Source organism: Zea mays, chromosome 7, assembly GCF_902167145.1.
Source record: "Zea mays cultivar B73 chromosome 7, Zm-B73-REFERENCE-NAM-5.0, whole genome shotgun sequence".
Lineage (NCBI taxonomy): Eukaryota > Viridiplantae > Streptophyta > Magnoliopsida > Poales > Poaceae > Zea > Zea mays.
Window position 1 is genome coordinate 5,912,192 of NC_050102.1, and position 72,089 is coordinate 5,984,280.

General features: G+C 46.9%; 1 protein-coding gene across 2 annotated transcripts; it reads left to right on the forward strand.

Moving 5' to 3' along the window:
* The first annotated feature begins 17,989 nt into the window (after positions 1 to 17,989).
* LOC100382101 (uncharacterized) lies at positions 17,990 to 58,939 on the forward strand. Of its 2 annotated transcripts, NM_001174862.1 has the most exons (7): positions 17,990 to 18,280; positions 19,714 to 19,833; positions 42,630 to 42,702; positions 57,431 to 57,575; positions 57,643 to 57,950; positions 58,086 to 58,158; positions 58,236 to 58,939. In NM_001174862.1, the coding sequence occupies exons 5-7, from the start codon at positions 57,669 to 57,671 to the stop codon at positions 58,787 to 58,789; spliced, it is 909 nt and encodes a 302-aa protein (NP_001168333.1). In that variant the 5' UTR covers positions 17,990 to 18,280; positions 19,714 to 19,833; positions 42,630 to 42,702; positions 57,431 to 57,575; positions 57,643 to 57,668; the 3' UTR covers positions 58,790 to 58,939. The 2 variants fall into 2 exon arrangements, with proteins under 2 accessions (NP_001168333.1, XP_023156312.1); XM_023300544.2 differs by lacking the exons at positions 17,990 to 18,280; positions 19,714 to 19,833; positions 57,431 to 57,575 and having other exon boundaries at positions 42,608 to 42,702; positions 58,236 to 58,891.
* The last annotated feature ends 13,150 nt before the right edge of the window (positions 58,940 to 72,089 follow it).

Below are 72,089 nucleotides of genomic sequence, written 5' to 3' on the forward strand. Positions count from 1 at the left end.
AGACAGTGAGTACCCTAACCATGTTTATAGGCTCTCTAAGGCGCTTTATGGGCTCAAGCAAGCCCCAAGAGCATGGTATGAATGCCTTAGAGATTTCCTTATTGCAAATGGCTTCAAAGTCGGCAAGGCCGATCCTACTTTATTCACTAAAACTCTTGACAATGATTTGTTTGTATGCCAAATTTATGTTGATGATATTATATTTGGGTCTACTAACGAATCTACATGTGAAGAATTTAGTAGGATCATGACACAGAAATTCGAGATGTCTATGATGGGGGAGTTGAAGTATTTTCTAGGATTCCAAGTCAAGCAACTCCAAGAGGGCACCTTCTTTAGCCAAACGAAGTACACTCAAGACATTCTAACCAAGTTTGGAATGAAGGATGCCAAGCCCATCAAGACACCCATGGGAACAAATGGGCATCTCGACCTCGACACGGGAGGTAAATCCGTCGATCAAAAGGTATAGCGGTCGATGATAGGTTCATTGCTTTATTTATGTGCATCTCGACCGGACATTATGCTTTCCGTATGCATGTGTGCAAGATTCCAAGCCGACCCTAAGGAATCCCACCTTACGGCCGTAAAACGAATCTTGAGATATTTGGCTTATACTCCTAAGTTTGGGCTTTGGTACCCTCGGGGATCCACATTTGATTTGATTGGTTATTCGGATGCCGATTGGGCGGGGTGTAAGATTAATAGAAAGAGCACATCGGGGACTTGCCAGTTCTTGGGAAGATCCTTGGTGTCTTGGGCTTCAAAGAAGCAAAATTCGGTCGCTCTTTCAACCGCCGAAGCCGAGTATATTGCCGCAGGCCATTGTTGCGCGCAATTGCTTTGGATGAGGCAAACCCTGCGGGACTATGGTTACAAATTAACCAAAGTTCCTCTTCTATGTGATAATGAGAGTGCAATCCGCATGGCGGATAATCCCGTTGAGCATAGCCGCACTAAACACATAGCCATTCGGTATCATTTTCTTAGGGATCACCAACAAAAAGGGGATATCGAGATTGCATATATTAATACTAAAGATCAATTAGCCGATATCTTTACCAAGCCACTTGATGAACAATCTTTTACCAAACTTAGGCATGAGCTCAATATTCTTGATTCTAGGAATTTCTTTTGCTAAACTCGCACACATAGCTCATAAGTATACCTTTGATCATATCTCTTTATATATGCTATGACTCATGTGTTTTCAAGTGTATTTCAAACCAAGTCATAGGTATATTGAAAGGGAATTGGAGTCTTCGGCGAAGACAAGGCTTCCACTCCACTCTACTACTCATCCTTCGCCGTCGCTCCGTATCACTCTCCGTCTTTGGTATAATCTTCACTCCTATATTTTATTTGCCAAAGGGGGAGAAAATAGTTATCAAGGGCTTATATCTCACTCAAAGTATCCGTTTTTGGCAATTCATGCCAAAGGGGGAGAAAGTATGAGCCCAAAGCAAAAGGACCGCACCACCACCCTAATTTTAAAAAAAATTGATGATTTTCAATTGGTAAATTTCAAATTAGTATCTCTTTGTGTTCTAAAGGGGGAGAAAGTAGCATTTTTCAAAATCGATATCTTAAAACCCTCTTGAACACTAAGAGGAGAATTTATTGAGGGAGAGTTTTGTTTAGTTAAAGGAAAAGCATTTGAAACGAGGGAAGAAAATTTCAAACTTGAAAATCCTTCGCAAAATCTTATTCATTTACCTTTGGCTATTTGCAAAAAGAATTTGCAAAAGGACTTTGAAAAGAATTTGCAAAAACAAAACTTGTGGTGCAAGTGTGGTCCAATATGTTAAAAATAAAGAAACAATCCATACATATCTTGTAAGTATTTATATTGGCTCAATTCCAAGCAACCTTTGCACTTACATTTTGCAAACTAGTTCAATTATGCACTTTTATATTTGCTTTGGTTTGTGTTGGCATCAATCACCAAAAAGGGGGAGATTGAAAGGGAATTAGGCTTACACCTAGTCCCTAATTAATTTTGGTGGTTGAATTGCCCAACACAAATAATTGGACTAACTAGTTTGCTCTAGTGTATAAGTTATACAGGTGCCAAAGGTTCACACTTAGCCAATAAAAAGACCAAGTATTGGGTTCAACAAAAGAGCAAAGGGACAACCGAAGGCACCTCTGGTCTGGCGCACCGGACTGTCCGGTGTGCCACCGGACATGTCCGGTGCACCAGAGGACTCCAGCGCAAACTCGTCGCCTTCGGGAAAATCCAGAGGCAACTCCACTATAATTCACCGGACTGTCCGGTGTACACCGGACAGTGTCCGGTGCTCCAAGGAAGAGCGGCCTCAGGAACTCGCCAGCTTCGGGAAACTGCAACGGCTGCTTCGCTATAATTCACCGGACATGTCCGGTGTACACCGGACTGTCCGGTGTAACTGCGGGGCAACAGCTACTTCGCGCCAACGGTCACCTGCAACAGCAATTAATGCGCGCCAGAGCGCGCAGAAGTCAGGCACGCGCGTAGTGGCGCACCGGACACTCTACAGTACATGTCCGGTGCGCCACCGGACATCCAGGCGGGCCCAGAAGTCAGAGCTCCAACGGTCAGAACCCAACGGCTTTGGTGACGTGGCTGGCGCACCGGACTGTCCGGTGCACCATGCGACAGACAGCCCCACCAAACGGCTAGTTTGGTGGTTGGGGCTATAAATAACCCCAACCACCCCACATTCAAGTCATCCAAGTTTTCCACTTCTCAACCACTTACAAGAGCTCTAGCATTCAATTCTAGACACACCAAAGTGATCAAATCCTCTCCAAACTCCACACAACGCCCTAGTGATTAGTGAGAGAGATTTGCTTGTGTTCTTTCGAGCTCTTGCGCTTGGATTGCTTTCTTCTTTCTTTGATTCTTCATTGCGATCAAACTCACTTGTAATTGAGGCAAGAGACACCAATCTTGTGGTGGTCCTTGTGGGAACTTTGTGTTCCAAGTGATTGAGAAGAAAAGCTCACTCGGTCCGAGGGACCGTTTGAGAGAGGGTAAGGGTTGAAAGAGACCCGGCCTTTGTGGCCTCCTCAACGGGGAGTAGGTTTGCGAGAACCAAACCTCGGTAAAACAAATCCGCGTGTCACACTCTTCATTCGCTTGCGATTTGTTTTGCGCCCTCTCTCTCGGACTCATTATTTCTAATGCTAACCCGACTCGTAGTTGTGTTTATATTTGTAAACTACAGTTTCGCCCTATTCACCCCCCTCTAGGCGACTTTCAGACCTGCACAAAGTACTCATCATAATGGCAGCCAGGTCGATACCATGTTCTTGCATGCCTTTGGTCATTTGGGCTTAAACCACAGCCTACTCAAGCCAGCAGACAACCCCCTCTACAACTTTGGAGGAGAAGGGACCTTTCCACTTTGCAAAATAGAGCTACCATTATCATTCGACACAGCGCCAAAACGCAAGAAGCGAGCAGATCACATTTGACATAGTCGACATGGATTACCCAGATAATTCCATAATGGGATGAGGATCCATCAACAAACTCGAAGCAGCCATACATGGAATATATCTGTGCATGAAAATCCCAGACCCCTAGGGCACAATCACCATATATGGAGACTAGTAGTTGCCATAAACATAGAGAGGGACTTCGTCCCTGGTCAACACAATTTACACTGCCTAACAACAAAGAATGAAGACACCAAGAGCCCTCGTACAACCAAAGAAAAAGAGTCAGCGCCCACCTATAGAGTAACGAAGGGGTTAAAAAGCTCCCCTAGACACAGCAACCCCCAATCAAACGGTCTTGATCAGCGAAGGCCTCGTCAAAGCAGCAAAAGAAAAACTCTTGCCCTGCTTAAACCGCGACAAAAGATGTATTTGCATGGTCTGCCCTAGACCTCATCAACGTCAGTCACACTATTATCGAGCATAGCCTGAGCACTGACTCCGCAATACGCCCCAAGAAACAGAAATTGAGGAAAATGTCCGATGAAAAGACAGAAGCAGTGAAGGCTAAAGTCCACCGCCTGCTAGAGGCAAACTTCATCGAGTCAATTGATTACCCCAGCTGGCTTGCCAATGTTGTAATGGTCCAAAAGAAAAATGGAAAATGGAGAATGTGCATAGACTTCACCAGCCTTAACAAAAGCCTGCCCGAAAGACAACTTCCGCCTACCAAGGATAGACAAGATTTTCGACTCAACGACAGGATGCGAAGTAATGTCTCTACTTGAATATTTCTCGGGCTACCATCAAATCTTCATGAAGGAAGAAGACAAGGCAAAAACAAGCTTTATCACACCCTTTGGCACATACTACTTTATGCGTATGCCCGAAGGCCTAAAAAATATAGGCTCTACATTTTCAAGACTGACCAAGAGCATTCTAGAGAAGCAAATGGGTCGCAATATTTTCACATATGTCGACGACATAGTCGTCGCAAGAAAAAACAAGGAATATCATTTGTTAGACCTCATAGAAACGTTTGCAAGCATGTGCGAAGCCAGACTTTGCCTAAATCCTAAAAAATGCATATTCGGCGTCCAGCAAGGCAAAATATTGGGTTATCTAGTGTCTCACAGAGGCATAAAGGCGAACCCAGCCAAGATACATACCATAATTGACATGACCCCACCACAGTCAACCCGAGATGTCCAAAGGCTAATAGGAAGACTCGCCACATTGAACAGATTCATTTCACAGGCCGTGGAGCTGAGTCTCCCCTTCCTCAAAACACTGTGCGGAGCCAAAGATTTCACTTGGGGCTTGAATAGGCTGCAACCTTCGAGTCATTGAAGCAGTACTTATCCGAGCTCACAACATTGACCAGCCCGGACTCTGCATCACCCTCCTACTATACATCAAAGCCTCGCACAACGCAGTCAGCGTAGCACTGGTTTAGGAGAAAAGTAAAGATGGCAAGCCACAACAATACCCAATCTATTTTGTTTTCGAGGTCCTCACTAATTCCAAGTGCAATATGACAGAACTGGAAAAAATAGCCTACGCAGTCCTCATGGCTTCGCGCAAACTAAGGTACTACTTCGAGGCATACAAGATAAGGATCCCCACAGATGAAGGTCTTAGTAACATGTTTAGGAACCCCAAGGCATTCGTTAGAATAGCGAAATGGACAGCCAAACTCTCCGACTATAATATCTCCTTCGAACCAAGAACCACAATCGAATCACGGGTCCTTGCCGACTTCATAGTCAACTGGAGGGGTCTTCAACTCCTAACCACAACAGTATAGAGACAAACTGGACTATACACTATGATGGCGCATGGTTGAAAGTCGCCTAGAGGGGGGGGTGAATAGGCGGAAATTGAAATTTACAATTTTAAACACAACTACAATCCGGGGTTAGCGTTAGAAATAAAACTGAGTCTGAAAGAGAGGGGAAAACAAATCAACCAAAGAAATAGAGCGGATGACACGGTGATTTGTTTTACCAAGGTTTGGTTCTAAAGAACCTAGTCCCCGTTGAGGTGGTCACAAAGACCGGGTCTCTTTCAACTCTTTTCCTCTCTCAAACGGTCACTTAGACTGAGTGAGCTTTCTCCTTAATCAAACGGGTCACTTAGACCCTTCACAAGAACCACCACAACTTGGTGTCTCTTGCTTTGATTACAAGTGTCTTGAAAACAAGAATGAGAAAGAAGAAAGCGATCCAAGAACAAGAGCTCAAAGAACACGAGCAAAAACTCTCTTTCTAGTCACTATTTATTTGGAGTGGATTTGAGACTTGGAGAGGCTTTGATTCTATTGAATTGTGTCTTGTATTGATTGCACTAGCTCTTGTATTGAATGAGATGTTTGAAAAACTTGGATGCTTGGAATGGTGGTGGTTGGGGGGTATTTATAGCGCCAACCACCAATTCAACCGTTGGGGAGGCTATCTGTCGATGGGCGCACCGGACAGTCCGGTGCGCCAGCCACATCACCCAACTATTAGGGTTCTGATGGTTTTGACCGTTGGAGCTCTGACTTCTTGGGGCACCGGACAGTCCGGTGCCACATCGGACAGCTACTGTTCAGTGTCCGGTGCGCTCTGACTCTGCCACGTACTGTTGCGCACTGTAGTGTTTGGCAGTGACCGTTGCGCTTGATAGCTGTTGCTCCGCTCGCACACCAGACATTCCGGTGGCCCACTAGACAGTCCGGTGAATTATAGCCGAGCTGCTCTCCAGAATCCCGAAGGTGAAGAGTTTCAGTTGATTGCCCCTGGTGCACCGGACACTGTCCGGTGGCACACCGAACAGTCCGGTGCGCCAGACCAGGGTTCTCTTCGGTTTCTTTTGCTCCTTTCTTTTGCACCCTAACTTGGACCTTTTTATTGGTTTGTGTTGAACCTTTAGGACCTGTAGAATATATAATCTAGAGCAAACTAGTTAGTCCAACTATTTGTGTTGGTCATTTCAACCACCAAAATCATTTAGGAAAAGGTTTGACCCTATTTCCCTTTCAATCTCCCCCTTTTTGGTGATTGATGCCAACACAAACCAAAGCAAATATATAAGTGCAAAATTGGACTAGTTTGCATAAGGTAAGTGCAAAGGTTGTTTGGAATTAGACCAATTTATACTTTCACTAGATATGCGTGAATTGCTTTCTTTCTTTTAACATTTTGGACCACATTTGCACCACTTGTTTTGTTTTTGCAAATTCTTTTGGAAAATCTTTTCAAAGTCTTTTTGCAAATAGCCAAAGGTACATGAATAAGATTTCGAGAAGCATTTTCAAGATTTGAAATTTTTCTCCCTCTGTTTCAAATGCTTTTCCTTTGACTAAAACAAAACTCCCCTTGAATGAAATTCTCCTCTTAGTGTTCAAAAGGGTTTTACCAATATGAAAAAGATTTAGATACCAATTGAAAACTTCTTTAAAAACTTTGAAATTGGTGGTGGTGCGGTCCTTTTGGTTTGGGCTTAATATTTCTCCCCCTTTGGCATTAATCGCCAAAAACAGAGTCATTTGAGAGCCCTTTTACTTTTCTCCTCAATGGTACAAATGAATATGAGTGAAGATTATACCAAAGTGGAGAGCGGTACGGAGTGACGACGAAGGGTAAATAATACCGATAGAGTGGAGTGGAAGCCTTGTCTTCGCTGAAGACTCCATTTCCCTTTCAATCTATGACTTAGTGAAAATTCACTTGAAAACACATTAGTCATAGGCATAAAAGAGATATGATCAAAGGTATATACATAAGCTATGCATGCAAAGTGTCAATCAAAGTTCCGAGAATCAAGAATATTTAGCTCATTCCTAAGTTTGGTAATGGTTTTCTCATCTAATGGTTTGGTAAAGATATCGGCTAATTATTCTTTTGTGCTAACATAGGCAATCTCGATATCCCCCCTTTGTTGGTGATCCCTCAAAAAGTGATACCGAATGGCTATGTGTTTAGTGCGGCTGTGTTCAACGGGATTATCTGCCATGCGGATTGCACTCTCATTGTCACATAGGAGAGGGACTTTGCTCAATTTGTAGCCATAGTCCCTTAGGGTTTGTCTCATCCAAAGCAATTGCGAGCAATAGTGGCCTGCGGCAATATACTCGGCTTCGGCGGTAGAAAGAGTTACTGTGTTTTGTTTCTTTGAAGCCCAAGACACCAGGGATCTTCCCAAAAACTGACAAATCCATGATGTGCTCTTCCTATCAATTTTACACCCTGCCCAATCAGCATCTGAATAACCTATTAAATCAAAGGTGGATCCCTTGGGGTACCAAAGACCAAACTTAGGTGTATGAACTAAATATCTCATGATTCTTTTCACGGCCCTAAGGTGAACTTCCTTAGGATCGGCTTGGAACCTTGCACACATGCATACTGAAAGCATAATATCTGGTCGAGATGCACATAAATAGAGTAAAAATCCTATCATCGATCGGTATACCTTTTGATCTATGGATTTACCTCCCGTGACGAGGTCGAGATGCCCATTGGTTCCCATGGGTGTCTTGATGGGCTTGGCATCCTTCATTCCAAACTTGGTAAGTATATCTTGAATGTACTTGGTTTGGCTGATGAAGGTACCCTCTTGGAGTTGCTTTACTTGAAATCCTAGGAAATACTTCAACTCCCACATCATTGACATCTCGAATTTTTGAATCATAATCCTACTAAACTCTTCACATGTAGATTTGTTAGTAGACCCAAATATGATATCATCAACATAAATTTGGCATACAAACAAATCATTTGCAATGGTTTTAGTAAAGAGTGTAGGATCGGCTTTTCCGACTTTGAAGCCATTAGTGATAAGGAAATCTCTTAGGCATTCATACCATGCTCTTGGGGCTTGCTTAAGCCCATAAAGCGCCTTAGAGAGTTTATAAACATGATTAGGGTACTCACTATCTTCAAAGCCGGGAGGTTGCTCAACATAGACCTCTTCCTTGATTGGTCCATTTAGGAAGGCACTTTTCACATCCATTTGATAGAGCTTAAAGCCATGGTAAGTAGCATAGGCAAGTAATATGCGAACTGACTCAAGCCTAGCTACTGGTGCATAGGTTTCACTGAAATCCAAACCTTTGACTTGTGAATATCCTTTGGCCACAAGTTGGGCTTTGTTCCTTGTCACCACACCATGCTCATCTTGCTTGTTGCGGAACACCCACTTGGTACCTACAATATTTTGATTAGGACGTGGAACAAGATGCCATACCTCATTCCTTGTGAAGTTGTTGAGCTCCTCTTGCATTGCCAACACCCAATCCGAATCTCTCAATGCATCTTCCACCCTGTATGGCTCAATAGAAGACACAAAAGAGTAATGTTCACAAAATTGTGCGACTCAAGATCGAGTAGTTACCCCCTTATGAATGTCACCGAGAATTGAGTTCACGGGGTGATCTCTTTGAATCGCTTGGTGGACTCTTGGGTGTGGCAATCTTTGACCCTGTTCTTCTTGATCATCTTCCTTGTATTGTTCATTGTCATCTCCCCCTTGATCATTATCCTCCTCTTGAGGTGGCTCATCTTCTTGATCTTCATTGTCTTGAGGCTGATCCTCATTTTGAGTTGGTGGAGATGCTTGATTTGAAGATGATGGTTGATCTTGTGCTTGTGCTTGTGGAGGCTCTTCTGATTCCTTAGGACACACATCCCCAATGGACATGTTCCTTAGCGTGACGCATGGAGCCTCCTCCTCATCTAGTTCATCAAGATCAACTTGCTCCACTTGGGAGCCATTAGTATCATCAAACACAATGTCACAAGAAACTTCAACTAATCCAGTGGATTTGTTGAAGACTCTATATGCCCTTGTGTTTGAGTCATATCCTAGTTAAAAGCCTTCTACAGCCTTAGGAGCAAATTTAGATTTTCTACCTTTTTTAATAAGAATAAAGCATTTGCTACCAAAGACTCTAAAATATGAAACATTGGGCTTTTTACCAGTGAGGAGTTCATATGATGTCTTCTTGAGGATTCGGTGAAGATATAACCAGTTGATGGAGTAGCAGGCGGTGTTAATCGCCTCAGCCCAAAACCGGTCCGGAGTCTTGTACTCATCAAGCATGGTCCTTGCCATGTCCATTAGAGTTCTATTCTTCCTCTCTACTACATAATTTTGTTGAGGTGTGTAGGGAGAAGAGAACTCATGCTTGATGCCCTCCTCCTCAAGAAAGCCTTCAATTTGAGAGTTCTTGAACTCCGTCCCGTTGTCGCTTCTTATCTTCTTGATCCTTAATCCGAACTCGTTTTGAGCCCGTCTCAAGAATCCCTTTAAAGTCTCTTGGGTTTGAGATTTTTCCTGCAAAAAGAACACCCAAGTGAAGCGAGAATAATCATCCACAATTACAAGACAATACTTACTCCCGCCGATGCTTATGTAAGCGATTGGGCCAAATAAATCCATGTGGAGTAGCTCAAGCGGCCTGTCGGTCGTCATGATGTTCTTGTGTGGATGATGGGAGCCAACTTGCTTCCCTGCTTGACATGCGCTACAAACCTTGTCTTTCTCAAAATGAACATTTTTTAGTCCCAAAATGTGTTCTCTCTTTAGAAGCTTGTGGAGATTCTTCATCCTAACATGGGCTAGTCGACGATGGCAGAGCCAACCCATATTAGTCTTAGCAATTAAGCAAGTGTCGAGTTCAGCTCTATTGAAATCAACTAAGTGTAGCTGACCCTCTAACACTCCCTTAAATGCTACTGAATCATCACTTCTTCTAAAGACAGTAACACCTATATCCGTAAAAAGATAGTTGTAGCCCATTTTACATAATTGAGAAACAGAAAGCAAATTGTAATCTAAAGAATCTACAAGAAAAACATTGAAAATAGAATAGTCACGAGATATAGCAATTTTACCGAGTCCTTTGACCAAACCTTGATTTCCATCCCCGAATGTGATAGCTCTTTAGGGATCATCGTTTTTCTCGTAGGAGGAGAACATCCTTTTCTCCCCTGTCATGTGGTTTGTACATTCGCTATCAATGATCCAACTTGAGCCCTCGGATGCATAAACCTACAAAACAAGTTTAGGCCTTGTTCTTAGGTACCCAAACGGTCTTGGGTCCTTTCACATTAGAAACAAGCACCTTGGGTACCCAAACACAAGTCTTGGAGCCCTTGTGTTTGCCCCCAACATATTTGGCAACTATTTTGCCTGATTTGTTAGTGAGCACATAAGAAGCATCAAAAGTCTTAAATGAAACATTAGGCTCATTTGATGCAATATGAGATTTCTTTTTAGGCATTTTAACATGGGTAGAATGCCTAGAGCTAGATGCCTCATTCTTATACATAAATGCATGGTGAGAAGCAGAATGAGACTTCTTTGCATGAATTCTCCTAATCTTATGCTCGGGATAACCAGCAGGATATAAAATATAGCCCTCGTTATCCTAAGCCATGGGAGCCTTACCCTTAACAAAATTAGACAATTTCTTGGGGGCATTAAGCTTGACATTGCTTCCCTCTTGGAAACCAATGCCATCCTTAATGCCAGGATGTCTCCCATTATAGAGCATGCTCCTAGCAAATTTAAATTTTTCATTTTCTATCTCATGCTCATTAATTTTACTAGTTAGTTGTGCTATGCAATCATTTTGTTGTTTAATTAAAGCTAGGTGATCATGAATAGCATCAACATTAATGTCTCTACATCTAGTACAAATGGTAACATGATCAACACTAGATGTAGAGGGTTTGCAAACATTTAATTCATCAATCTTAGCACGTAAAATAGCATTCTCATCTCTAAGATTGGAAATAGTAGCATTGCAAACATTCAAATCCTTAGCCTTAGCAATTAATTTATCATTCTCAATCTTAAGGCTAGAAATTGATTCATTCAATTTGTCAATCTTAGCAATTAAACTAGCATTATCATTTTTAAGATTGAAAATTGAATCATCACAGACATTTCTCTTTTCAACCTTAGCAATCAAATTAGCATTTTCAATTCTAAGGTTGGAGATAGTGTCATGGCAAATGCTAAGCTCACTAGTTAATTTTTCACATTTCTCTATTCCCTGAGCATAAGCATTTTTAACTTTAACATGTTTTTTGTTTTCCTTAATAAGGAATTCCTCTTGGCTATCCAAGAGTTCATCCATCTCATGAATGGCACCTATCAATTCATTCAATTTTTCTTTTTGTTGCATGTTTAAGTTGGCAACCAAATCATCCTCATCTTCACTAGAGCTATCCTCATCACTAGATGTGGAGGCTCTAGATTTTACCTTCTTCTTTTTGTCGTCCTTTGCCATGAGGCACTTGTGGCCGACGTTGGGGAAGAGGAGTCCCTTGTTGACGGCGATGTTGGCGGCGTCCTCGTCAGAGGAGGAGTCGGTGGAGCTCTCAATGGAGTCCCATTCCCGGCATACATGGGCATCGCCGCCCTTCTTCTTGTAGTATCTTTTCTTTTCCTTCCTCTTTCCCTTCTTGTCGTCGCCCCTGTCACTATCATTAGATAATGGACATTTAGCAATAAAATGACCGGTCTTACCACATTTGTAACACACTTTCTTGGAGAGGGGCTTGTAATCCTTCCCCCTCCTTTGCTTGAGGATTTGGCGAAAGCTCTTGATGATGAGCATCATTTCTTTGTTGTTGAGCTTGGAGGCATCGATGGGGAGCCTACTTGATGTAGACTCTTCTTTCTTTTCTTCCGTCGCTTTGAATGCGACGGGTTGCACCTCGGGTGTAGAGGTGCCGCCTTGCTCGATGATTTGTTTGGAGCCTTTGATCATCAACTCAAAGCTCACAAACTTTCCTATAACCTCCTCGGGAGACATTAGCTTATATCTAGGATCACCACGAATTAATTGAAATTATGTAGGATTACGAAAAACAAGTGATCTTAGAATAACCTTGACTATTTCATGGTCGTCCCATTTGGTGCTCCCGAGGTTGTGCACTTGATTGACCAAGGTCTTGAGCCGGTTGTACATTGCTTGTGGCTCCTCTCCTTGGTTGAGGATGAATCGACCGAGCTCCCCCTCAATCGTCTCTCGCTTGGTGATCTTGGTCACCTCATCTCCTTCGTGCGCGGTCTTTAGTATGTCTCAAACCTCTTTGGCACTATTCAACACTTGCACCGTGTTATAATCCTCTCGACATAGAGAGGCGAGGAGTATAGTAGTGGCTTGGGAGTTGAAGTGTCGGATTTGAGCGACCTCGTTCGAGTCGTAGCCTTCATCCCCCACGGATGGTACCTACGCTCCAAACTCAACAATGTCCCAAATGCTAGCGTGGAGTGAGGTTAGATGATGCCTCATTTTATCACTCCACATATAATAATCTTCATCGTCAAAAACCGGTGGTTTGCCTAATGGGACGGAAAGTAAAGGAGTGCGTTTAGAAATGCGGGGATAATGTAAGGGGATCTTACTAAACTTCTTGCGCTCATGGCGCTTAGAAGTGACGGACGGTGCGTCGGAGCCAGAGGTGGAGGGCGATGAAGAATCGGTCTCATAGTAGACCACTTTCTTCATTTTCTTTTTCCTGTCGCCACTCCGTTGCGACTTGACACGAGGAGGTGAGTCCTCCCTTCCTTTGGCGCCGGACTTCCTTGATGGAGCCTTCCCGCGACTTGTGTCCGTTTCCATCTCCATCTTGGCGGATCCTCCCAACATCACTTCGAGTGGTTAGACTTTAATGAAGTACCGGGCTCCGATACCAATTGAAAGTCGCTTAGAGGGGGGTGAATAGGCAGAAACTGAAATTTACAATTTTAAACACAACTACAAGCCAGGGTTAGCGTTAGAAATAAAACTGAGTCCGAAAGAGAGGGGAAAACAAATCAACCAAAGAAATAGAGCGGATGACACGGTGATTTGTTTTACTGAGGTTCGGTTCTAAAGAACCTAGTCCCCATTGAGGTGGTCACAAAGACCGGGTCTCTTTCAACCCTTTCCCTCTCTCAAACGGTCACTTAGACCGAGTGAGCTTTCTCCTTAATCAAACGGGTCACTTAGACCCTTCATAAGGACCACCACAACTTGGTGTCTCTTGCTTTGATTACAAGTGTCTTGAGAACAAGAATGAGGAAGAAGAAAGTGATCCAAGAACAAGAGCTCAAAGAACACGAGCAAAAACTCTCTTTCTAGTCACTATTTATTTGGAGTGGATTTGGGACTTGGAGAGGCTTTGATTCTATTGAATTGTGTCTTGTATTGATTGCACTAGCTCTTGTATTGAATGAGATGTCAGAAAAACTTGGATGCTTGGAATGGTGGTGGTTGGGGGTATTTATAGCCCCAACCACCAATTCAACCATTGGGGAGGCTGTCTGTCGATGGGCGCACCGGACAGTCCAGTGCGCCACCGGACACTGTTCGGTGCGCCAGCCATGTCACCCAACCGTTAGGGTTCTAACGGTTTTGACCATTGGAGCTTTGACTTCTTGGGGCACCGGACAGTCCGGTGCCACACCGGACAGCTACTATTCAGTGTCTGGTGCGCTCTGACTTTGCCGCGTACTGTTGCGCACTGTAGCATTTGGCAGTGACCGTTGGAGTTGACCATTGCGCTTGATAGCCATTGCTCCGCTCGCACACCGGACAGTCCGGTGAATTATAGTGGAGCTGCTCTCTAGAAACTCGAAGGTGAAGAGTTTGAGTCGGTTGCCCTTGGTGCACCGGACACTGTCCGGTGGCACACCGGACATTCCGGTGCGCCAGACCAGGGTTCTCTTCGGTTTCTTTTGCTCCTTTCTTTTGAACCCCAACTTGGACCTTTTTATTGGTTTGTGTTGAACCTTTAGCACCTGTAGAATATATAATCTAGAGCAAACTAGTTAGTCCAATTATTTGTGTTGGTCATTTCAACCACCAAAATCATTTAGGAAAAGGTTTGACCCTATTTCCCTTTCAATGGTGCCATACGGGGGTAGGCGCCGCAACAGTCATCATGGCACCATCCGACGCCAAGTATAGATACATCGCACGCCTAAGCTTCACACTCTAGTCAGACAGATGCACAAACAACATAGCAGAGTATGAAGCTATCATCCTAGGACTTTAGAAACTCAGATCCATCGGGGTAACAACCTGCATAGTCAAAACTGATTCCAAGATCGTTGTTGGACAAATCGAGAAAGATTGCACAGCCAGGGAGCCGGTCCTCATGCAATATTTATCAGCCATGCAAAGTCTGGAGAAACAATTCATGGAATCACACTACAACATATAGACAGGAGCAAGATTGAAGAGGCCGACATGTTAGCAAAGGCAGCAACAAGGGGTGACCCCATACCCTCAGATGTGTTCTTCCACACGATAGACATACCAGTGGTGAGAAACCCTGAAGGGCTCAAAATCACAGACGACCCCGAAGGCCAAAGAATCGTAAACCTAATAATGACCAAGGACTAGAGAGCACCAATAACCCTGTACCTTCAGGTCCACTATCACCCCACCAATCAGGCCGAGGCCAAAAGGTTGAACTATTGAAGCGATGATTTCGCAATAATAGGAGGCCAACTATACAAAAAGGAATGAGTCAACCTTTGCTCAATAGTATTACATCGGTCGAAGGCATTGAGCTCCTCTGTGACGTACATAAAGGCATCTGTAGTTCCCACTCAGGACCCAGAGCCCTCGCCTCCAAGGTTATGCGCCAAGGATTCTACTATCCAGCCATCATGTGCGCAACAAACCACGCAGTCCGCTCATGTGAAGCATGCCAGAAATTCACACCTCGAGCGGGGCACCTTCACAGTGTACAAAATTGATCGCCCACACATGGTCTCTCTAACGGTGGGGCCTCAACATAATCGGCTCACTACCCACAGCGCAAGGCAATCTCAAATTCACCTTCGTTACAGTAGAATACTTCACCAGGTGGATTGAAGCAAGGGCTGTATCCACGATCACAGCAAAGACAACACAAAAGTTCTTTTGGCAGAACATTGTCTGCCGCTTCGGAGTCCCCTCCGAGCTAACGGTGGACAATGGAAAACAATTTGACAACCAAGATTTCCGAAAATTTTGTGCTTCTATCGGTACACGCGCAATTTTCGCATCAGTCTACCATCCATAGTCTAATGGAGTCATGGAACACGCAAATGGCAAGATCTTCATCGCAATCAGAAAAAGAATGCTGCAAGACAAAAAAGGAAAGTGGGCAGAACAGTTACCCGAGGTAGTATGGGCACTAAACACAATGGAGTCCCGTGCCACATGGTTCACGCCTTTCAGACTAATGTATGGGGCTGAAGTAATGACTCCGCAGGAACTCAGACATGGGTCGCTCTGGACTAACCCCAATGTGACCCAAGACATCGACGAGCTAACAGCAAAAGACTTCCTTGATGGAGACCGGGTCGAGGCCCTCGACGCACTGTACAAATATCAAGCAGCAACAAAGAGCTGGAGAGACAAAACTATCACCCACAAAGAGTTCAAAGAAGGAGACCTCGTCCTCATTAGGACAACAAGAATAGAATCCAAAGGCAAACTCGAACCAAAGTGGGAAGGACCCTTCATCGTCAAGAAGACATCCCTGAATTCATATAGGGTTGCAAGTCAAACAGGCACAAACCTCGAACATTCCTGGAATGTACATAATATGAGAAAATACTACCTGTAGGATAGCACACATCCAGGGCCTTCACGCCCTTCTAAATATATTTGGTACATTGCTCCATTTAGGTCCACACTCTTTTCCTCGCAGGGGCAAGGTTTTTAATGAGGCGACACCATGTAATAAAATAAACAGGAAAGTCCCCCATAAAGAAAAGTGCGGAGCGAACACGTCAAAAAAGGCCACAAAGTCGGCCTTCCCAATTCCACAACAAGACAGTCACCACAATGGTAAAAATCTAAGTCAGCCATCACGTGCGACAGCAAATGACTCTAAGCAAAAAGTCACCTAAGGTTGCAGCTGGATTAGCACAAAAAGTGCGCGCAGACACCTATGGGTGCGAAATCGTCCCAGCAGACGCAATGACTCTCAGCAAAAAGTCGCCGAAGGGTGCAGCCAAGGAATGGGAACGTCCCTCCACCACTCACCCCTAGTCACTTTCAGCATTCTGTCAGACACTTCCCGCAGGACAGGCAAAGCCATAACCTCTCCTAGCTTGACACACGTTTCAGCCAGCTCCTCAACAAACTTGTCCAGAGCCTACGCCACCCCAGCCGCCCTCGCCGGTTCCTTTTCCTTCGCCTCAACTTTCCTCCTTTTCCTTATCGGCGCCACAAAAGATTTACCCTAAGAACAACCTACATCAACCCTACCATGCTTCACCCCACCCTTTTTACACTCCTCAGCATCCCCAACGTCTGCAGAGCCCTGCTCAGGATATGGACCATAGCGAAGGCTGTTCAGCTTAAACACATGGTTCAACCTGACATTCAAACCTCGAATGTCCCAGCTCCTCGTTAGCTCTATCATTGTCAAACATTTTCCAACAATCTTCACTGCCTCCGCCTCCACTTCCCTGATGAAGGCGGCAGCATCTTGCCCATGCAACTCGATGGTGAAGGCGGAACTCAGTACCATCTGATTATTCAAAAAGGGCATCGGGCGTAGCTTCACCTCACCCACATCCCAGCCGTGCGCAAGAAGCCACACTCAGCAAGCAATGAACTATTCCACCAAGTCACGACCGCTGCTCGCCTTAGCCTCACGCTGAAGGGCGTCTTCATTTGTATCCCATTTCTTCAGTTTAATCTGCGGGAAGGCGATGTAGCAGTGCGAGCACAGGATAGACAGAGGCAACCCTGGAACTCCCTTCATGTCCTCCAACGTCACATAAAACCAAAAATCTCTCCAGTTCCCCACTTGTTCTTGGTGCACGACACGAGCTCCACAACTTCACCCGAAGTCTTCCCAGTCCTCGGTGTGAACGTGCATGTACCAAATTGTGCAATCTTGCTACCAATAACCTTTTTCTGCCAATGAAGGCAGTATTTCTTGGCGAAGACCTCGACCGAAGGATCACCACAGTATGTGGCCTCTGCTCACATAAACTTTGCCAGCGGCGGACGATGAGGAAGAAGATGGAATTATGTACCTTCTGCGGCGACGAGCAGTCTGCTTCACGCGAGCTAGTCTACCGGCGGTGAGCGTTTTCAAGGCGTGAGTGGCATTGAAAGATGTGTAACAGCGGTTGCAACAATGTGCACAAATTTTTTTACTGGCATAAGAAAGCCTCACAACACGGTCGTGTAACACCCTAAATTTGGGGTATAAAATTTATTTTCTAATATTCACGAAATTTAGGATTTACCCTCTCTTTTTCTTGCTTTTCTTTTCATTATTCTGAATGGTGAAGAGTTATTATATATATATATATATATATATATATATATATATAAATTTTTAGCGTAGTAAAATAAAATCTTGGAGAAACTTTGGTTGTTGCATTTCATGCCGAAGCATAATTTTTGTCTGCTACCGCATTTATGCTAGTTGGACATGATCTAAAATAAACAAATATATTCATATGTATATAAATATATATCTATATCTAAAAAGGAGTAAATAGAAAAGGAAAAGAAGAAAGCAGACCCACTCCCCATTCCCTAACTCGTTCAGCAACCGCCCCGCGTCGATGTATCATTTGAACCCCCACGTCCCCTCAGCCTCGCTACTCTCTCTCACCCTTGCGCGGCCAACAACCGCTCCCGTGGACGCGGCAAGGCAGGGCCGGGCCTCTGCACACGGCAGCCGGCCAGCTGCAGCCGCTAGTTGTGGCCATTGCGGCGGCCAGCCCCGCCCCCAGCCAACCTTGGCCCTCCGGTGAGCTTCCCTCCATGTCCTGGCCGCTCGGTCGTTCGCCGCACCGATCGCCCAGGAAGATCTACGCTGCTCTCGTCGTTGCCGAGGTTAGTGGCCGGGTGAGGCTCCCTCTTCTTCTCCCTTTATCCCTTTTCCTCTCTAGCTGCTCCCTCCCTCCCCACACGTTCTTCCCCTCCCCTCTATGCTCGGCCAGCGCGGCGGCTCGCCCCCGGCCGCGACTCCTAGCCCGCCCAGCCCCTGCTAACCCCGTGCCCCTCGCATGGCAAACCTCTATGGCCAGGGCCATGGCTAACTAAGCGCCTATGCGACCGCGCCCATCGCCGGCTCACCCCTTGGCCGCGGCTCCCGGCTCGCCCTACAGCCAGCACCCGTGCAAGCGCTGGCCCACGCTGCGCCGCACCTCCCCGGGCCGCTGCGACCCCGCCCCGTAGACCGGCCGGTGAGACCCGCCCAAGTCCGACGTGCTACCTACGCCGCCCCCACTGTTTCCCTCGAGTCTCCGTTGTGCAAGAGAGGAGAAAGGAAAACTGCCAATGCAGTTCATCCGTGCGAGCGTCCAGAGAAAGGAGAAACAACCCCCTGCCGCATGTCTGCATTTCGTTGGCTTGTTCAAGCATCCCACGTTCAGCCATCCAGATTCTCTTCGGTCACGTCTCTGCGACCCAGCATGAGGCTACTCTCCGTCTAATCACTTTGTGCTAACAATCCATGATTTAGTGATTATTTTATATCTTTTGTATTATAAATCTGAATCGATCCATTCAAATTGCGTTAGATTCGTATTAAAATTATTTTAATTTAGAAATATTTATCCCCACTGTTGCACATTTTATTTATTTTATTTAAATGTTTGTTTAACCAATGGTTACTGGAACGATATTTCAATTTTAAAATCTAATTTCGAAATTCGATTTGCGCATTCATAATTAGTCACCAATATGATTAACCTTAACTGAAATGTTACTTATTAATAATTATTTAGTGTAATCACATTGTTTATTTATTAGTTTCGCATGTCGGTCCGCGCGTACCGTGCGCGTGCCGCGGTGCTGTTTCGCGCGGGTCGTTCGCGAGTGTCGCACGTGTTGTTCGCACGCGTTGTCGCGCGCCGTTCGCGTGTGTCGCGCGCCTTGCCGCGCGCCGTTCGCGCGTTTCACACGTTGTCTGCACGCGAGATTAAATCATTCGCTTATAATTACTCATGTGAGTTAATTAGTTATTTATTTAATAATCAACTATTAAAATAGTAAGTTAGTCAAAACTAGGTAGTAGTATTAATTTACATTTGATTAATATCAATTAATATAATTATGTTGAATTGGATGTTCTATTTAGTACTTGTTTAACGTAAACGCGCTAACCCCTCGACCATAGCTTCGTCTATCGTGGTTCTTTTCCTCGTGTAACCGTAGAGGCGTTCTCTATTTTATATTGCTCGCTTTTATAACATTTTATCTTGTATGGTGTAATGTTCTTATGCATATGTATATGTTTGTTTGCTTGTACGTGTTCGTCTTCGCGTCGCGAATAGATTGCGATCTGTTCCTGAGCTTCGAGGGATCGACGATCAAGATATGGTGAACCACTGGTCCCGAAATTAAGCTCTTCGATTTCTACAAGGCTGAAGATCCTGAGCATCTGTTTCGTGAAGGCAAGTGTCCTCTGACCTATTATATCCCCTTTACTTTATAATTCATCAACCCGCATACCATGATCAACCTAAGGATTGACTAGCTTTCTATTTACCTTGTCCTTGATAACCTTTTGGGTTACTATGGTTGTAACACCCCTGGTGTTACAATAACTAAAACCTTGTCATGTCATCATCTGCACTTGCATTAACTGCTTGATACACCTAGAATGCATTCACTAGGTCAAAAATTTTCAATGAATGTGGTGTTGTGTTTAAGAGTATAGGACTCAGATTAAGAACTTTGCTTAAGACATGGGAAGAGATGTCGTCTCTTGAGCAAGTAATTAGTTGGCTTGGAATTTAAAGTATTAAAGGTAAGACTTAGGACCTAGAGCAACTTTGCTTTCAAAGGTGGGTTAAGTGGAAGAATTAATTGAGGAACTATATTAACCTTAAAAACCTTAAGTGAGATTTCAAAACTTTGTTTGGAATTATGGATAAACAAAACAACTCCTAAACCAAGGACACTTTGGACATGAGCTTCATATACTAGAGTTGATTTGAGATTAAGGAGTCGCTTGTCTTTTAGGAGTATAGATTGAGTTGGAAAATCACTAGATGAGAAGGAATCACATTTAAAACTCTAAACTAGACCAAAAGTGGAATTCAAAATCTAGAGGCAATTGGGCAACAGTCAAAATGCCAAAGTTGTAGAGTTTGGAAAAGTGAATAACTTTCTTATTTGGAGATTCCCATGTTGTGTGGAAGAATTTGGGGTTAAGTACAAAAATTCAGTTTTGAGTTTAGATTGGAATTTCTGAAAATAATATCAACTAGCCAACTTTGGACCATTGTAACTTTTGATTTATAAGCAGTTTGGAGATGGTCGCTGTAGCTAAGTTGTAGAGCTATCCTAGGTGAATAAACTTGTTTAAGTTACTTAACCTTAAAGCCATATGTAACTAGGTGTAAAACTGGTCCAAATTGGGAATATTAGAATCTGAATTTCAGATTTAGTGCACAATTCAGCAGTGCAGTTTTTGTATTCTGAAGAAACCTTGGAGCATGTTGGTGGCTGATCTATACAGTTATTGGTTAAAGTTTCTGTACCAAAGTGAAAGATCACATGTTGATGTATAAGTTTGGTTAATGGTTATAGCCCTAAAGCTATTTGGAACTTGGAGTAAAACTGGTCCAAATAGAGCTATCAGAGATTGTCAAATTCAGACTTGGAGTAAATTCAGATTCTGAATTTCTGTGTTTGATGCAAACTTTGGGCTAGTGTGGTTTGGAATCCACGAGGTTTTTGTTAATGGTCACTGTACAAGACTTGTAGAGGAACTATAGGAGTATAAATTTTATTCAGTAACTTACCCCTAAACCTATATGATACTAGTAGAAAAGGTACTCCAAAGAAGGATTGGCAGATTCCTGAGTTTTCAGATTGTAAATAATAGCTAAGTCTGAAATTCAGTATTTTGAGACTGACCTTGGAGCATCTTTATGGTAAATCTAAAGAGCTTTGGGCTGTGATGTTTATGGAGGAAGTAAAGACCATATGATGTTGAACAAATTTGTTTAAGTTAGTTTGATTTGGTTTTACACTAAAATTGGAGAAAAGGTGGCTCAAAGTTGAACTATCAGATTGGTTGGGCTGAATTTGTGTCACACTCTGAAATCTAAATTTCAGGTTAGGGTGCTTTGTTTGGGGCTGTTTTGTGGTTAATCTGTGTGGTTTGGCATTATAGTTTCCATAGCAACGTTGGAGACCACAGTAAAGTAAACAAGTTTTCTGGAGTGAGGCAGACTTAGTGCAGTTTTCTGAAACTGAATTTCAGTACAATTTGCTGAACTTCAGAGCTCTTTTGTGGCCAATCCATAAAGTGTTGGACCATGGTGTCTATAGTGAATTGTCAAACCATAGAAAGGTGAACAACTCTCTTGAGATGGGTTGGGTCAGGTACTGCACAGAAACCTGAGTTAAATGCCCTCAAACATTCACTGTCAATAGGTGCTATGAACTGAATGGGATTCGAAAGCTAAAATCGAATTTCAGTAAATTGTGACCAACTCCAGAGTATTATAACTTGAGATCGAGGCACTTTTGGCTCTGGGCGGCTGTTTAAGATTTGAATCCTATAGTATGGTAAACAAGTTCCCTTAGGCAAGCTTGTCCAGGTGCTGCATAAAAAGTGGAGTAAAATGTGTTTCAATTTCCTCTGTTAGGTGTTGATTGCAGTTTCTGTTTTAGTTAACAGGAGCAGCAGGTTGGGGTTTCGGTCAGTTTTTGGCAGCCCTTTTGTGTTGATCCCAGGGTTATGAATTCTGGATCTTCTAGTAGAGTCTTAATGGATGCTTTGGTGTACAATTTTCATGTAGAGTGATCCCTCTGTCACAGCTGGGAGGGTGAGATAGGTGGGTGTAAGCAGGAAGGGGTGCAGTGGAATAGAGGTGAGAACAATTCGGTTTACTGCATCTAGAATCAGATTAAAGACGAAAGAAAGATCTCTGCACCCTTATGTAATCCACTGATGTGCACTAATAGAGATATGCATTGAGGGGACAATAAAGTGTCTAGAGGCCTCACTCCCTTGCTAATAATATCCAAATTTTGGTCCCATTAATGCCTGTCCGCGCTGGAGTTCTTATCTATTCCTTCTCCTATTAGTATCGTCGGGCAGGTTGATATTTTGGCTGGTGTGAAGCGGCCAGGTGCACTAACGTGCTAGGCTGTGAACCAGCGTGGAGCATGTAAGCAAAGACACGTAACCATGTCCATGCAGCCACTGACGTCTTGAGTCCTTGTGCACTGTGTATTAGTCGAGCCTGGGCGCCTGCCTTGCCTTCTTATTCAGTTGTCTCAAGGTTAGTTCAGGGAAGCTTTCTCTACTGTCTTGGTGTTCTAGCTTGAGTAACCGTGTGCTGGTTGTGGTTCTTGTGTCCACAGCAGCATCAGTCGTTGGGTTCTAGTTCATCGTGTGCCGTCGTCCCGTGTGGTGACCATAGCCACCGGATTCTTACCTCACCATGGCCAGGGATCCTCGAAGGTTTCCTCGACCGTGTGGTGCTCGTTCTGTACTCACTTAAGGTCAGTGAAGCTCATCAACTTGGAATTTTTAACTCTACTATTTTGTGCTGGCTGGAACAGAGCTCCGCCGCCGTGATTTGGCGTCGTGAATTACCTCTGCGCCGACCCGTTAACTCGCACCATTTCCGGTCGAGTTCACGCGTGCACTATAGTTTTGTGAGATCACTGAAGCTCTATGAATCCTTAGTTCGAGCTCTACCACGCGACGTTCACGGGATCGGGCTCATTGAACTTAGCTTGCCGCCACCGCCGTCGAAAGCTCGGTTTTAGGATCTCCATGGGACAAATAAGTACCTACCTGATTCGCCATAGTTTGAGGGTTGTGTTTGTGTCCTTGCTATCGTCAGAGTTACATCACGGTGGTCGATTTGGCGTCGGCTCGCTAGAGATTTGCGCGACGGTGTCACAGCCGAGTTTGCGCAAAAGCAAAGAAGAGGGGGGCCTATGTCCGTACGTCAGAGAGACAGTAAAACAGTGGTCGGACCTTGTCTTAATTGTTTTGTGTGGTGTGGTTCCCTGTGCAAGAATACACGCGCGGGCACGTGCTCCCGTTTGTGGGCTGACTATGCCTAGAAATAGGCCGGCTGGGTCAGTTTCAGCCCGGGTTTAATGATTTTCCTTTATTCATTTTTCTGAGAGCTTGTTAATTATGTCACAAATTATAGAAATATGGTAAAATCATGGGACAAATTTTATGGAGTGTCTAAATTGGTAAGCTCTCTGGTAAAAGTGTTTTTGGGATCTTTAGTGCAGTTTACGAATTTTAAGTAATTAAAGTGTGCTCTAAAAAGGATTAATTGAATATTTAGGGAGCAAATGTGAGCACCAAAAATTGTGAAAACTTGTGCAGAGTCTTGTTATCAGAAGATAAACTCTTGGTAAAAGCTTGGGGCTGTTTGTAAGCCATTTGCTCAGAAATCCTTGTAGAGTCCCTAATTGGAATAATACGAAGAACATAATCACATGTGGATTAGAACTTTGGAAGAAGGAACAAGTTTAACAAGTGAAACCTGATCTTTGGATAAAGAAGCAAGAGTGCCTAGTGGGATCTAGATTTTTGGCGTAGTTTGAAGATTGTTCTAATCCTCTAGATGTTCAAGTCGTAGGATTCAAGTCAAAGAAGTAAGTCCTTACTTAAGGCAAGCATAGAGTTCTTGGTTATAGAGACAGAGTTCCCTGGTATGGTTTGAGAGCTTAGTGATGATATTAGAATGTTTAGCTCCCCTGTTGTTTGGTTAGTTTTGTGTGCACCTTTAGTAAGGTGTAGTTTGTATTGCTTTAAAGTGTCTTCTTTGCAGTTGCATAAGTATATGCATTCATGTTCATATCATTTCATGTAGAGCTCCCAGCAGAAGGAGTGTAAATTCAAGATGAAGTGGTTGTGGAAGAGGAGTTTGCTCTAGTGCCTATTCATCAAGTGGATGGAGCTATCTAACTGGGTATTGGATAGAGGGATCTAGAACCACTTCACTGCAACAAAGGCAAGCCCCGGTGCATGCAACCCCTTCCTTGTGTTTTTAAATAATTTTTGCACACTTTAGGTCTAGTGAAATGTGCATTAGGTTTATAGGAGTTGCTTGGAACCCTTTGATGCATTGCCTTCCTTGATATCCATACCTTTATAGATACTTCTGGTGAAGTATCAAAATATGATTTACAAAAATGCTTAGCCCTGCTCAGATCTTGTGGATAGAGGTTGTCTTTTGCATTAAGGCCTAGCTCAGGGGTTATCCTGAGGAAAGATGGCTTCTACCTGCAAGAATATTTTCATTGAGAGCATGGTGGGATCTTACTGCAAAGTTCCCTTTGATGCTCTTTTCATCCTAGGAACATAAACAATCCTAAGGATGGAAGTACTTAAATCGGGACTTGGGCTAGGAACAGGTGATGTTCTACCCAGGTTAGTTAAGGATTGGATGCGTATGTAGGCCTGTTGATCAAGGACTATCTTATCTAGCCACATGCCCTGGAAATGGGACAGGGTAAGCCTGAACCCGGCTATTCCATACATGAAAAGACAATCGCGCACTGGGAGTGGAGAGATGGCGAGAGTGGCACGTACCCTCCTGGCAAAGGACCGCCTAAAAAGGGTGGTGTGCTCTCGGGTGGCGCAGACCTGTTCATGCAGTGGAGGATCCGTGGGAATGGTAGACATGCAAGGTTTACGAGAAACATATGTCGTGTGGTTAGAGATCCTCAGCAGAGTAAATCGATTCGGATCGCCGTTATATCCCCGGAGAGTGGAGACTTGATCTCCGACCTACAACCTAAGTCAGGATGTGAACATTATGAATAAAAATGATGTTGTATGGATGAGATGGTGAAATTAGACTAGATGCAAACAGAGTCTATTAATATTTAATCTAGCGTTAAAACATTGAAAGTAAGGATTCACTTTAGTAAGCTATTTCTGCAAAAGTATCTAATTTGATCCTTGCTAAAGCCTTTTCCTTGATTCCTATTTAACCAGCATACCCTTGAGAGTCTTTTCTTTAGTCGGGTAAGTCTTGCTGAGTAATTCCATACTCAGGGTTTTATTCCCTGTTTGTTTTTCAGGTTCTAACCTTGTGCTGCTGTTGATGGTGTTAAGTGCCGGTGGGCTCGGCCTTCTTATAAGTCTAAGTACCTCTTCTATACTTCTTATTGAGGATGGTCACTTGAGCTAGCATATATTTCAAACTTATACTTTTGTAATCACTCCGATAAAATAATGTAAAATTTTTGTAACCTGTAAAATTTGGTAATAAGATTTCCGCTGCAAAATTATTGTATGTGTGATTTCTGTTACTTAATCCCGCGGTTCTGGTTGTAAGTGGTTTATCCGATGTCCTTGGGGCAATCGGACGGATCCTGTTGAGTTATCTGGTGCACCTGCATGCCGTCTGAGGTCTTTGAGACAAGGACAGGTGCATGTGGGCCCGATAACTTGGGAGGTTCTGCCACAGCTGGTATCGGAGCAGGATTAAGTATATACAGTCACATACATATTTTCAAAACAAAAGTTTTGGTTTTAGAAAACCTATTTTCAACTAAAACATTGTTTGGCTTTGAAAAACAGCTTTGAAAAACTATAATGCTAGCGACATCCTCTGTTAAGCCCTAAATTAAGGACTATAAGGTGGCTTAGTTTAGAATGCTAACCACTAACCCGCAACTATAATGCAATTTTCTGCCGGTACACTAACTAAACCCTAGTAAAGTCCGACTAGTGTTCAATAACGGAGTGAGTAGGTATGCCACCGCCATAGAACGTGACAGCCACTATATGTTGGCAAGAATTGTGAGGACGAGTAGGACGAGCATGCATCATGACATACAATTTTAAGTTAAACCCCATATGTAGTAGCTTAGTACATGTTTCATCCGTCCTATTCATGCTACCTATATTTGCTTTTCTATACTACCTTTTCGTATTCATAAAGCCTTGAAACTCTGTTCATTTGGTGGACCTAGAGATTATAAGGTACAGTTAACAAAAGGACCTTCAACAGTGCACGACATGTCCCAATGAAAGAAATGTCTTCGAGTCCCCAAATATGTTATTGAGATTTCAGATGTTAACCATAAACCAGGTTTAACCTCCTCGTAATATCCCATAAAGGTGTTATATCATAAGGATCGGGTCACTCGAAGATGAGTTATCGAGTTTTACGAGATAAAGTGGAACCAATACACGAAAGATGAAGCCACATGGGAATCGAAGGAATATTTGGAAGAACATGTGCTTGAGTTCCTAGGTTCTTGTAAGTCCTAGGTTTTGTGTAGCTTGTCTTTAATATAAACCAATAGGGGCACACCCCTGCCTTGTAGGAGTAATGGGGAAATAAGCCAGTGACGCATTTCCTTTTCCATTACCTAGCCTAGAGTTTTAAATCTCGGGACAAGATTTCTTTTTAGGGGGGAAGACTGTAACACCCCTGGTGTTACAATAACTAAAACCTTGTCATGTCATCATCTGCACTTGCATTAACTGCTTGATACACCTAGAATGCATTCACTAGGTCAAAAATTTTCAATGAATGTGGTGTTGTGTTTAAGAGTATAGGGCTCAGATTAAGAACTTTGCTTAAGACATGGGAAGAGATGTCATCTCTTGAGCAAGTAATTAGTTGGCTTGGAATTTAAAGTATTAAAGGTAAGACTTAGGACCTAGAGCAACTTTGCTTTCAAAGGTGGGTTAAGTGGAAGAATTAATTGAGGAACTATATTAACCTTAAAAACCTTAAGTGAGATTTCAAAACCTTGTTTGGAATTATGGATAAACAAAACAACTCCTAAACCAAGGACACTTTGGACATGAGCTTCATATACTAGAGTTGATTTGAGATTAAGGAGTCGCTTGTCTTTTAGGAGTATGGATTGAGTTGGAAAATCACTAGATGAGAAGGAATCACATTTAAAACTCTAAACTAGCCCAAAAGTGGAATTCAAAATCTAGAGGCAATTGGGCAACAGTCAAAGTGCCAAAGTTGTAGAGTTTGGAAAAGTGAATAACTTTCTTATTTGGAGATTCCCATGTTGTGTGGAAGAATTTGGGGTTAAGTACAAAAATTCAGTTTTGAGTTTAGATTGGAATTTCTGAAAATAATATCAACTAGCCAACTTTGGACCATTGTAACTTTTGATTTATAAGCAGTTTGGAGATGGTCGCTGTAGCTAAGTTGTAGAGCTATCCTAGGTGAATAAACTTGTTTAAGTTACTTAACCTTAAAGCCATATGTAACTAGGTGTAAAACTGGTCCAAATTGGGAATATTAGAATCTGAATTTCAGATTTAGTGCACAATTCAGCAGTGCAGTTTTTGTATTCTGAAGAAACCTTGGAGCATGTTGGTGGCTGATCTATACAGTTATTGGTTAAAGTTTCTATACCAAAGTGAAAGATCACATGTTGATGTATAAGTTTGGTTAATGGTTATAGCCCTAAAGCTATTTGGAACTTGGAGTAAAACTGGTCCAAATAGAGCTATCAGAGATTGTCAAATTCAGACTTGGAGTAAATTCAGATTCTGAATTTCTGTGTTTGATGCAAACTTTGGGCTAGTGTGGTTTGGAATCCACGAGGTTTTTGTTAATGGTCACTGTACAAGACTTGTAGAGGAACTATAGGAGTATAAATTTTATTCAGTAACTTACCCCTAAACCTATATGATACTAGTAGAAAAGGTACTCCAAAGAAGGATTGGCAGATTCCTGAGTTTTCAGATTGTAAATAATAGCTAAGTCTGAAATTCAGTATTTTGAGACTGACCTTGGAGCATCTTTATGGTAAATCTAAAGAGCTTTGGGCTGTGATGTTTATGGAGGAAGTAAAGACCATATGATGTTGAACAAATTTGTTTAAGTTAGTTTGATTTGGTTTTACACTAAAATTGGAGAAAAGGTGGCTCAAAGTTGAACTATCAGATTGGTTGGGCTGAATTTGTGTCACACTCTGAAATCTAAATTTCAGGTTAGGGTGCTTTGTTTGGGGCTGTTTTGTGGTTAATCTGTGTGGTTTGGCATTATAGTTTCCATAGCAACGTTGGAGACCACAGTAAAGTAAACAAGTTTTCTGGAGTGAGGCAGACTTAGTGCAGTTTTCTGAAACTGAATTTCAGTACAATTTGCTGAACTTCAGAGCTCTTTTGTGGCCAATCCATAAAGTGTTGGACCATGGTGTCTATAGTGAATTGTCAAACCATAGAAAGGTGAACAACTCTCTTGAGATGGGTTGGGTCAGGTACTGCACAGAAACCTGAGTTAAATGCCCTCAAACATTCACTGTCAATAGGTGCTATGAACTGAATGGGATTCGAAAGCTAAAATCGAATTTCAGTAAATTGTGACCAACTCCAGAGTATTATAACTTGAGATCGAGGCACTTTTGGCTCTGGGCGGCTGTTTAAGATTTGAATCCTATAGTATGGTAAACAAGTTCCCTTAGGCAAGCTTGTCCAGGTGCTGCATAAAAAGTGGAGTAAAATGTGTTTCAATTTCCTCTGTTAGGTGTTGATTGCAGTTTCTGTTTTAGTTAACAGGAGCAGCAGGTTGGGGTTTCGGTCAGTTTTTGGCAGCCCTTTTGTGTTGATCCCAGGGTTATGAATTCTGGATCTTCTAGTAGAGTCTTAATGGATGCTTTGGTGTACAATTTTCATGTAGAGTGATCCCTCTGTCACAGCTGGGAGGGTGAGATAGGTGGGTGTAAGCAGGAAGGGGTGCAGTGGAATAGAGGTGAGAACAATTCGGTTTACTGCATCTAGAATCAGATTAAAGACGAAAGAAAGATCTCTGCACCCTTATGTAATCCACTGATGTGCACTAATAGAGATATGCATTGAGGGGACAATAAAGTGTCTAGAGGCCTCACTCCCTTGCTAATAATATCCAAATTTTGGTCCCATTAATGCCTGTCCGCGCTGGAGTTCTTATCTATTCCTTCTCCTATTAGTATCGTCGGGCAGGTTGATATTTTGGCTGGTGTGAAGCGGCCAGGTGCACTAACGTGCTAGGCTGTGAACCAGCGTGGAGCATGTAAGCAAAGACACGTAACCATGTCCATGCAGCCACTGACGTCTTGAGTCCTTGTGCACTGTGTATTAGTCGAGCCTGGGCGCCTGCCTTGCCTTCTTATTCAGTTGTCTCAAGGTTAGTTCAGGGAAGCTTTCTCTACTGTCTTGGTGTTCTAGCTTGAGTAACCGTGTGCTGGTTGTGGTTCTTGTGTCCACAGCAGCATCAGTCGTTGGGTTCTAGTTCATCGTGTGCCGTCGTCCCGTGTGGTGACCATAGCCACCGGATTCTTACCTCACCATGGCCAGGGATCCTCGAAGGTTTCCTCGACCGTGTGGTGCTCGTTCTATACTCACTTAAGGTCAGTGAAGCTCATCAACTTGGAATTTTTAACTCTACTATTTTGTGCTGGCTGGAACAGAGCTCCGCCGCCGTGATTTGGCGTCGTGAATTACCTCTGCGCCGACCCGTTAACTCGCACCATTTCCGGTCGAGTTCACGCGTGCACTATAGTTTTGTGAGATCACTGAAGCTCTATGAATCCTTAGTTCGAGCTCTACCACGCGACGTTCACGGGATCGGGCTCATTGAACTTAGCTTGCCGCCACCGCCGTCGAAAGCTCGGTTTTAGGATCTCCATGGGACAAATAAGTACCTACCTGATTCGCCATAGTTTGAGGGTTGTGTTTGTGTCCTTGCTATCGTCAGAGTTACATCACGGTGGTCGATTTGGCGTCGGCTCGCTAGAGATTTGCGCGACGGTGTCACAGCCGAGTTTGCGCAAAAGCAAAGAAGAGGGGGCCTATGTGCGTACGTCAGAGAGACAGTAAAACAGTGGTCGGACCTTGTCTTAATTGTTTTGTGTGGTGTGGTTCCCTGTGCAAGAATACACGCGCGGGCACGTGCTCCCGTCTGTGGGCTGACTATGCCTAGAAATAGGCCGGCTGGGTCAGTTTCAGCCCGGGTTTAATGATTTTCCTTTATTCATTTTTCTGAGAGCTTGTTAATTATGTCACAAATTATAGAAATATGGTAAAATCATGGGACAAATTTTATGGAGTGTCTAAATTGGTAAGCTCTCTGGTAAAAGTGTTTTTGGGATCTTTAGTGCAGTTTACGAATTTTAAGTAATTAAAGTGTGCTCTAAAAAGGATTAATTGAATATTTAGGGAGCAAATGTGAGCACCAAAAATTGTGAAAACTTGTGCAGAGTCTTGTTATCAGAAGATAAACTCTTGATAAAAGCTTGGGGCTGTTTGTAAGCCATTTGCTCAGAAATCCTTGTAGAGTCCCTAATTGGAATAATACGAAGAACATAATCACATGTGGATTAGAACTTTGGAAGAAGGAACAAGTTTAACAAGTGAAACCTGATCTTTGGATAAAGAAGCAAGAGTGCCTAGTGGGATCTAGATTTTTGGCGTAGTTTGAAGATTGTTCTAATCCTCTAGATGTTCAAGTCGTAGGATTCAAGTCAAAGAAGTAAGTCCTTACTTAAGGCAAGCATAGAGTTCTTGGTTATGGAGACAGAGTTCCCTGGTATGGTTTGAGAGCTTAGTGATGATATTAGAATGTTTAGCTCCCCTGTTGTTTGCTTAGTTTTGTGTGCACCTTTAGTAAGGTGTAGTTTGTATTGCTTTAAAGTGTCTTCTTTGCAGTTGCATAAGTATATGCATTCATGTTCATATCATTTCATGTAGAGCTCCCAGCAGAAGGAGTGTAAATTCAAGATGAAGTGGTTGTGGAAGAGGAGTTTGCTCTAGTGCCTATTCATCAAGTGGATGGAGCTATCTAACTGGGTATTGGATAGAGGGATCTAGAACCACTTCACTGCAACAAAGGCAAGCCCCGGTGCATGCAACCCCTTCCTTGTGTTTTTAAATAATTTTTGCACACTTTAGGTCTAGTGAAATGTGCATTAGGTTTATAGGAGTTGCTTGGAACCCTTTGATGCATTGCCTTCCTTGATATCCATACCTTTATAGATACTTCTGGTGAAGTATCAAAATATGATTTACAAAAATGCTTAGCCCTGCTCAGATCTTGTGGATAGAGGTTGTCTTTTGCATTAAGGCCTAGCTCAGGGGTTATCCTGAGGAAAGATGGCTTCTACCTGCAAGAATATTTTCATTGAGAGCATGGTGGGATCTTACTGCAAAGTTCCCTTTGATGCTCTTTTCATCCTAGGAACATAAACAATCCTAAGGATGGAAGTACTTAAATCGGGACTTGGGCTAGGAACAGGTGATGTTCTACCCAGGTTAGTTAAGGATTGGATGCGTATGTAGGCCTGTTGATCAAGGACTATCTTATCTAGCCACATGCCCTGGAAATGGGACAGGGTAAGCCTGAACCCGGCTATTCCATACATGAAAAGACAATCGCGCACTGGGAGTGGAGAGATGGCGAGAGTGGCACGTACCCTCCTAGCAAAGGACCGCCTAAAAAGGGTGGTGTGCTCTCGGGTGGCGCGGACCTGTTCATGCAGTGGAGGATCCGTGGAAATGGTAGACATGCAAGGTTTACGAGAAACATATGTCGTGTGGTTAGAGATCCTCAGCAGAGTAAATCGATTCGGATCGCCGTTATATCCCCGGAGAGTGGAGACTTGATCTCCGACCTACAACCTAAGTCAGGATGTGAACATTATGAATAAAAATGATGTTGTATGGATGAGATGGTGAAATTAGACTAGATGCAAACAGAGTCTATTAATATTTAATCTAGCGTTAAAACATTGAAAGTAAGGATTCACTTTAGTAAGCTATTTCTGCAAAAGTATCTAATTTGATCCTTGCTAAAGCCTTTTCCTTGATTCCTATTTAACCAGCATACCCTTGAGAGTCTTTTCTTTAGTCGGGTAAGTCTTGCTGAGTAATTCCATACTCAGGGTTTTATTCCCTGTTGTTTTTCAGGTTCTAACCTTGTGCTGCTGTTGATGGTGTTAAGTGCCGGTGGACTCGGCCTTCTTATAAGTCTAAGTACCTCTTCTATACTTTTTATTGAGGATGGTCACTTGAGCTAGCATATATTTCAAACTTATACTTTTGTAATCACTCCGATAAAATAATGTAAAATTTTTGTAACCTGTAAAATTTGGTAATAAGATTTCCGCTGCAAAATTATTGTATGTGTGATTTCTGTTACTTAATCCCGCGGTTCTGGTTGTAAGTGGTTTATCCGATGTCCTTGGGGCAATCGGACGGATCCTGTTGAGTTATCTGGTGCACCTGCATGCCGTCTGAGGTCTTTGAGACAAGGACAGGTGCATGTGGGCCCGATAACTTGGGAGGTTCTGCCACAGCTGGTATCGGAGCAGGATTAAGTATATACAGTCACATACATATTTTCAAAACAAAAGTTTTGGTTTTAGAAAACCTATTTTCAACTAAAACATTGTTTGGCTTTGAAAAACAGCTTTGAAAAACTATAATGCTAGCGACATCCTCTGTTAAGCCCTAAATTAAGGACTATAAGGTGGCTTAGTTTAGAATGCTAACCACTAACCCGCAACTATAATGCAATTTTCTGCCGGTACACTAACTAAACCCTAGTAAAGTCCGACTAGTGTTCAATAACGGAGTGAGTAGGTATGCCACCGCCATAGAACGTGACAGCCACTATATGTTGGCAAGAATTGTGAGGACGAGTAGGACGAGCATGCATCATGACATACAATTTTAAGTTAAACCCCATATGTAGTAGCTTAGTACATGTTTCATCCGTCCTATTCATGCTACCTATATTTGCTTTTCTATACTACCTTTTCGTATTCACAAAGCCTTGAAACTCTGTTCATTTGGTGGACCTAGAGATTATAAGGTACAATTAACAAAAGGACCTTCAACAGTGCACGACATGTCCCAATGAAAGAAATGTCTTCGAGTCCCCAAATATGTTATTGAGATTTCAGATGTTAACCATAAACCAGGTTTAACCTCCTCGTAATATTCCATAAAGGTGTTATATCATAAAGATCTGGTCACTCGAAGATGAGTTATCGAGTTTTACGAGATAAAGTGGAACCAATACACGAAAGATGAAGCCACATGGGAATCGAAGGAATATTTGGAAGAACATGTGCTTGAGTTCCTAGGTTCTTGTAAGTCCTAGGTTTTGTGTAGCTTGTCTTTAATATAAACCAATAGGGGCACACCCCTGCCTTGTAGGAGTAATGGGGAAATAAGCCAGTGACGCATTTCCTTTTCTATTACCTAGCCTAGAGTTTTAAGTCTCGGGACAAGATTTCTTTTTAGGGGGGAAGACTGTAACACCCCTGGTGTTACAATAACTAAAACCTTGTCATGTCATCATCTGCACTTGCATTAACTGCTTGATACACCTAGAATGCATTCACTAGGTCAAAAATTTTCAATGAATGTGGTGTTGTGTTTAAGAGTATAGGGCTCAGATTAAGAACTTTGCTTAAGACATGGGAAGAGATGTCGTCTCTTGAGCAAGTAATTAGTTGGCTTGGAATTTAAAGTATTAAAGGTAAGACTTAGGACCTAGAGCAACTTTGCTTTCAAAGGTGGGTTAAGTGGAAGAATTAATTGAGGAACTATATTAACCTTAAAAACCTTAAGTGAGATTTCAAAACCTTGTTTGGAATTATGGATAAACAAAACAACTCCTAAACCAAGGACACTTTGGACATGAGCTTCATATACTAGAGTTGATTTGAGATTAAGGAGTCGCTTGTCTTTTAGGAGTATGGATTGAGTTGGTAAATCACTAGATGAGAAGGAATCACATTTAAAACTCTAAACTAGCCCAAAAGTGGAATTCAAAATCTAGAGGCAATTGGGCAACAGTCAAAGTGCCAAAGTTGTAGAGTTTGGAAAAGTGAATAACTTTCTTATTTGGAGATTCCCATGTTGTGTGGAAGAATTTGGGGGTTAAGTACAAAAATTCAGTTTTGAGTTTAGATTGGAATTTCTGAAAATAATATCAACTAGCCAACTTTGGACCATTGTAACTTTTGATTTATAAGCAGTTTGGAGATGGTCGCTGTAGCTAAGTTGTAGAGCTATCCTAGGTGAATAAACTTGTTTAAGTTACTTAACCTTAAAGCCATATGTAACTAGGTGTAAAACTGGTCCAAATTGGGAATATTAGAATCTGAATTTCAGATTTAGTGCATAATTCAGCAGTGCAGTTTTTGTATTCTAAAGAAAACTTGGAGCATGTTGGTGGCTGATCTATACAGTTATTGGTTAAAGTTTCTGTACCAAAGTGAAAGATCACATGTTGATGTATAAGTTTGGTTAATGGTTATAGCCCTAAAGCTATTTGGAACTTGGAGTAAAACTGGTCCAAATAGAGCTATCAGAGATTGTCAAATTCAGACTTGGAGTAAATTCAGATTCTGAATTTCTGTGTTTGATGCAAACTTTGGGCTAGTGTGGTTTGGAATCCACGAGGTTTTTGTTAATGGTCACTGTACAAGACTTGTAGAGGAACTATAGGAGTATAAATTTTATTCAGTAACTTACCCCTAAACCTATATGATACTAGTAGAAAAGGTACTCCAAAGAAGGATTGGCAGATTCCTGAGTTTTCAGATTGTAAATAATAGCTAAGTCTGAAATTCAGTATTTTGAGACTGACCTTGGAGCATCTTTATGGTAAATCTAAAGAGCTTTGGGCTGTGATGTTTATGGAGGAAGTAAAGACCATATGATGTTGAACAAATTTGTTTAAGTTAGTTTGATTTGGTTTTACACTAAAATTGGAGAAAAGGTGGCTCAAAGCTGAACTATCAGATTGGTTGGGCTGAATTTGTGTCACACTCTGAAATCTAAATTTCAAGTTAGGGTGCTTTGTTTGGGGCTGTTTTGTGGTTAATCTGTGTGGTTTGGCATTATAGTTTCTATAGCAACGTTGGAGACCACAGTAAAGTAAACAAGTTTTCTGGAGTGAGGCAGACTTAGTGCAGTTTTCTGAAACTGAATTTCAGTACAATTTGCTGAACTTCAGAGCTCTTTTGTGGCCAATCCATAAAGTGTTGGACCATGGTGTCTATAGTGAATTGTCAAACCATAGAAAGGTGAACAACTCTCTTGAGATGGGTTGGGTCAGGTACTGCACAGAAACCTGAGTTAAATGCCCTCAAACATTCACTGTCAATAGGTGCTATGAACTGAATGGGATTCGAAAGCTAAAATCGAATTTCAGTAAATTGTGACCAACTCCAGAGTATTATAACTTGAGATCGAGGCACTTTTGGCTCTGGGCGGCTGTTTAAGATTTGAATCCTATAGTATGGTAAACAAGTTCCCTTAGGCAAGCTTGTCCAGGTGCTGCATAAAAAGTGGAGTAAAATGTGTTTCAATTTCCTCTGTTAGGTGTTGATTGCAGTTTCTGTTTTAGTTAACAGGAGCAGCAGGTTGGGGTTTCGGTCAGTTTTTGGCAGCCCTTTTGTGTTGATCCCAGGGTTATGAATTCTGGATCTTCTAGTAGAGTCTTAATGGATGCTTTGGTGTACAATTTTCATGTAGAGTGATCCCTCTGTCACAGCTGGGAGGGTGAGATAGGTGGGTGTAAGCAGGAAGGGGTGCAGTGGAATAGAGGTGAGAACAATTCGGTTTACTGCATCTAGAATCAGATTAAAGACGAAAGAAAGATCTCTGCACCCTTATGTAATCCACTGATGTGCACTAATAGAGATATGCATTGAGGGGACAATAAAGTGTCTAGAGGCCTCACTCCCTTGCTAATAATATCCAAATTTTGGTCCCATTAATGCCTGTCCGCGCTGGAGTTCTTATTTATTCCTTCTCCTATTAGTATCGTCGGGCAGGTTGATATTTTGGCTGGTGTGAAGCGGCCAGGTGCACTAACGTGCTAGGCTGTGAACCAGCGTGGAGCATGTAAGCAAAGACACGTAACCATGTCCATGCAGCCACTGACGTCTTGAGTCCTTGTGCACTGTGTATTAGTCGAGCCTGGGCGCCTGCCTTGCCTTCTTATTCAGTTGTCTCAAGGTTAGTTCAGGGAAGCTTTCTCTGCTGTCTTGGTGTTCTAGCTTGAGTAACCGTGTGCTGGTTGTGGTTCTTGTGTCCACAGCAGCATCAGTCGTTGGGTTCTAGTTCATCGTGTGCCGTCGTCCCGTGTGGTGACCATAGCCACCGGATTCTTACCTCACCATGGCCAGGGATCCTCAAAGGTTTCCTCGACCGTGTGGTGCTTGTTCTGTACTCACTTAAGGTCAGTGAAGCTCATCAACTTGGAATTTTTAACTCTACTATTTTGTGCTGGCTGGAACAGAGCTCCGCCGCCGTGATTTGGCGTCGTGAATTACCTCTGCGCCGACCCGTTAACTCGCACCATTTCCGATCGAGTTCACGCGTGCACTATAGTTTTGTGAGATCACTGAAGCTCTATGAATCCTTAGTTCGAGCTCTACCACGCGGCGTTCACGGGATCAGGCTCATTGAACTTAGCTTGCCGCCACCGCTGTCGAAAGATCGGTTTTAGGATCTCCATGGGACAAATAAGTACCTACCTGATTCGCCATAGTTTGAGGGTTGTGTTTGTGTCCTTGCTATCGTCAGACTTACATCACGGTGGTCGATTTGGCGTCGGCTCGCTAGAGATTTGAGCGACGGTGTCACGGCCGAGTTTGCGCAAAAGCAAAGAAGAGGGGGGCCTATGTGCGTACGTCAGAGAGACAATAAAACAGTGGTCGGACCTCGTCTTAATTGTTTTGCGTGGTGGGGTTCCCTGTGCAAGAATACACGTGCGGGCACGTGCTCCCGTCTGTGGGCTGACTATGCCTAGAAACATGCCGGCTGGGTCAGTTTCAGCCCGGGTTTAATGATTTTCCTTTATTCATTTTTCTGAGAGCTTGTTAATTATGTCACAAATTATAGAAATATGGTAAAATCATGGGACAAATTTTATGGAGTGTCTAAATTGGTAAGCTCTCTGGTAAAAGTGTTTTTGGGATCTTTAGTGCAGTTTACGAATTTTAAGTAATTAAAGTGTGCTCTAAAAAGGATTAATTGAATATTTAGGGAGCAAATGTGAGCACCAAAAATTGTGAAAACTTGTGCAGAGTCTTGTTATCAGAAGATAAACTCTTGGTAAAAGCTTGGGGCTGTTTGTAAGCCATTTGCTCAGAAATCCTTGTAGAGTCCCTAATTGGAATAATACGAAGAACATAATCACATGTGGATTAGAACTTTGGAAGAAGGAACAAGTTTAACAAGTGAAACCTGATCTTTGGATAAAGAAGCAAGAGTGCCTAGTGGGATCTAGATTTTTGGCGTAGTTTGAAGATTGTTCTAATCCTCTAGATGTTCAAGTCGTAGGATTCAAGTCAAAGAAGTAAGTCCTTACTTAAGGCAAGCATAGAGTTCTTGGTTATGGAGACAGAGTTCCCTGGTATGGTTTGAGAGCTTAGTGATGATATTAGAATGTTTAGCTCCCCTGTTGTTTGGTTAGTTTTGTGTGCACCTTTAGTAAGGTGTAGTTTGTATTGCTTTAAAGTGTCTTCTTTGCAGTTGCATAAGTATATGCATTCATGTTCATATCATTTCATGTAGAGCTCCCAGCAGAAGGAGTGTAAATTCAAGATGAAGTGGTTGTGGAAGAGGAGTTTGCTTAGTGCCTATTCATCAAGTGGATGGAGCTATCTAACTGGGTATTAGATAGAGGGATCTAGAACCACTTCACTGCAACAAAGGCAAGCCCCGGTGCATGCAACCCCTTCCTTGTGTTTTTAAATAATTTTTGCACACTTTAGGTCTAGTGAAATGTGCATTAGGTTTATAGGAGTTGCTTGGAACCCTTTGATGCATTGCCTTCCTTGATATCCATACCTTTATAGATACTTCTGGTGAAGTATCAAAATATGATTTACAAAAATGCTTAGCCCTGCTCAGATCTTGTGGATAGAGGTTGTCTTTTGCATTAAGGCCTAGCTCAGGGGTTATCCTGAGGAAAGATGGCTTCTACCTGCAAGAATATTTTCATTGAGAGCGTGGTGGGATCTTACGGCAAAGTTCCCTTTGATGCTCTTTTCATCCTAGGAACATAAACAATCCTAAGGATGGAAGTACTTAAATCGGGACTTGGGCTAGGAACAGGTGATGTTCTACCCAGGTTAGTTAAGGATTGGATGCGTATGTAGGCCTGTTGATCAAGGACTATCTTATCTAGCCACATGCCCTGGAAATGGGACAGGGTAAGCCTGAACCCGGCTATTCCATACATGAAAAGACAATCACGCACTGGGAGTGGAGAGATGGCGAGAGTGGCACGTACCCTCCTGGCAAAGGACCGCCTAAAAAGGGTGGTGTGCTCTCGGGTGGCGCGGACCTGTTCATGCAGTGGAGGATCCGTGGGAATGGTAGACATGCAAGGTTTACGAGAAACATATGTCGTGTGGTTAGAGATCCTCAGCAGAGTAAATAGATTCGGATCGCCGTTATATCCCCGGAGAGTGGAGACTTGATCTCCGACCTACAACCTAAGTCAGTATGTGAACATTATGAATAAAAATGATGTTGTATGGATGAGATGGTGAAATTAGACTAGATGCAAACAGAGTCTATTAATATTTAATCTAGCGTTAAAACATTGAAAGTAAGGATTCACTTTAGTAAGCTATTTCTACAAAAGTATCTAATTTGATCCTTGCTAAAGCCTTTTCCTTGATTCCTATTTAACCAGCATACCCTTGAGAGTCTTTTCTTTAGTCGGGTAAGTCTTTCTGAGTAATTCCATACTCAGAGTTTTATTCCCTGTTGTTTTTCAGGTTCTAACCTTGTGCTGCTGTTGATGGTGTTAAGTGCCGGTGGGCTCGGCGTTCTTATAAGTCTAAGTACCTCTTCTATACTTCTTATTGAGGATGGTCACTTGAGCTAGCATATATTTCAAACTTATACTTTTGTAATCACTCCGATAAAATAATGTAAAATTTTTGTAACCTGTAAAATTTGGTAATAAGATTTCCGCTGCAAAATTATTGTATGTGTGATTTGTGTTACTTAATCCCGCGGTTCTGGTTGTAAGTGGTTTATCCGATGTCCTTGGGTCAATCGGACGGATCCTGTTGAGTTATCTGGTGCACCTGCATGCCGTCTGAGGTCTTTGAGACAAGGACAGGTGCATGTGGGCCTGATAACTTGGGAGGTTCTGCCACAATGGTTAGCTTCATGCTAGCGCTTTATTTTAATCAATGAACATGATGAGATACAATGATGATACTATGATTTTATTCTGGATATGATGATATACTTGTGGCATTTAAGGGGACTCGAGCTGTTTCTCGAGTGCCTCTCCGTAAGGACTGGTTCGTTGGATGATCGCCCGGGAAAACAGTGCAACCATGAGGGTGGAATGGGACGCTGTTAGCTGAATAATTAGAGGAACTGAGGTGTACTTCGCTTCGCCATCGTGCCGTTAATGGGGCTCGCTCTGCCAAGGTTGGTTCGCCCCTTGGGAAGGAGTGCGGTGCATTTAGGAAACCTAACGGGTGGCTACAGCCTCAGGGAATCTTTGTAAAGGCTTCGTAGTGAATCCCTGGCCATTCACCTTGGGAGTGAATAAGGGTCTTGCAAGCCCGGGCTAGAGAGGGAATCACGACTTGTGGGTAAAGTGCGCAACCTCTACAGAGTGTTATGAAACTGATATATCAGCCGTGCTTGCGGTTATGAGCGCCCAAGGGAGCTCCATTGATTAGAGACACATTGAATCATGGCTACTTTGTTTACAGATGATGATGAGGATAATGTTGGTTTCTATTATGATTATGATTGTGATTTCTGGTATTCTTTCCATTTGGAAAGAGTACTTTTGGGTTAACAACTTGGGTTAATGTTAAAACCTGGCTCTCTACTAGTAATAATTACCTGATCAACTAAAAGCAACTGCTTGACCTTAACCCCACATAAAGCTAGTCCACTACAGCCAAACGGGACATTTGCTGAGTACGTTGATGTGTACTCACCCTTGCTTTCACAAAACACCAGGTTGCCTTTGGTGCAATCTATGCTCACATAAAGAAGAAGGTGTCGAGGCGGATCTCTAGGAGTTCCAGGACTTCGACGAGTTTGAGGATTAGGCTAGCGACCTCGCCCAGTCAGCTGCCTGTGGTGGGTTAATTTAAGTTGGCTACGTTTCGATTCTGTGTACTTTGATTTTTATATATGTAAATGGCTCTAGTCTGTAATATTATTAATTACTGTTTATTGTTATTCGAAGCATTGTGCTATGATGAGTCATTTATGTAATCGTTGTGTACGCGAATTTCTGATCCTGGCACATACATGGTTCGCATTCGGTTTACCTTCAAAACCGGGTGTGACAGGTCAGGACTGACTTTTATAGGCCCGAGAAAATGCCTTGGAAAACCAAAGGTCTCACAGTAAAACGTCACATCCCAACGGTCATATTTCAACTCCCCTAGGACCACTTCAACATGACAAGGGCAGCGTTCAACCCCCATCTCCCGAAAAAAGACATTGGGACCAGCTCACCAAGTTGAACCGGCACCTCGGGGGCTAGTGTTGGACCGAAGGTCGACCGCCCCATCGATCGTACTAATCCAACCACAATCAAACAGGTTTTGGTGCATGTACAAGAAGCGAAGAGTACTGCGCCTGGTACCGGCATCGAGGTCTTCGACTGGGACTCTTGGAGGGGATGGAGCGAAGGGCCACACTACTCGGGGGGGGGGGGGGGGGGGGGGGGGCTCGCTGCAGCCTCGCAGATGCGCCCCCGATGAATCGGACTCTTCCACTCAGCAAAATAGTCCCGACTTCGTAGAGTGAAAGGCGCATCGCACTACGCGCGTTCTATGGTGGGTTTTAAGCTACGTCATGTCACCTTCTGGGACTATTTGTAAGCCCATCTTTGGGGTAGGTTCCGTAGTATGTCTACTCTGATTATACCTCATGCCACTTTAGGCCATGTTCGGTTAGTGAGGTATTGGCCGGGATCATGGCCCAATCCACGTGGATAACCCCGGGCTAGAAAGTTTCCCAGCCCACAATAGAGTTGTGTTCAGTTAGCCCACCAGGAATTCTTCCCCAAATTTTTCTTAGTCAATTTCTCCGAGTCTGGCCCAGGATTTCACCCACGCCGCAGCGGCGTGGAACATTTCGACGTGGAGGCACGAGCACGAGGAGGGCAACACCTAGGTCTTGTGAGGTGAGGCTGGCGGTGGCACGCTAAGCTACAGCAGCAGGCGCACAACAATGGCAGCCTGGATCATGTAGAGGTGCACAATAAGGCTGGTTTCTCACCGGTAAGCACGTCCTCCTCTTCCTTTCATCGTCGATGGCATCAACAATGTCAAGTAGGAGGATATAGATCAGTGATTTTAGTTTCTTCCTGGATCAGCAGTTATAGTATCTAGATCAGCGATGTCAAGTAGGTTACGCGTCAATGATTTTAGTTTCTCCCTAGATCGAACTTGGAAGGTGGATCTGGATCGAACTTGGAATTAGTAGACGGCACAGCTAAGTCTCGATTTTACCAGGCTCCTGTTTATACTTGGAAGTAGTCTGAATGATAAATACATGCATGATGTGATGATTATAGTGTATTAGAATTGTGTTATATATTCCTAGAATTGAACGTTGGGTTTCAGGCGTTGTTTCTGGCTTTTGGGCGCTCACAACTGACAAAAAACCTGAATTATAATACATCCATATATTTTGGATGTACATATGTTAAATACGAGGAACCTGAACTATAATCATGTATTTTGGATGCACATAATACGAGGGATCATGCCTCGTGTATCAGTTGAAATAATAAATTGTTAAAAGATTATTTCTAGTAACGATTATATTAGTATCATGACAGGTTTTTGATTGGAGTAGTTCTGCTCTGCTCCTACAAGGCCCCTTTTAAGAAAAGCTAGTGAATTTAAGCTTGTATTTCAGAGATCAGTTTTATGACTGTTCCTGTCTGCTTATTAGACATCAACGACGGAGTAGAAACTATCCTAGCTAGCTAGTATGTCTTTCGGTGATGCTAGTTTGGATCATGTCTTTGTTCATCTGGTGAAAGTGATTGCAGACTGTGCTGCTAGCATTTTTTCCATTTATCCTATAATCTATAGAATTTCACGTGTTATTATGGGGTTAAAAATGTACTTGTCTATATGTATACCTTTAAAAAAATTTAAACATTTTTTAACCCCGCAATGTTTCAGTTTAGAGTACATATATTTACTTGTACTTGTCTATATGTATTTCTAACAAAACCTATTATATTCCTAGATTATCCCTGCACTAGTTCGAGTTGGAGAAGACGAACTTCCACCGTCTTGGGACCCTATATCCTCTCCTCTAGGTACTTGTTATATTCTAAATGTTCTTTATTACACCATGTTCTATTTTTGTTGGTGTTTATTTTATGTCATGAATTTTGTTTTAGTTAGCAATGTATGTGGCACTAAGAGATCACCTTAGATAGAGGAGAGATGATGATGATGACATGATGTTGTTTTTTCTCCCTATGCTACATATATTGGGTTCTAGTTCAAACATAGTAAGGGAAAAGAAGCGAAGGCATACATCAAAGTTAAGTGGCGAAGAACATGTTCAGGAGTTCAAGGTCATTTGAAGAACTGTTGGGTAGCGTTCAGGATGGAGCCTGAAATTTTCAAATCCTTGGCAAGTTATCTTAGAAGGGAGGGGTTGGTCCGTGATACAAGGATTAAGGTCGAGGAAAAGTTAGCATTCTTCTTATACATGCTCAGCCATAGTGCCTCATTTGAAGACCTAATAGAAGAATTTGGGCATAGTGGTGATACATATTGTCGGGGACCGTAATTAGGGGTACCCCCAAGACTCCTAATCTCAGCTGGTAACCCCCATCAGCACAAAGCTGCAAAGGCCTGATGGGCGCAATTCCGGTCAAGGCTCCGTCCACTCAAGGGACACGATCTCGCCTCGCCCGAGCCAAGCCTCGGGCAGGAACGGTAGACCAAGGCAGATTCACGCCTCGCCCGAGGGTCTCCTCAAGCAACGGGCGCACCTTCGACTCGCCCGAGGCCCAGCTCGGGCAGGCTTCACAGAGAAGCAACCTTGGCCAGATCGCCACACCAACCGACCGTATCGCAGGAGCATTTAATGCAAGGATCGCCTGACACCTTGTCCTGACGCACGCTCTCTAGTCGACAAGGCCAAAGTGACCGCAGTCACTTCGCCCCTCCACTGACTGACCTTACAGGAAAACAGCGCCGCCTGCGCTGCTCTGACTGCTGTGCCACCTGCCAGGGTGAGGCTGATAGCAGCCAAGTCCAGCCTCGGGCGCCATAGGAAGCTCCGCCTCGCCCGACCCTAGGGCTCGGACTCAACCTCGACTCCAGAAGACGGTCTCCGCCTCGCCCAACCCCAGGGCTCGGACTCAACCTCGACTCCGGAAGACGGTCTCCGCCTCGCCCGACCCCCGGGCTCGGACTCAACCTCGACTCCGGAACACGGTCTCCGCCTCACCCAACCCCAGGGCTCGGACTCAACCTCGACTCCGGAAGACGGTCTTCGCCTCGCCCGACCCCCGGGCTCGGACTCAACCTCGACTCCGGAAGACGGTCTCCGCCTCGCCCGACCCCAGGGCTCGGACTCAACCTCGACTCCGGAAGACGGTCTCCGCCTCGCCCGACCCCCGGCTCGGACTCAACCAAGACTCCGGAAGACGGTCTCCGCCTCGCCCGACCCCCGGGCTTGGACTCAGCCTCGACCTCGGAGGAGCCACCGCCTCGCCCGACCTTGGGCTCGGATCGACCATGTCGCAGGGGGTACATCATTACCCTACCCCTAGATAGCTCAGGCTACGGGGAACAAGACCAGCGTCCCATCTGGCTCGCCCCGGTAAAACAAGTAATGATGGCACCCCGCGTGCTCCATGACGACGGCGGTTCTCAGCCCCCTATGGAAGCAAGGATACGTCAGCAAGGATCCGACAGCCCCGACAGCTGTACTTCTACAGGGCTCAAGCGCTCCTCTGACGGCCACGACGCCACATGAACAGGGCTCCAACACCTCTCCGACAGCCATGTCGGCATGTACATGGGGCTCTGGTTCCCCTCTGCTAGACACGTTAGCACACTGCTACACCCCCCGTTGTACACCTGGACCCTCTCCTTATGTCTATAAAAGGAAGGTCCAGGGCCCTCGTATAGAAAAAGGTGGCCGCGCGGGAGGACGGGCTGACGCACAGGCTCTCTCACTCCTCCCTCGCGAACGCTTGTAACACCCTACTGCAAGCGCATCCGCCCTGGGCGCAGGACAACACGAGGTCGCGGTTCCCCTTACTGTTTTCCCCCCTTGTGTTCCGTCTCGCGTCGACCCATCTGGGCTGGGACACGCAGCGACAATTTACTCATCGGTCCAGGGACCCCCCGGGGTCGAAACGCCAACAGTTGGCGCGCCAGGTAGGGACCTGCTGCGTGTTGATGAACAGCTTCTCGTCAAGCTCCAAATGGGTAGCCTCCAGCAACCTCTCCAACCCGAGATGATTCTCCGTTTCGGGAGTCTTGAGTTTATGTCCCTCGACAGCATCTACGACATGATACTCCTTCCTTCGCCGCGCGACAACGAGAATGGCGGCCGTCAGCCCGCCCGCCGGCGGCGGAATCGACGACATCTTTCCCGCGTGATGGAAGAACAGCATCCGGGTCTGTCCCGTCACCTTCCCCATCGACGGAGGAGGCGGGGCAACCATGGCCATGCAGGAGGCAGCGCCTCGTTGGCTGTCGAGCGAGTCGACGGTGCCGGCGCCCCAGCCGGGGACACGTCGGGCGTTGACCTCGCGTTTGAGACAAAGACGAGCGTTGTTTCCCCGCAACACGCCAACCCCAAGCAGACGGACGATGCCAGCACGCTCGTGAAGGACTTGCTGGGCGTTAGCCTCGTACCTGAGATAACGGTGCAGTCCGTCCCCGACGCGACTTCGTCAGCATCCGTCGATCAAGAGGTACCGTCTATTTCCCATCCTGTGCCTTTTAGATTCAGCTTCGACCCACCAAGCAACCCCGCTTCGGTGGACGCTTTCATAAAGGCATATCCAAACCTTCCGGGGTACCATATGTGGTCAACCTGCGACAGATTGACGGCCGTCTCGACCTACGGGCCCCTGGGTTCCGAGGAAGACGACGAGCCCGACTCTGGTTGGGATTTCTCCGGGCTCGATAACCCTAGTGCCATGCGGGACTTCATGACCGCATGCGACTACTGCCTCTCCGATTGCTCCGATGGTAGCCACAGCCTCGGTGACGAGGACTGTGGCCCAAGTCGCGAATGTTTCCACGTCGATCTAGGGGGTCTCGACGAAGGCAACCACCTTGGTATGCCGGAGAACGACAATCCCCTAGGCCTGCGCCTCGCGTTGACATCCTTCGGGAGCTAGCTGTGGTCCCAGTCCCTGCGGGGGGTCAGGACGCACAGCTCGAGCAAATCCGCGAGATGCAGGCCAGGCTTGACGAGGAAGCAGGGAAACTTGTGCAGCTCCGGCAGAACATCGGGCAGGAGTGGGCAGGCCGAGCACCAGCCGGAGAAGCACGTCATCTGGCCCAGGACGTCCAGCACCGCATCGCCGACGATGCCAGGGCAAGGCTGCCCCTGGCTTCCAGTGGGGTCGGCCAGAACCTAGCTGCAGCAGCAATACTACTCCGAGCGATGCCGGAACCATCCACCACCGAGGGGCGGCGTATCCAGGGAGAGCTCAAGAATCTCCTGGAGGATGCCGCGGTCCGACGGGCCAAATGCTCTATCTCCCAAAGGCAGGCATACCCCCCGGAGCATCGCGCCATGACTTCCCGATTCATGCGGGAAGCCTTGGTCCACACCGGGCGCACGCGGGACACAGAGCCTACGGCCCCGGGTCGCCTCGGCAACGAGCACCACCGCCGCGACCGTCGAGCCTACCTCGACGAGAAGGTGCGCCGAGGCTACCACCCCAGGCGTGGGGGATGCTATGACAACGAGGACGATCGGAGCCCTTCGCCCGAACCACCCGGTCCGCAAGCTTTCAGCCGGGCCATACGACGGGCGCCGTTCCCGACCCGGTTCCGAATCCCGACTACCATCACCAAGTACTCGGGGGAGACAAGGCCGAAACTGTGTCTCGCGGACTACCGGCTGGCCTGCCAGCTAGGTGGAATGGATGATGACAACCTCATCATCCGCAACCTCCCCCTGTTCCTCTCCGACGCCGCCCGAGCCTGGCTGGAGCATCTGCCTCCTGCACAGATCTCCAACTGGGACGACCAGGTCAAAGTCTTCGCCGGCAACTTCCAGGGCACATACGTGCGCCCTGGGAACTCCTGGGATCTCCGAAGCTGCCGCCAGCAGCCGGGATAATCCCTGCAGGACTACATCCGGCGATTTTCGAAGCAGTGCACCGAGCTGCCCAACATCACCGACTCAGATGTCATGGCGCGTTCCTCGCCGGCACCACTTGCCGCGACCTAGTGAGCAAGCTGGGTCGCAAGACTCCCACCAGGGCAAGCGAGCTGATGGACATCGCCACCAAGTTCGCCTCTGGTCAGGAGGCGGTCGAAGCCATCTTCCGGAAGGACAAGCAGCCTCAGGGGCGCCAGCCGGAAGACATCCTCGAGGCGTCCGCTCAACGCGGCACGAAGAAGAAGGGCAAGAAGAAGTCGCAAGCGAAACGCGACGCCGCCGACGCAGACCTTGTCGCCGCCGCCGAGCACAGGAACCCTCGAAAGCCTCCCGGAGGCGCCAACCTGTTCGACAAGATGCTCAAGGAGTCGTGCCCCTATCATCAGGGTCCCGTCAAGCACACCCTTGAGGAGTGTGTCATGCTTCAGCGTTACTTCCACAAGGCCGGGCCCCCGGCGGAAGGTGGCAGAGCCCCCGACAACGACAAGAAGGAGGGTCACAAGGCAGAGGAGTTCCCTGAGGTCCACGACTGCTTCATGATCTACGGTGGGCAAGTGGCGAACGCCTCGGCTCGGCACCGCAAGCAAGAGCGCTGGGAGGTCTATTCGGTGAAGGTGGCGGCGCCAGTCTACCTAGACTGGTCCGACAAGCCCATCACCTTCGAACAAGGCGACCACCCCGACCGCGTGCCGAGCCCGGGGAAGTACCTGCTCGTTGTTGATCCCGTCGTCGGCAACGTCAAGCTTACTAAGGTCCTCATGGATGGAGGCAGCAGCCTCAACATCATCTACGTCGACACCCTCGGGCTCTTGCAGATCGATCTGTCCTCGATCCGGGCTGGTGCGGCGCCCTTTCATGGGATCATTCCTGGGAAGCGTGTCCAGCCCCTTGGACAACTCGATTTGCCCGTCTGCTTCGGTACTCCCTCCAACTTCCGAAAGGAAACCCTCACGTTCGAGGTGGTCGGGTTCCGAGGAACCTACCACGCAGTGCTGGGGAGACCATGCTATGCCAAGTTCATGGCCGTCCCCAACTACACCTACCTCAAGCTCAAGATACCGGGCCCCAACGGGGTCATCACCGTCGGCCCCACGTACCAACACACGTACGAATGCGACGTGGAGCATGTGGAGTACGCCGAGGCCCTCGCCGAATCCGAGGCCCTCATCGCCGACCTGGAGAGTCTCCCCAAGGAGGTGCCAGATGCGAAGCGCCACGCCGGCAACTTCGAACCAGCAGAGGCGGTTAAGTCCGTCCCTCTCGACCCTAGCAACGACACCTCCAAGCAGATCTGGATCGGCTCCAAGCTCGACCCCAAATAGGAAGCAATGCTCGTCGACTTTCTCCGCGCAAGCGCCGAGGTTTTTGCGTGGAGTCCCTTGGACATGCCTGGCATACCGAGGGATGTCACCGAGCACTCGCTGGATATCCGAGCTGGAGCCCGACCAGTGAAGCAGCCTCTGCGCCGATTCGACGAAGAAAAGCGCAGAGCCATAGGCGAGGAGATCCACAAGCTGATGGCTGTCGGGTTCATCAAAGAGGTATTCCATCCCGAGTGGCTAGCCAACCTTGTGCTTGTTAAAAAGAAAGGTGGGAAATGGCGGATGTGTGTAGACTACACTGGTCTAAACAAAGCATGTCCAAAAGTTCCCTACCCCCTGCCTCGCATCAATCAAATCGTGGATTCCACTGCTGGGTGCGAAACCCTGTCGTTCCTCGATGCCTACTCAGGGTATCACCAAATCAGGATGAAAGAGTCTGACCAGCTCGCGACTTCTTTCATCACACCTTTTGGCATGTACTTCTACATTACTATGCCATTTGGTTTGAGGAATGCGGGTGCGACATACCAAAGGTGCATGAACCACGTGTTCGAACAGCACATTGGCTGAACGGTCAAGGCTTACGTCGATGACATCATAGTCAAGACGAGGAAAGCCTCCGACCTCCTCTCTGACCTTGAAACGACATTCAAGTGTCTCAAGGCGAAAGGCGTAAAACTCAATCCCAAGAAGTGTGTCTTCGGAGTCCCCCGAGGCATGCTCCTGGGGTTCATCGTCTCCAAGCGGGGCATCGAGGCCAACCCGGAGAAAATCACGGCCATCACCAACATGGGGCCCATCAAGGACTTGAAATTAAGGAGTACAGAGGGTCATGGGATGCCTTGCGGCTCTGAGCCGCTTCATCTCGTGCCTCGGCGAAAGAGGCATACCCCTGTACCGCCTCTTGAGGAAGACCGAGCGCTTCACTTGGACCCCCGAGGCCGAGGAAGCCCTCAGGAACCTAAAGGCGCTCCTTACAAGTACGCCCATCTTGGTGCCCCCCGTGGCCGGAGAAGCCCTCTTGATCTACGACGCCGCTACCACTCAGGTGGTCAGCGCCGCGATCGTGGTCGAGAGACGAGAAGAAGGGCACGCATTGCCCGTCCAGAGGCCGGTCTACTTCGTCAGTGAGGTACTGTCCGAAACCAAAATCCGCTACCCGCAAATTCAGAAGCTGCTGTACGCGGTAATTCTGATGCGGCGAAAGTTGCGACACTACTTCGAGTCTCATCCGGTGACTGTGGTGTCATCCTTCCCCCTAGGGGAGATCATCCAGTGCCGAGAGGCCTCGGGTAGGATTGCAAAGTGGGCAGTGGAGATCATGGGCGAGACAATCTCGTTCGCCCCTCGGAAGGCCATCAAGTCCCAAGTCTTAGCGGACTTTGTGGCTGAATGGGTCGACACCCAGCTTCCAGCAGCTCCGATCCAACCGGAACTCTGGACCATGTATTTCGATGGGTCGTTGATGAAAACAGGAGCGGGCGCGGGCCTGCTCTTCATCTCACCCCTCGGGAAGCACCTCCGCTACGTGTTGCGCCTCCATTTCCCGGCGTCCAACAACGTGGCCGAGTACGAGGCTCTGGTTAATGGGTTGCGCGTCGCCATCAAGCTAGGGGTCCGGCGCCTCGACGCTCGTGGCGACTCGCAGCTTGTCATCGACCAAGTCATGAAGAACTCCCATTGCTGCGACCCGAAGATGGAAGCCTACTGCGACGAGGTTCGGCGCCTGGAGGACAAGTTCTACGGGCTTGAGCTCAACCACATCGCTCGACGATATAACGAGACTGCAGACGAGCTGGCTAAGATAGCCTCGGGGCGGACAACGGTTCCTCCGGACATCTTCTCCCGAGACCTACATCAACCCTCCATCAAGACCGACGACATGCCCGAGCCCGAGAAGGCCTCGGCTTTGCCCGAGGCGCCCTCGGCTCAGCCCGAGGCACCCTCAGCTCAGCCCGAGGCAGCCTCGGCCCCGCCCAAGGCACCCTCGGCCCCCGAGGGTGAGGCACTGCGCGTCGAGGAAGAGCGGAATGGGGTCACGCCTAATCGAAACTGACAGACCCCATACCTGCAATATCTTCATTGAGGAGAGCTACCCCTCGACAGAGCCGAAGCTCGGCGACTGGCGCGGCGCGTCAAGTCGTTCGTCTTGCTGGGTGACGGAAAGGAGCTCTACCACCACAGCCCCTCAGGAATCCTCCAGCGATGCATATCCAAAGCCGAAGGACAGGAGCTATTGCGAGAAATACACTCAGGGGCTTGCGGTCACCACGCAGCACCTCGGGCCCTCGTTGGAAACGCCTTCCGACAGGGTTTCTACTGGCCAACCGCGATGGCCGACGCCACTAGGATTGTACACACCTGCCAAGGGTGTCAATTCTATGCAAGGCAGACGCACCTGCCCGCTCAGGCCTTGCATACAATACCCATCACCTGACCGTTTGCTGTGTGGGTCTGGACCTCGTTGGTCCCTTGCAGAAGGCACACGGGGGCTTCACGCACCTGCTAGTCGCCATCGACAAATTCTCCAAGTGGATCGAGGTCCGACCCCTAAACAGCATCAGGTCCAAACAGGCGATGGCGTTCTTCACCAACATCATCCATCGCTTCGGGGTCCCGAACTCACCGACAACGGCACCCAGTTCACTGGCAGGAAGTTCCTGGACTTCTGCGAGGACCACCACATCCGGGTGGATTGGGCCGCGGTAGCTCACCCCATGACGAATGGGCAAGTAGAGCGTGCCAACGGCATGATTCTGCAAGGACTCAAGCCGAGGATCTACAATGACCTCAACAAGTTCGACAGGCGATGGATGAAGGAACTCCCCTCGGTGGTCTGGAGTCTGAGGACGACGCCAAGCCGAGCCACGGGTTTCACGCCGTTCTTTCTAGTCTATGGGGCCGAGGCTATCTTGCCCACAGACTTAGAATACGGTTCCCCGAGGACAAGAGCGTACGACGACCGAAGCAACCGGACCAGCCGAGAAGACTCACTGGACCAGCTGGAGGAGGCTCGAGACATGGCCCTACTACACTCGGCAAGGTATCAGCAGTCTCTACGACGCTACCACGCCCGAGGGTTCGGTCCCGAGACCTCTAGGTGGGCGACTTGGTGCTTTGGCTACGGCAAGATGCCCGAGGGCGCCACAAGCTCACGCCTCCCTGGGAAGGGCTGTTCATCATCGCCAAGATTCTGAAGCCCGGAACATACAAGCTGGCCAACAGTCAAGGCGAGGTCTGCAGCAACGCTTGGAACATCCGACAGCTACGTCGCTTCTACCCTTAAGATGTTCTCAAGTCGTTCATATACCTCGTTCACATACACAAACAAAGTCTAACCATCAAGGAAGGGTCAACCTTGCCTCGGCAAAGCCCGACCCTCCCTCGGGGGCTAGAAGGGGGGAACCCCCTCTACGTCAAAATTTTCCTCGGAAAAAGTCTTCCTGCCATAACATCTTTCGTGCTCTAGTGGAATCCTGAAAACGACGGAGTACACGTAAGCGGCAAGGCCGACCGAGCCGAGGGACTCCTATGCCTCCGGGATACGGATACCTCACTCATCACCTTCTGCGATAAGTAACTCATGCTCGGATAAGCGATTCCGCTGTCTGAAAAAGTCTTAGCGCTCAAAATTTTTTTGGCCGAAACGATTTTTCGTGCCATCTCGACTATATCGATAACAGAATCCTATGGACGAGTAAGAGTACACGTAAGCGGCAAGGCCGACCGAGCCAAGGGACTCCTATGCCTCTGGGATATGGATACCTCACTCATCACCTTCTGCGATAAGTAACTCTCGCTCGGATAAACGATTCTATTACCGACGAACAAGTCCTGATACTCGAAACAAGGGGAAAAGAAACGCAGCTTTACAACACGACGATGATATGTTTGGGCCTCGGCGGCCGCAAAAAACATACGCACACTATAGACAAACTGTTCCTGCAGGATCAGACGTCAGTAGGGGGAGCAACAGCAACCCCGGCATCAACTCCACCTTCGGCGGAATCCGGCTCGGCCTCGGTCGGCGTCACGACGAAGGATCTCCACCTCGAAGGAAGATGTCAGCACGGCGCCTGGGCCATCATCGCCAGGGTCTCCTCCAGGAACCCGACCCAAGCAGACGGCCGGACCGGCCGCTCCGTAGCCTCAGCCAGCTGTCCCCCGAGGACACCGGCCCGGCTCATGGCCTCGGCAGCCCGACTCCAGGGTTGGTCCCGCTAGTGGACAACCTGGCCAGGTTCCAGCCGCCGCTGCTACGCCTCCTCGGCCTGGGAAGTCCCCTACTCCTGGGCCGATGGAGTTTCTTCTCCAGCCGACTCCGCCTCTGTCTGTGTTGACACCGCTGCCTCCGGCTTTGGCTCATCACAGAGCAGCCGAGGGTTCCTTCACTGAGCAAGAGAAGCCTTGAGCGGCAAGGCCGACTGAGCCGAGGGACTCCTACGCCTCTGGGATACGGATACCTCACTCGTCACCTTCCGCACAGGGCAACTCACACTTGGTTAAGCGGTCCAGCTAGCCGACAGGCGAGTCCTGGCGCTCGAAATGGGGAAGAAACACGGCTTTGCGCCCAAATACATAGATGTTCAAGCCCCGACAGCCGCAATGAACATACACCAGCACTCAAGGTGCCATTACAAATGGGACTCCGGTTCCATTCCCGCGGGTATGAACAACCTCCATACCAGGAGGCCCACGGGACGACGAAAATCCTTGAAGCCGAGCGATGGCTGAAAGGTACCAATCTCCACAAGGCTGCGCTCCTCCAACAACAGCAAGAGAAAGGCGGCGCGGGCGCTCCCCATCTGGGGCTCAGAAGGCGGAAGGACGCGATGCATGAGGAAAGTGCGAAGGCATGGTTACCACCCAGGAGGTCGATCCCTTTTTAAAGGCGACTCTCCCCGCTCGCGTCCTCAGCCGTCGCGGACTAAGTCTTCACCAACACGCTCCAAGGTCCTCCCCCTATGACAAGGGAGCTGGGTCCCACACGTCATGCGAGCTGGCCGAGGACAGAAGAAGCCGAATCACCACGCACGGAGCGCGCAACTGCCCAGCGGTTACAAGCACTCCTCCACTTTCGCCCAGACCAGCGGGTGAAAGGGCGGACCGCCATGCAGGCGGCATGCAACTACACCAAGGGGGCGCACCCTTTCGACTTCGACGCATCCAGCATGGAGGCCCAGGCCCACACGTCATGTAACCGGCGCGCCGGTTACTACGTGCGAGAAACTACAACGCCACTTGTGCCAGTGCCGCGCATCCTCGACCGTGGAATAGGTGCCGCGACTCGAGGCAACCCTGCACACGGCCCAGCAGTGCCATCCAGTCACGCCGGTCATGGGTCAGTCAGCGCGGGAGAAGGCGCGACAGTCGATATGGCCAGAAGTGGGCCGACAGTAATGGCGGCAGCAGGCGAGCGAAAGCGGCGGTCAAATCATCTGCAGGCTCACGTCCCCTCCTGGAACAGCGAGAGAGCCCTCTCCCACGGTGTGAAGACGACGCGCCCGTGTTCCGTTCCTCGAACGGCTCACGCATGCACAACGGCTGCCCCGCGAGCCACTCGTCCCGTCTCATTAACTCTGCGGTAGGACAGGCGACACCTTTGGCAGGCGAAGCGGGCGACGCTTCACCTCCGCCATAATGACCGCGTCAAAAAAGGTACGCCACATCGTTCAATTTCGTATCCTTTTCTTCTTCCCCTTTCTCCCTCTTGCTATAGGGACCGAGAAAGGGGGATACTCCGAAAGGGATCCTTCTCCGCGAAGGAAGCGGGCCTCGAGCCCTCCTACTGATCAGAGGTTCGAAGGCTGGCCCCCCAGAAGGGTTCGACAGCCGCCTCAGAGCACTAGGGCTTCGCGCCCACTACTGGTTAGAGGTTTGAAGGCTGGCCCCTCGGAAGGGTTCAACGGCCGCCTCAGGCCACTCGGGCTCCGCGCCCACTACTGATCAGGGGTTCGCAGGCTGGCCTCTCGAAGGGTTCGACAGCCGCCCCAGAACATGCAAAGCGAGGGATGACTCGGGGTATGTTCGATACATAACCAAGGCTCGGGCTACGCTCCCGAGGTACCCTAGGACATTTTCGAGCCCAGCAGGAGCGATTCTGTAATGGAATCCCATCAGAGGGAGGCATCGAGCCCTCGGACCCTATCGAACGGGACCGGGTCCGGCAAATCGCCTGCAGGTACTTTTGGAGCGCGCCTCTGGTCCACTAGCCGACCCTTATCGAACGGGGCACAGGCGTCCACTCGGATCACCCGTTAGCAACTCACCGGAGACACCATGTTCGGCGCCCTCCGAGGGCAACATGGTGCTTTCCCCCCTCCTCCTTGCAGAAAGGCGACGAAGGGGCGTATAAAAAAGCCGAGTCAGTCCTTGACCGTCCTCTCGCCCTGTGCAGAGGCTCGGGGGCTGCTCTCGCAAACTCGGCTCCGGCCAAACCGTTGACAGCGTCAACATACCAGCCCGAGAACTCGGAACCTGACTATGCACCCAGGCAACGACCAGTTCGCATGAGGGAACAACCAGACCGGCCGAGGCATCATGAAAGACATTAAGACCTTGAAGGAGTCAAACCACTCCTCCGAGGCCTCGGGGGCTACACCCGGCGGGTGCGCTCGCGCGCACCCACTGGAACGAAATGCAACCGAGAAAGGCCGGTCCCCTTGCAAAAAAGTGCGACAAAGCCTCCAAGCGAGTACCCACACTCCCTTTGAGGCTCGAGGGCTACTGTCGGGGACCGTAATTAGGGGTACCCCCAAGACTCCTAATCTTAGCTGGTAACCCCCATCAGCACAAAGCTGCAAAGGCCTGATGGGCGCAATTCCGGTCAAGGCTCCATCCACTCAAGGGACACGATCTCGCCTCGCCCGAGCCAAGCCTCGGGCAGGAACGGTAGACCAAGGCAGATTCACGCCTCACCCGAGGGTCTCCTCAAGCAACGGGCGCACCTTTGACTCGCCCGAGGCCTAGCTCGGGCAGGCTTCACGGAGAAGCAACCTTGGCCAGATCGCCACACCAACCGACCGTATCGTAGGAGAATTTAATGCAAGGATCGCCTGACACCTTGTCCTGACGCACGCTCTCCAGTCGACAAGGCCGAAGTGACCGCAGTCACTTCGCCCCTCCACTGACTGACCTGACAGGAAAACAGCACCGCCTGTCCTGCTCCGACTGCTGTGCCACCTGCCAGGGTGAGGCTGACAGCAGCCAAGTCCAGCCTCGGGCGCCATAGGAAGCTCTGCCTCGCTCGACCCTAGGGCTCGGACTCAACCTCGACTCCGGAAGACGGTCTCCGCCTCGCCCGACCCCAGGGCTCGGACTCAACCTCGACTCCGGAAGACAGTCTCCGCCTCGCCCGACCCCTGGGCTCGGACTCAACCTCGACTCCGGAAGACGGTCTCCACCTCACCCGACCCCAGGGCTCGGACTCAACCTCGACTCCGAAAGACGGTCTCCGCCTCGCCTGATCCCTGGGCTCGGACTCAACCTCAACTCCGGAAGACGGTCTCCGCCTCGCCCGACCCCAGGGCTCGGACTCAACCTCGACTCCGGAAGATGGTCTCCTCCTCGCCCGACCCCCGGGCTCAGACTCAACCTCGACTCCGGAAGACGGTCTTCGCCTCGCCCGACCCTCGGGCTCGGACTCAGCCTCAACCTCGGAGGAGCCACCGCCTCGCCCGACCTTGGGCTCGGATCGACCACGTCGCAGGGGGGTACATCATTACCCTACCCCTAGCTAGCTCAGGCTACGGGGAACAAGACTGGCGTCCCATCTGGCTCGCCCCGGTAAAACAAGTAATGATGACACCCCGCGTGCTCCATGACGATGGTGGTTCTCAGCCCCCTACGGAAGCAAGGATACGTCAGCAAGGATCCGACAGCCCCGATAGCTATACTTCTATAGGGCTCAAGCGCTCCTCCGATGGCCATGACGCCACATGAACAGGGCTTCAACACCTCTCCGACAGCCACATCGGCATGTACATGGGGCTCTGGCTCCCCTCTGCTAGACACGTTAGCACACTGCTACACCCCCTGTTGTACATCTGGACCCTCTCCTTACGTCTATAAAAGGAAGGTCCAGGGCCCTCGTACAGAAAAAGGTGGCCGCACGGGAGGACGGGCTGACGCACAGGCTCTCTCACTCCTTCTCCCTCGCGAACGCTTGTAACCCCCTACTGCAAGCGCATCCGCCCTAGGAGCAGGACTACACGAGGTCGTGGTTCCCCTTACTGTTTTCCCCCTTGTGTTCCGTCTCGTACCGACCCATCTGGGCTGGGACACGCAACGACAATTTACTCGTCAGTCCAGGGACCCCTCGGGGTCGAAACGCCGACACATATCATCATCACATCAAGCATTTCTTTGACCTAGTTGTTCCTACCCTCTCCAAGCAATTCCTGAAGCCACCAAATCCTAATCATGTCCATCAAAAAATTGAAAGGAATCCTAGGTTTTATCCCTACTTCAAGGTGATCACATGGATTATCCTATCATATGTCAATCATTTCTTTGACCTAGTTTTTTTTTTCTTTGACCTAGTTTTTTCTATGCAGAATTGCATTGGTGCAATCGATGGCACTCATGTGCCTATATCGATATCACCTGACAAAGCCCCTCCATTTAGGAACAGGAAGGGCACCCTTACTCAAAATGTAATGGTAGCGTGTGATTTTGATCTCAATGTAACTTTCATATCTACTGGGTGGGAGGGATCCACGATGGATGCTAGAGTTCTTAGAGCTGCAATGAACAGTGGCTCCCAAGTACCCCTGGGAAAGTTTTATTTAGTAGATGGCGGTTATGCCAACACATCATCTTTCATTACCCCATATCGCGGAGTCAGGTATCATTTGAAGGAATATGGGGCAGGTCACCGAAGACCACAAAACTACAAGGAGATCTTCAATCATCGCCATGCAGTGTTGAGGAATCATATTGGGAGGGCCTTGGGAGTTACAAAGAAACGCTTCCCCATCCTTAAGGTTGCCACGTTTCACAAAATAGAAAACCAAGTGAAGATACCGGTAGCAGCTGCCGTGTTGCACAACGTTATTCGATCTCTCAAAGGAGATGAACAATGGTTAGAAGATTAGACAGAAAATGTTCAAGGCAATGTTGTTGACCTTCCAGATGGAGATCAAAGCAATGATCAAGGCAATGAACAAGGCAACAATCTCAGAGACACAATTGCACAAGAAATGTGTATTGATTATCAACAACATAGAAACAATTAGTGATCCATTAGAATATGTTTTAATGTTATTGGGATTGCAATAAGTTAACATTTCTCTAAAATTTATTATTGTTCATAACTATCCTTCCATGTTCTAATTATGCTCATGTTATAAGTTAACATGCTTGGAAGGGGGTCTCCAAGGTTAAACATGCTTGGAAGGGGGTCTCCAAGATTTAACATGCTCTTATCTAAAGATGCACAAAAGAAAAAATTCTCCTATAGCTATTGTTTCAAAAACACATGGAGGCTCTCCGAAAGGTATACATGTTGGTTCTTTCTAATTAGTTTTGGTTCTTTCTTATGTTGCTTATGTGCTGATTTGCAGGGAAAACAAGAGCAAATTAGAATTCTATGTTAGAGAAGACCCTTGTTGACTTGTTACATGAACACAATACTCCTGAATATAAGGGTAACAATGGTTGGACACCCGACGCATGGAACAAGATTGCCAAGGAATTTCAAGAGAGGGAAAGATATGTAGGTTTCTCAAAAGTTCAAATCCAAGAAAAGGAAGAGGAGTTAAAGATAGATTACATGATGTTGAAAGATGCGAGGAAACAAAGCAGAGTTTCTTTGGATGAGAAAAGGTGTATGATTCAAGCTGATCCACCGATATGGGACAACATAATCAAAGTAAGTTTATTACCATGTTTCTGTAAACTCGAGATCTTTTTGTGTGTTGTCAGTTCTTAGCTTGGCATTTACATGAATATTTAAGTGTTGTTTGTTTTATTCATCTCACATTTAGTTTTTTCCTTTATTGTGCAGTCATTTCCAAGGGCTAAAAAATTCCGCAACAAATCTTTTCCTCTGTTTGAAGCTTTGGGAGAGCTACATGATGGTTAGTTTTCCTTTTACCAATAACTAAGTTTATTCACTATGTTGTACTATTTGTTGCACTAAAACTTCATTGTATAGGTAATACTGCTGAAGGGACCTACAACTTCACTTCTACTCAACCAAATGGTCCAGATCTCACACAAATTGGGTCTAGAGATGTTCCTATCAATGTAGAAGACCGTGAAGATGTGGGAGACCCTTTGGCAGATCACAGACAAAATGAAGTAGAAGACAGAGTGTATGAAGTTGAAGTGGTTGATGTAAATGCTGATAAGCAGGATGAAAGGTCAAAAAGGACTTCTACTATTTCAAGGAATGAAGAAGAAAAAGGACCAAAGAGGCCGAAGAAGTGTTCCAACATAGAAGTATTGATGGAGAGGTATCTAGACATTAGAAGCAAACAAGCTGAAGATGAAGCGACACAGTTGGCAAGAGAAAGGGAGGCAAGAGGAGGTGATGATTTCTCAATTAAGAATTGCATAGCAGTTCTAAACACATTGGAAGTCACAAAAGAGGAGAAGGTCAAAGCATATAAGGTGTTCAAGGACCCTGACAATCGACAGATATTCTTGAGTGCATGCAATGATGATAGAGAGGCTGCATTGACGTGGTTGAGAGATGAGATGGCTTAGTAGGTATACCTAAGGTTAACTACGTACTTGATTTTACATACCTTGCATTATTTCATATTTTAAATCAGCAAACAGTATGTTGCTAGTTCTTAGTTTATCTAATTTGCTTGTGGACTTTACAATGATATATTCAAAGTCTGTAAATTAGTTAACATATCATATTTATTGTTGTTTAGCACTTCTTATTTAATGAGCAGCACACTTTACTACTTATTTATCATTTCAAAGTTCTATTATGTCATTGGGTTTCTTTAGACGGAGTAGTTGTGGTGTCTTGTGCAGCAACCAGGAGCAAAATAGTCTATTCACCAACACTCATATGTATTTCTTGCCTTCATTTGTTTAAATCTTTCACAGAAGCTGCAACTGTTGATTGGAAATTAATTAATATAATGTTGTTTCCTATGACAATTGTGCAGGTCATGTGTGACCTGTTAGGTGTGGTTGCCACCTTGCTGGACACTCTCTTCAATTGGTGAAATTTTCTATTGGAGCCCAAGTTCCTCGTCCAAGGCATGACTGGGCATGGCATTTTGGTGACATGAGAAGAACACATGCTGCTAGTCTTGATGTAGATTTCTATATGCCATATTTGATATTAAAGACACTTAGATTTTTCCTTGCTTGCATGTTTCAGAACTATCGGTACCCTGAATCAGGGGTACCCCTTACTACAGTATGAAGACACGGTGCCCGTGCGGCTATCTCTAGCCGCACGGTGAACATTGAAAGGGAATTAGGCTTACACCTAGTCCCTAATTAATTTTGGTGGTTGAATTGCCCAACACAAACATTTGGACTAACTAAGTTTGCCCAAGTGTATAAACTACACAGGTGTAAAAGGTTCACACTCAGCCAATAAAAAGACCAAGTTTTGGATTCAACAAAGGAGCAAAGTGGCAATCGAAGGCCCTCTGGTCTGGAGCACCGGACTGTCCGGTGTACACCGGACAGTGTCCGGTGCGCCACCGGATAGTGTCCGGTGCACCAGAGGACTCCAACGCGAACTCGTCACCTTCGGGAATTTTCCAGGCCGGCGCGCTATAATTCACCGGACTGTCCGGTGTACACCGGACAGTGTCCGGTGCTCCAAGGAAGCACGGCCTCAAGAACTCGCCAGCCTCGGGATTTCACTTCAGTCGCTCCGCTATAATTCACCGGACTGTCCGGTGTGCACCGGACTGTCCGGTGTACCAGCGGAGCAACGGCTATCTCCGCGCCAACGGCTCTCTGCCGCGCATTTAATGTGTGCTCTGCGCGCGCAGAAGTCAGGCGCGCCCATACTGGCACACCGGACAGCAAACAGTACCTGTCCGGTGTGCACCGGACACCCAGGCGGGCCCACATGTCAGAAGCTCCAACGGTCAGAATCCAACGGCAGTGATGACGTGGCAGGGGGCACCGGACTGTCTGGTGTGCACCGGACTGTCCGGTGCACCATCGAACAGACAACCCTGCCAACGGTCAAGTTTGGTGGTTGGGGCTATAAATACCCCAACCACCCCACCATTCATAGCATCCAAGTTTTCCACTTCTCAACCACTTACAAGAGCTAGGCATTCAATTCTAGACACACCCAAAGTGATCAAATCCTCTCCAATTCAACACAAAGCCCTAGTAACTAGTGAGAGTGATTTGCCGTGTTCATTTGAGCTCTTGCGCTTGGATTGCTTTCTCTCTTTCATTCTTTCTTGTGTTCAATACTCACTTGTAACCAAGGCAAGAGACACCAATTGTGTGGTGGTCCTTGCGGGGAGGTTTTTGCTCCCGGTTGATTTGAGAAGAGAAAGCTCACTCGGTCGGAGGGACCGTTTGAGAGAGGGAAAGGGTTGAAAAAGACCCGGCCTTTGTGGCCTCCTCAACGGGGAGTAGGTTTGAGAGAACCGAACCTCGGTAAAACAAATCCTCGTGTCTCACTTCATTATTTGCTTGCGATTTGTTTTCACGCCCTCTCTCGGACTCGATTATATTTCTAACGCTAACCCGGCTTGTAGTTGTGTTTATATTTGTAAATTTCAGTTTCGCCCTATTCACCCCCCCTCTAGGCGACTTTCAATTGGTATCAGAGCCCGGTGCTTCATTAGAGCCTAACCGCTCGAAGTGATGTCGGGAGATCACACCAAGAAGGAGATGGAGACCGGCGAAAAGCCCACTACAAGCCACGGGAGCACTTCATCGAAAGAGTCCCGCACCAAGAGGAAGGAGAAGAAAAAGAGCTCCTCCAAACGGAAGGAGAAAAAGTCTTCCTCTTCTCACCACAAAGAGAAGAAGGAAAAATCTTCTTCCCACAAGCCGCATCGGAAAAGCGACAAGCACAAGAGGATGAGGAAAGTGGTCTACTACGAGACCGACACTTCATCAACATCGACCTCCGACTCCGATGCACCCTCCGTCACTTCTAAGCGCCAAGAGCGCAAGAAGTATAGTAAGATCCCCCTACACTACCCTCGCATTTCCAAACATACACCTTTACTTTCCGTCCCATTAGGCAAACCACCAACTTTTGATGGTGAAGATTACGCTAGGTGGAGCGATTTAATGCGATTTCATCTAACCTCGCTCCACAAAGGTATATGGGATGTTGTTGAGTTTGGTGCACAGGTACCGTCGGTAGGAGATGAGAACTATGATGAGGATGAGGTGGCCCAAATCGAGCACTTCAACTCTCAAGCAACAACAATACTCCTCGCCTCTCTAAGTAGAGAGGAGTATAACAAAGTACAAGGGTTGAAGAGCGCCAAGGAGATTTGGGATGTGCTCAAAACCGCGCACGAGGGAGACGAGCTCACTAAGATCACCAAGCGGGAAACGATCGAGGGGGAGCTCGGTCGGTTCCGGCTTCGCAAAGGGGAGGAGCCACAACACATGTACAACCGGCTCAAGACCTTAGTGAATCAAGTGCGCAACCTCGGGAGCGTAAAGTGGGATGACCACGAGATGGTTAAGGTTATTCTAAGATCTCTTATTTTCCTTAACCCTACTCAAGTTCAATTAATCCGTGGTAATCCTAGATATACTAAAATGACCCCCGAGGAAGTTATCGGGAATTTTGTAAGTTTTGAGTGCATGATCGAAGGCTCGAGAAAAATCAACGAGCTTGACGAACCCACCACATCCGAAGCTCAACCCGTCGCACTCAAGGCGACGGAAGAAAAGAAGGGGGAGGCTACACCAAGTCGACAACCAATAGACGCCTCCAAGCTCGACAATGAGGAAATGGCGCTCGTCATCAAGAGCTTCCGCCAAATCCTCAAGCAAAGGAGGGGGAAAGACTACAAGTCCCGCTCCAAGAAGGTTTGCTACAAATGTGGTAAGCCCGGTCATTTTATTGCTAAATGTCCTATATCTAGTGACAGTGACCGAGGCGACGACAAGAAGGGGAGAAGAAAGGAGAAAAAGAGGTACTACAAGAAGAAGGGCGGCGATGCCCATGTTTGTCGGGAATGGGATTCCGACGAAAGCTCAAGCGACTCCTCCGATGACGAGGACGCCGCCAACATCGCCGTCACCAAGGGACTTCTCTTCCCCAACGTCGGCCACAAGTGCCTCATGGCAAAGGACGGCAAAAAGAAAAAGGTTAAATCTAACTCCTCCACTAAATATGAATCTTCTAGTGATGATAATGCTAGTGATGAGGAGGATAGTTTGCGTTCCCTTTTTGCCAACCTTAACATAGCTCAAAAGGAAAAATTAAATGAATTAGTCAGTGCTATTCATGAAAAGGATGATCTTTTGGACTCTCAAGAGGATTGTCTAATTAAAGAAAACAAGAAACATGTTAAGGTTAAAAAGGCTTATGCTCTTGAGATTGAGAAATGTGAAAAATTATCTAGTGAGCTAAGCACTTGCCGTGATATGATTGACAACCTTAGACATGAAAATGCTAGTTTAAATGCTAAGGTTGATTCACATGTTTGTAATGTTTCAATTCCCAATCCTAGAGATAATAATGATTTGCTTGCTAGGATTGAAGAATTAAACATTTCTCTTGCTAGCCTTAGAATAGAAAATGAAAAATTAATTGCTAAGGCTAAAGAACTAGATGTTTGCAATGCTACCATTTCCAACCTTAGAGATAAAAATGATATTCTTCATGCTAAGATTGTTGAACTTAATTCTTGCAAACCCTCTACATCTATTGTTGAGCATGTATCTATTTGTACTAGATGTAGAGATGTTGATGTTAATGCTATTCATGATCATATGGCTTTGATTAAACAACAAAATGATCATATAGCAAAATTAGATGCTACAATTGCCGAGCACAACTTAGAAAATGAGAAATTTAAATTTGCTCGTAGCATGCTTTATAATGGGAGACGCCCGGGCATTAAGGATGACATTGGCTTCCAAAGGGGAGACAATGTCAAAATTAGTGCCCCTCCTAAGAGATTGTCCAACTTTGTTAAGGGCAAAGCTCCCATGCCTCAGGATAACGAGGGTTACATTTTATACCCTGCCGGTTATCCCGAGAGCAAGATTAGGAGAATTCATTCTAGGAAGTCTCACTCTAGCCCAAATCATGCTTTTATGTATAAGGATGAGACATCTAGTTCTAGGCAACCAACCCGTGCTAAGTTGCCTAAGAAAACTCCTAGTGCATCAAATGAACATAGTCTTTCATTTAAAACTTTTGATGCATCTTATGTTTTAACTAACAAATCCGGCAAGATAGTTGCCAAGTATGTTGGGGGCAAGCACAAGGGGTCAAAGACTTGTGTTTGGGTACCCAAAGTTCTTGTGTCTAATGCCAAAGGACCCAAAACCATTTGGGTACCTAAAGTCAAGAACTAAACTTGTTTTGTAGGTTTATGCATCCGGGGGCTCAAGTTGGATACTCGACAGCGGGTGCACAAACCACATGACAGGGGAGAAACGAATGTTCTCCTCATACGAGAAAAACCAAGATCCCCAAAGAGCGATTACATTCGGGGATGGAAATCAAGGTTTGGTCAAAGGTTTGGGTAAAATTGCTATATCTCCTGACCACTCTATTTCCAATGTTTTTCTTGTTGATTCTTTAGATTACAACTTGCTTTCTGTATCTCAATTATGTCAAATGGGCTACAACTGTCTTTTTACCGATATAGGTGTCACTGTCTTTAGAAGAAGTGATGATTCAATAGCATTTAAGGGAGTGTTAGAGGGTCAGCTATACTTGGTAGATTTTGATAGAGCTGAACTCGACACTTGCTTAATTGCTAAGACTAACATGGGTTGGCTCTGGCACCGCCGACTAGCCCATGTTGGGATGAAGAATCTTCACAAGCTTCTAAAGGGAGAACACATTTTAGGATTAACAAATGTTCATTTTGAGAAAGACAGGATATGTAGCGCATGCCAAGCCGGGAAGCAAGTTGGCACCCATCATCCACACAAGAACATCATGACGACCGACAGGCCGCTTGAGCTACTCCACATGGATTTATTCGGCCCGATTGCTTACATAAGCATCGGCGGGAGTAAGTATTGTCTTGTAATAGTGGATGATTATTCTCGCTTCACTTGGGTGTTCTTTTTACAGGAAAAATCTCAAACCCAAGAGACCTTAAAGGGATTCTTGAGACGGGCTCAAAATGAGTTCGGCTTAAGGATCAAGAAAATAAGAAGCGACAACGGGACAGAGTTCAAGAATTCTCAAATTGAAGGCTTCCTTGAGGAGGAGGGCATCAAGCATGAGTTCTCTTCTCCCTACACGCCACAACAAAATGGTGTAGTGGAGAGGAAGAATAGAACTCTATTGGACATGGCAAGGACCATGCTTGATGAGTACAAGACTTCGGATCGGTTTTGGGCCGAGGCGGTCAACACCGCTTGCTACGCCATCAACCGGTTATATCTTCACCGAATCCTCAAGAAGACATCGTATGAACTCCTAACCGGTAAAAAGCCCAACATTTCATATTTTAGAGTCTTCGGTAGCAAATGCTTTATTCTTGTTAAAAGAGGTAGAAAATCTAAATTTGCTCCTAAGACTGTAGAAGGCTTTTTACTAGGATATGACTCAAACACAAGGGCATATAGGGTCTTTAACAAGTCCACTGGACTAGTTGAAGTCTCATGTGACGTTGTGTTTGATGAGACTAACGGCTCTCAAGTAGAGCAAGTTGATCTTGATGAGATAGGTGATGAAGAGGCTCCGTGCATAGCGCTAAGGAACATGTCCATTGGGGATGTGTGTCCTAAGGAATCTGAAGAGCCTCCAAATGCACAAGATCAACCATCCTCCTCCACGCAAGCATCTCCACCAACTCAAAATGAGGAAGAAGCTCGAGTTGATGAAGAAAAAGATCAATCAAATGAGCCACCTCAAGATGACGGCATAGATCAAGGGGAAGATGCAAATGATCAAGACAAGGAGGATGAAGAGCAAAGGCCGCCACACCCAAGAGTCCACCAAGCAATCCAACGAGATCACCCCGTCGACACCATCCTCGGCGACATTCATAAGGGGGTAACTACTCGATCTCGTGTTGCTCATTTTTGTGAACATTACTCGTTTGTTTCCTCTATTGAGCCACACAGGGTAGAGGAAGCACTCCAAGATTCGGATTGGGTGGTGGCAATGCAAGAGGAGCTCAACAACTTCACTAGGAATGAGGTATGGCATTTAGTTCCACGTCCTAATCAAAATGTTGTAGGAACCAAATGGGTCTTCCGCAACAAGCAAGACGAGCATGGTGTGGTGACAAGGAACAAAGCTCGACTTGTGGCCAAGGGATACTCCCAAGTCGAAGGTTTGGATTTCGGTGAAACCTATGCACCCGTAGCTAGGCTTGAGTCAATTCGTATATTATTGGCCTATGCTACTTACCATGGCTTTAAGCTTTATCAAATGGACGTGAAAAGTGCCTTCCTCAACGGACCAATCAAGGAAGAGGTCTATGTTGAGCAACCTCCCGGCTTTGAAGACAGTGAGTATCCTAACCATGTCTATAAGCTCTCTAAGGCGCTTTATGGGCTCAAGCAAGCCCCAAGAGCATGGTATGAGTGCCTTAGAGATTTCCTTATTGCTAATGGCTTCAAAGTCGGTAAAGCCGATCCTACACTCTTTACTAAAACTCTTGAAAATGACTTGTTTGTATGCCAAATTTATGTTGATGATATTATATTTGGGTCTACTAACGAGTCTACTTGTGAAGAGTTTAGTAGGATTATGACACAGAAATTCGAGATGTCTATGATGGGGGAGTTGAAGTATTTTCTGGGATTTCAAGTAAAGCAACTCCAAGAGGGCACCTTCCTAAGCCAAACGAAGTACACTCAAGATATTCTTAGCAAGTTTGGAATGAAGGACGCCAAACCCATCAAGACACCCATGGGAACTAATGGGCATCTCGACCTCGACACGGGAGGTAAGTCCGTGGATCAAAAGGTATACCGGTCGATGATAGGTTGTTTACTCTATTTATGTGCATCTCGACCGGATATTATGCTTTCCGTATGTATGTGTGCAAGATTCCAAGCCGACCCTAAGGAAGCTCACCTTACGGCCGAGAAACGAATCTTGAGATATTTGGCTTATACTCCTAAGTTTGGGCTTTGGTATCCTAGGGGATCCACATTTGATTTGATTGGATATTCGGATGCCGATTGGGCAGGGTGCAAAATCAATAGGAAGAGCACATCGGGGACTTGCCAGTTCTTGGGAAGATCCTTGGTGTCTTGGGCTTCAAAGAAGCAAAATTCGGTTGCTCTTTCCACCGCCGAAGCCGAGTACATTGCCGCAGGTCACTGTTGCGCGCAATTGCTTTGGATGAGGCAAACCCTGCGGGACTATGGTTACAAACTAACCAAAGTCCCTTTGCTATGTGATAATGAGAGTGCAATCAAAATGGCCGACAATCCCGTCGAGCATAGCCGCACTAAGCACATAGCCATTCGGTATCATTTTCTTAGGGATCACCAACAAAAGGGAGATATCGAGATTTCTTACATTAACACTAAAGATCAATTAGCCGATATCTTTACCAAGCCTCTTGATGAACAATCTTTTAACAAACTTAGACATGAGCTCAATATTCTTGATTCTAGGAACTTCTTTTGATTAAAATTGCACACAATGCTCTTTTATATACCTTTGATCATGTCTCTTTTATATGCTATGACTAATGTGTTTTCAAGTCTATTTTCAAACCAAGTCATAGGTATATTGAAAGGGAATTGGAGTCTTCGGCGAAGACAAAGGCTTCCACTCCGTAACTCATACTTCGCCATCACTCCAAGCAACTCTCTATTCTTTGGAGAGAAATGAGCCCAAGGCAAAAGGACCGGACTTCGTCTTTGGTAAAATCTTAACTCATTTATGACCAAAGGGGAAGATAGCACTTCGAGGGCTCTAATGATTCCGTTTTTGGCGATTCATGCCAAAAAGGGGGAGAAATGAGCCCAAAGCAAAAGGACCGCACCACCACCAATTTCAAAAATCTAGTGTTGAATATTTTCAATTGGTATCCTATTATGTTCAAAAGGGGGTGAGGTAGTATTTCAAAAATTGTATATCAAAACCCTCTTGAACACTAAGAGGTGGATCTTATTTAGGGGGAGTTTTGTTTAGTCAAAAAGAGAAGCATTTGAAACAGGGGGAGAAAATTTCAAATCTTGAAAATGCTTGGCAAAATCTTATTCATTCACCTTTGACTATTTGCAAAAGAACTTTGAAAAGGATTTACAAAAGAGTTTGCAAAAACAAAACATGTGGTGCAAACGTGGTCCAAAATGTTATATAAGAAAGAAACAATCCATGCATATCTTGTAAGTATTTATATTGGCTCAATTCTAAGCAACCTTTACACTTACATTATGCAAACTAGTTCAATTATGCACTTTTATATTTGCTTTGGTTTGTGTTGGCATCAATCACCAAAAAGGGGGAGATTGAAAGGGAATTAGGCTTACACCTAGTCCCTAATTAATTTTGGTGGTTGAATTGCCCAACACAAACATTTGGACTAACTAAGTTTGCCCAAGTGTATAAACTACACAGGTGTAAAAGGTTCGCACTCAGCCAATAAAAAGACCAAGTTTTGGATTCAACAAAGGAGCAAAGTGGCAATCGAAGGCCCTCTGGTCTGGAGCACCGGACTGTCCGGTGTACACCGGACAGTGTCCGGTGCGCCACCGGACAGTGTCCGGTGCACCAGAGGACTCCAACGCGAACTCGTCACCTTCGGGAATTTTCCAGGCCGGCGCGCTATAATTCACCGGACTGTCCGGTGTACACCGGACAGTGTCCGGTGCTCCAAGGAAGCACGGCCTCAAGAACTCGCCAGCCTCGGGATTTCACTTCAGTCGCTCCGCTATAATTCACCGGACTGTCCGGTGTGCACCGGACTGTCCGGTGTACCAGCGGAGCAACGGCTATCTCCGCGCCAACGGCTCTCTGCCGCGCATTTAATGCGCGCTCTGCGCGCGCAGAAGTCAGGCGCGCCCATACTGGCACACCGGACAGCAAACAGTACCTGTCCGGTGTGCACCGGACACCCAGGCGGGCCCACATGTCAGAAGCTCCAACGGTCAGAATCCAACGGCAGTGATGACGTGGCAGGGGGCACCGGACTGTCCGGTGTGCACCGGACTGTCCGGTGCACCATCGAACAGACAACCCTGCCAACGGTCAAGTTTGGTGGTTGGGGCTATAAATACCCCAACCACCCCACCATTCATAGCATCCAAGTTTTCCACTTCTCAACCACTTACAAGAGCTAGGCATTCAATTCTAGACACACCCAAAGTGATCAAATCCTCTCCAATTCAACACAAAGCCCTAGTAACTAGTGAGAGTGATTTGCCGTGTTCATTTGAGCTCTTGCGCTTGGATTGCTTTCTCTCTTTCATTCTTTCTTGTGTTCAATACTCACTTGTAACCAAGGCAAGAGACACCAATTGTGTGGTGGTCCTTGCGGGGAGGTTTTTGCTCCCGGTTGATTTGAGAAGAGAAAGCTCACTCGGTCGGAGGGACCGTTTGAGAGAGGGAAAGGGTTGAAAAAGACCCGGCCTTTGTGGCCTCCTCAACGGGGAGTAGGTTTGAGAGAACCGAACCTCGGTAAAACAAATCCTCGTGTCTCACTTCATTATTTGCTTGCGATTTGTTTTCACGCCCTCTCTCGGACTCGATTATATTTCTAACGCTAACCCGGCTTGTAGTTGTGTTTATATTTGTAAATTTCAGTTTCGCCCTATTCACCCCCCCTCTAGGCGACTTTCAAACATCACCCGACCCCAACACGTGGGCCGTCCCAAAGGACGTCATGTGGACAGAAGAGGTGATATACTCCAGGATACCATCAGTAGGTTCGGACCTCCTCAAGAAAGCGTCGGACCCCTGTACACATAGCCCGGACCTCCGAGTATGACCCGGGACTCCCAAGCGAGCAAGCCGGACTCCTTGGATGAGGTCCGGACCCCTCTGAGTGAAGTCCAGGCCACCCACAGCAAGGTCACGGGACAAAGAATACCTTGGCCTAGGTCAAGAACAGACGAGGGTCCGGTACTGGCACGTGCCCAGGCTTTATCCAGTGCGCTTCCACTCCCCGCTCAGGCGGAGGCCTGATGCTGCCATGTGGACTATCGCCCGTGACGTAAGCCAGTGGGTGGAGCCTGACGTAAGGCCTCTGGGCTGCGCTGCCTCTGCATTTACTACGGAGAAGACGCGCTGCCTATCTATCCCGCTGACAGACGATGTGCCCCCTCAGCATTTAATGTGTCCTATCCAGTCCGCTGGTAGGCGGTGTCTAGACCATCCTGCAGGCGGCGTGCCTATCCAGTCCATTGTCAAACAGTATGCCCGTGCTGTGAGGTGCACTGTGTCCATCATCACTTATACGTTTCCAGTGAAGCTTCCGCTGCACGCCGATACTATGCAGATCACGGATGTCAGGGCGCAAGAAGATTGCTCTAGCAATAAACATTAGTTGCTCCAAGTATTACATCCGTTATGTTCCTGGGCCCACATGTCGGTGCTCAGTACCTTTGTACGTGCCCCCTTAGCTATAAAAGGGGAGGCATGCAACGTTACAACACAGGCGGAGGACAGACTCAAGCTCACTCAAGCACACTTAGACGCTCACAAGTTCATACAAGCTCAATACATCACACAGTGGAGTAGGGTGTTATGCTCCGGCAGCCCGAACCACTCTAAATCCTTGTGTGTTCTTGTGTTCTTCTCGTTTCCGACTAACAGGCAAAACGCTTAGGCCCCTCCTCATCTTAGGATTTAGGGCGGGTGCATTCTGCCACCCGGTCGGAGATTTCCACTCCAACATTTGGCGCGCCAGGTAGGGGCTAGGGTTTAGGTTTTGCTTGTTTCTTGCTCAGCATGATGGTGCAAATCATTGAGCACCGCACTGAGACTTCAGTAGATTTCCTGGTGGAGGAAGAAGCTGCCTCTTCCACGCCACAGGTTCCCAACCGCCCAGTGCCGAGCACTGCTGCTGTGCACGTTGCACGGCAGCATACAACTGCGCAGACATCCCGGGCTCCGTTGAGGATGGCTCCAGGGGCATTGTCTGCAGCCAGGGAGTTGCTGCGTCACCCTCCAAGCTCCACGGCCTCATCGGGGGCCATGAGGCAGTGGCGGGATGGCGTCGACCGACTGCTCAGCATGGCGCACTCCGGCTCGACCAGATCGACGCCACGGTCATCCCGGCGCCAACATGAGGCGTCGGCGTCTGTGCGCTCACCCTCAGTGAGGGGTGCACAGACCAATGACCTCCGGGCAGAACTCAACCGCAGGCGTGCGGGTGAGGACGCCCGGATCTCTCTGGAGAGGGAACGGGAGCGCCGGCAAAACATCGAGGGTCGCAACCTCGATCAAGACTTCGCTGCGGTAGCACCGCAAACCCAGTGGGCGCCCGGTTCCAGGCGGGTGTCCCCTTGGCCGGCGTGGGCTACGCCGCTCTCGCGGATCACCTCCGTGCAGCGTCCTGGCCACCCAAGTTCCGGCCGCACCTGCCAGAAAAATACAACGGTACGTCAAATCCGTCAGAGTTTCTGCAGGTGTACGTCACCGCTATCACAGCAGCAGGTGGAAACACAGCTGTAATGGCGACATATTTTCATGTCGCCTTGTCCGGGCTTGCCCGGACTTGGCTCATGAATCTTGCCCCAGGATCAATCTATTCCTGGGAAGAGCTCTACGCGTGGTTCACAGCGAACTTCGCCAGCGCTTACCAACAGCACGGCGTGGAGGCCCACCTCCACGCAGTGAGGCAGGAACCCGGGGAGACTCTCCGGACGTTTATCTCCCGCTTCGCCAAGGTGCGAGGTACTATACCTCGCATCTCCGATGCTTCCATCATCACGGCCTTCCGGCAGGGAGTACGTGATGAAAAAATGTTGGAAAAGTTGGCCACACATGACGTGGAGACTGTCTCCACACTCTTTGCTCTGGCCGACAAGTGCGCCAGAGCCGCCGAGGGCCGAGCATGGCACTCGGCCCCACAAACCGGGGTCGCCCAGATTGGTGGCTTGGGTGCCTTCCGCTGGGACAGTAAAAAGAAAAAGAAGAAGGGCCGCGGCCATGTGAGGCCGCAGTCTACCACGCTGGTCGTCGCAGCTGCGACTGGGGGCTGGGCCGACCGCAACAAACGCCCACGGCCGCAGAGGGGTAACAGCGGCTCATGCCCTGTGCACCCAACAGTCGCCACGGTGCCGCGAAGTGTCACGAAATTATCAACCTCGCGAAACGTGTCAGCGAGCGGCGCGAACAGTCTTCCAAGGATGGCTCCCCACCTTGTCGCCGATCCGGCAAAGAAAGGGTCGACGACGGCGAGGTGGCTGGGGCTGAACGGGACCTCGGGTATCAGTCACCTGAGGGGGTCCTGAAGGATGTCATCACCGGAGACTCCTACTCCGGTGGTGACAGCTCGACGGGCCGCCGGGGGGACCCCGCACTCCCTGGTCAACGGGGCCGAAGCCTGCCTTCCCCCGGAAACCCTTCTGGACTCCCCACGGGTCCAGTCTTCTGATGGGTCCATATAGAAACGGCTACAGCGTGAGGATGTGGACTCTATCAGCAAACACAGATGGGAGCCCAGGGTCGGGACCTAACCCTAAGGCGAGTACTGAACCAAGAAGGGCTTCGCAAACTCTCCCCCAGCTGGGAAGGACCCTTCAAGGCGACGGAAATATGCTGACCCGAGGGTGACCACCTCGCTACAACTGAAGGAGTACCTCTTCCTAACCCCTGGAGCATCTCTGTAAGTTCTGTCCATAGGAGCAAGCCTGAGGGGTTGAGTTTTTCTCCCTTTTGTAACTAGGTTGCGCATACGTGTACGCCAGCCCGGTGAGGTCCACCCTC

What these genes read in the sequence shown, in the direction of transcription:
- LOC100382101 (NM_001174862.1), top strand. Translation starts at nt 57,669, where the DNA reads ATGTTAGAGAAGACCCTTGTTGACTTGTTACATGAACACAATACTCCT. An exon ending in TATGGGACAACATAATCAAA is followed by an intron (nt 57,951 to 58,085) that starts GTAAGTTTATTA and finishes TTTATTGTGCAG; the next exon opens with TCATTTCCAAGGGCTAAAAA. An exon ending in TTTGGGAGAGCTACATGATG is followed by an intron (nt 58,159 to 58,235) that starts GTTAGTTTTCCT and finishes TTCATTGTATAG; the next exon opens with GTAATACTGCTGAAGGGACC.